At 37.0% G+C, this 60,948-nt stretch overlaps 3 protein-coding genes and 1 pseudogene across 6 annotated transcripts; 1 reads left to right on the top strand and 3 right to left on the bottom strand.

The window, feature by feature from the left end:
• Window positions 1-793: 793 nt before the first annotated feature.
• LOC103720168 (histone H3.v1-like) lies at window positions 794-10,570 on the top strand. The gene is made up of 9 exons (XM_039119228.1): window positions 794-1,065; window positions 1,853-2,097; window positions 7,377-7,488; window positions 7,575-7,646; window positions 7,726-7,849; window positions 7,957-8,402; window positions 8,619-8,746; window positions 9,479-9,568; window positions 9,866-10,570. The coding sequence occupies exons 1-9, from the start codon at window positions 943-945 to the stop codon at window positions 9,975-9,977; spliced, it is 1,452 nt and encodes a 483-aa protein (XP_038975156.1). The 5' UTR covers window positions 794-942; the 3' UTR covers window positions 9,978-10,570.
• Window positions 10,571-13,473: 2,903 nt separating this feature from the next.
• On the bottom strand, window positions 13,474-17,175 carry LOC103720169 (dehydrodolichyl diphosphate synthase CPT3-like). 4 transcript variants are annotated; one of them, XM_026809644.2, is made up of 4 exons: window positions 16,998-17,160; window positions 15,454-15,518; window positions 14,514-14,583; window positions 13,474-14,437 (listed from the first exon to the last, which is right to left on the bottom strand). In XM_026809644.2, exons 3-4 carry the CDS (start codon window positions 14,525-14,527, stop codon window positions 13,705-13,707), a joined length of 747 nt encoding a protein of 248 aa, XP_026665445.1. In that variant the 5' UTR covers window positions 14,528-14,583; window positions 15,454-15,518; window positions 16,998-17,160; the 3' UTR covers window positions 13,474-13,704. The 4 variants fall into 4 exon arrangements, 3 of the variants coding, with proteins under 3 accessions (XP_026665445.1, XP_026665444.1, XP_038975155.1); XR_005508457.1 differs by having other exon boundaries at window positions 14,302-14,437; window positions 14,532-14,583; window positions 16,998-17,175; XM_026809643.2 differs by having other exon boundaries at window positions 13,474-14,583.
• Window positions 17,176-21,717: 4,542 nt separating this feature from the next.
• On the bottom strand, window positions 21,718-23,248 carry LOC103720170 (trans-resveratrol di-O-methyltransferase-like). The gene is made up of 2 exons (XM_008809765.4): window positions 22,405-23,248; window positions 21,718-22,209 (listed from the first exon to the last, which is right to left on the bottom strand). The coding sequence occupies exons 1-2, from the start codon at window positions 23,233-23,235 to the stop codon at window positions 21,907-21,909; spliced, it is 1,134 nt and encodes a 377-aa protein (XP_008807987.3). The 5' UTR covers window positions 23,236-23,248; the 3' UTR covers window positions 21,718-21,906.
• A 15,011-nt stretch (window positions 23,249-38,259) lies between these two features.
• On the bottom strand, window positions 38,260-38,357 carry LOC120106264 (annotated as a pseudogene).
• Window positions 38,358-60,948: the final 22,591 nt, after the last annotated feature.

Below are 60,948 nucleotides of genomic sequence, written 5' to 3'. Positions count from 1 at the left end.
TAAAAATGATTAACTAGATTTCAATTTAAAAGACCGCTAATTTTTATACAAGAAATATACAAGTTAAAAAATTAATATGTAAATTTAAAATATTAAAAAAATAAATAAGCATATTTAAGAAAATGTTAGGGACTAACATGCAAAAAAAAATATCTTTTTTATTACAGGCAGTTTCGTTCCTCGTAGATGAAGGCTCTGCGAGATGGCTGTCGTATCAGGCTAAACCATCTGTCAAGCCTCTGAAAGAAAGGAAAGAAATAAAAAGCCGAGGACAGAGAGGGGAGAGGAGAGACGTTGGCGATGAGGGATGGTTACGGCGCTGCCGCCTAGCACTCTTCCCTACATTATCTTGGAACATCCGGTTGAAAGGAATATTAAGACTTAACTTTGAAGTCTATGAACAAGAAAAAGCATAGGCTCTAGTTATTTTACTTTCTTTTCTCAATATCCATAGTTTTAGCTTCATGTAAATTAAAAACAAACAAAGAGAGATTCTAGGTGTAATCTTCCTCCTCTATCTTGCTTTACTATTTTATTTTTAAGCTATCATTTTTATTTACTGGATGAATTAGTGAGCGACGTTTCATTTATATATATATATATATATATATATATATATATATATATATATATATATATATTTATAAAAATGATTAACTAGATTTCAATTTGAAGGACTGCTAATTTTTATACAAAAAATTATACAAGTTAAAAATTAGTATGTAAATTTAAAATATTAAAAAAAAAGTAAGCGTATTTAAGAAAATGTTAGGGACAAACATGCCAAAAAAGCCTATCTTTTATTACAAGCAATTTCGTTCCTCGCGGAGGAAGGCTCTGCGAGATGGCCGTCGTGTCGGACTAAGCTATCCGTCAAGCCTCTGAAAGGGAGGAAAGAGATAGAGAGCCGAGGAGAGAGGGGGGAGAGGAGAGACGTCGGCGATGAGGGATGGTTACGGCGGCACCTCCCAGGACGCGGCGGCGAGGATCCGGCTGCAGCGGGAGGCGGAGAGGCGTAGAATCCACGAACTGAAGAACAGGTTCCCCTACGCCGGCACCTCCGAGGTACTAATTCACCACCGCTGTGGGCTTTGGTTTTTTCTGAACCTTCGTAAAATTCCCTTATTTGTCCTGATAGATTTCCTTTCCCTTCCGCGAAATCAAAGAAAAATTCTAAATTTAGATTTAGTTGTGCTTTTGAAATTATTAGCTTGTTCCTTGAGAAGGGAAGGGTAAAAGGAAATCTTTTGCCCCCAAACCTTAATCCTTATCGAAAAGCCCCAAATTTACTGGCAACAAACGGAAGGATCAAATCAAACTGGCAAAAATTGAGGGCAAGAAAAAGAGAACCATAAAAATCGAATCTTGATCATAATTGAATACAAAAAAATCGAACTAAACTATGATTAAATCGGAGTTGTCACGCTGAGAATATGGATCTTCCCTCAGCAAACGTAAAATATCATATCATTGCTCGAGGAATTTGATCATCTGGCGATGAAATGTGATGCTTTCGAGTCAGAGTGATGCACTGATTGATTGATTTTTGTGGATGCCTATGATCCTTCCAACCATGAGGAAAACTAATCCGGTGATCATATCTGAAATGAGAAAAAATGATGGGAAGACCATCTTATATCTGTCTATTCATTCTAATTGTAATTGGCTACATGCAAGCTAATTATATTGGATTTTTTTTTTTTTTTTTTTTTGTTGGGGGGGTGGGGGGTAATTGATTTTGGTGACCTCCTTGCTTCCTTTGCATTGCTGCTTGTGTTATGACATTTACGGTAATGCTTTTCTTTTTGACAATTAATATGTGCATTAATTCACCTCTTTCACTATCGTGCAGGGTTTGCATCAGCAAGAGGAAGATTACGAAGAGGAAGAATATGGTGAATATGAGGAGGAACCTTCTGAGCCAGAGGAAGAAGAGGAACGAGAACCACCAAAACCCACCAGGGAGGAACAAGAATTTCTCAAATTGAGGGAGAAGCTAAAAGATAGGATCAGGCAAAAGTTGAAGAAACAAAGTGCTAGTGCTCTTGGTCATTCATCTCAATCCCAAGACAAGAAGAGGACAACATCAAATGACAAGTGAGCGATGTGCATACCCATGTTCATGAGTCCTTTGAGCTTAGCCTCACAAAGAGTTTATTGGCTTTTTCACCATTAAAAACAGAAATCCTTTTTCCTTTTTTTGTTTGGAAAGTGTCAAGAACAAATGCTTAGTTTGATGGCAAGGATCATGAAACATCAGCTACATATCCATAGGGATGTCTGTATTCTTACGCTCCCTCTTGGTTGAACCGTTAGTCATCATCCTAGCGAACACTCTAATTTTGAACACCACCTTCTCTTGAGAAACTCGTTAAGATAGAGTTTTAGATTTCTGTACTGGTTGCTTGATCTCTATTAGAAGTCTTCTTTAGCTCATCAAACAATTAATGGGTTCTGCTTTTGCTTGGATTTTTGGTTTAGTTAAACTTAGCTTATAAACCTTCCATATCCAGCTAAAAGAGCAACATAGTTCATATTTATTTGATGCTGGAATTTGTAAGACTGACCAGGCATATGCCTTTTGATTAACAGAGCTAGCTTTGACAGGCTTGTCGTGATTAGTAAGTGATTCGTTCATGTTAATCTTTAGCTGCATTACCTCCGCCTCCTTTGCAGGTCTTTCTTCAAAACCCATTATCCTATGACTTGACTAGTGTCGACTCTAATAACCTATTATACAAGTTCGATAGTTTCTATGTAGTGTCTGTCACATCTCTTCTGCTGGGTACTCTGCAGGACATTAGCAGCATGTTTTGCTTGATTGCTCCCCTGTATTATGCTTATGTCCTCCGTACTCAGTAAATGCTTTATATCCTTAGGTTTTTTAATAGACAATCTGTCTAATAAATCTTCTATTTAAAGGTGCTCAGACTTGGAGGGACTCTTTAGGTCCTCTACTCAGAGACACCATGTTCCATGATGCAACTATGAGGGATGCACTCAAAAGCTCACTTTACAAATCACAAAAAAGATTTTAATTTTATGTCGAGCTATGTAATCTTCTCCACCTATGAACTAATGGTTCTTAAGTCAGTGACTAGTTTTTTAGCTGACCTGATTGAAAAGTTATGTTTTTTCTTGTAGTTCTATTGTATTTAGTTTGTTGATTAATTTAGTTACTATAGGAAATATATACCTGAACGACAATGTTGTCATTGTGAATCTGAGTATTTCTTATTTATCATGGATATCGAAAATGCTTCTTGTAAGATCAACCATAGCATGGATGACTTATCATTATAGCAAATCTGGTTGTCGCGTCATTCTAGGTTATTTTGTCATTAGCGATTTTGTGAATTGTGCAAGGCTTGAATGATCACACCCCTCATTCATTTGGAGAAGGTTTTGGGTTTGAATCTTGGGTGTACTCATGATATAACATAATTTTACATGCTCATCTGAAGTTACAAAATATGATTTTGTTGTACTGGGTATTTCATTGTGTAACGAAATTGAATAAAAGCCCTAAAATGATGAAGCTGAAAATTTTTGATTTTGACTTGAATTTTTCAAATTCATGTTTCTCTCTCCATATTAACCATAAGAGGAGGAGACATAGAAAGGAGTAGGAGAATGACTGCCCAGCTCACTCAGAACCTGAAGATCTGCCTTGATTTACTTGTCGTAGGTTGATAAATATATAACGGCTTCCCAATGGTACTCGCTATCCGACTGATCACTTCGGCAGATAGAAAGGAGAAGTGACGGTCGGTGAAATAGCCCGTCGTCCAACTCGGAATGTAATCAGGCTGCTGACTGGACAGCAAATTCGTGTCTTCTTTTTCATTTTTCAACCTTCTTTTTAGAGGGGTTGTTCCATTATAACATGTAGGTCGCAAGTTCAAAAGATGGAAGCAACCTCTCAGCATGTAGGGGTAAAGCTGCGCACATTTGACCCTTCCAAACCCTGCAATGGCATGAACCTTATGCACTAGGCCATCCTTTTTTAGGAGAGGCCTTGATGCAATGGAAAGTTTGCTCCATGGTGACAAAGGTGTCACTGGTTTGAAACATAGAAACATCCTCTTGCATGTTGGGGGGTAAAGCTGCATAAATTTGACCCTTTCCAAATTCTACAATGGTGGGAGCCTCGTGCACTGTGACACCCTTAAACCTTCTCTTTAAAAAAATTCAAACAACTCCTAAAAGTCCCAATTTTCAAAATTCGAAAAGTTTAAACTTAGGAGAAGGATAAAATCATGATTTTTGAAATTAGAATTCTCCATTCATAAACCTCAGTAAAGCTATATGGGTAAGAGAAGGTTTTTCAAGATTAGCTTTGTGTAAGGAGTGAGTGATCTCTTGAGCTAGTATGATGGTACCTTGGATTTGTCTTACCTTAAAGATGCGGATTTTCTATCAATGGCTTTAGTTATGACTTATGACTGTCTTAAATTGAATAGAAAGAATTTTAGATATGTCACTTGGAGTTCCTTTTTGTATTTTTACTCTTCCCATTTTTGGAAAATGGAAGTTATGTAAGTATCTTTGTAAACCTTCCGCACTTTGTTGTTGATTAAATTTAAAGAAAAGAAAAGGAACTTCTAATGATTGCTCTTTCTTTTGACTAAGCAGTAGGTTCTCAAGAAAATGTTAAAACCTTATTTGGACAATGGAAGATGGTTTCCTTTTCTCATTTGGAATTTTATTAAAGATTTATTGCTATTTTGTAAGATAACTTATTTGATGTTTGGATATGACCATCAAAATTGAGATCATCCCCTATCCACATCTCTTTTTAAGGTGCAACAAACATGTGATGATACGATCTCTTTCAGTTTGATGGAAAACTTTGTTAAGATCTTTTGTTAGGTTTAAAGATGCATGCTTCTGAAATATTCCAATTTCCTCTAAGATAACTTCTTCTTTAACAGTATTTGATTGTTAAAAAAAAGTAAATATCTAATTTTTTTGTTCTTCACGAAAGAAAGTGCATGACAACCAATCATTTCTCCATGTCAATTCCCATACGTCGAACACCTCCTAGGTAACTTAGACAAGTTTTACCCTCTAAAAAATAATAAATAAAAGGACAGTTGAAGGATTACATGAAACATTTACAAAGGTATGCGACCAAGGTTTGCCGTATCAGTCAGTATCAGTGCGTGCTGACCGTGTCATACCATACCGATGCCGAACTGGTATGCGATATGGGAGGTGTTCCGATATTCGGTATGCCGAACCGGCCTACGTATCAGACAATACCAACACTGTAATAGGATTGTACAGGTACGAGGTTCTGTAGCAAGACGGCGAACCTTGTATGTAACCAAGGGTCTGTTTGGTGATGTTGCTATTTTTTTAAGTTTAGAAAATACCTCATGGAAGGTGCTACTTCATGTCAAATGGAGAGAGGGAGGAGAAGCGCATCACCATTGCTGCTACTTGTTTTTGTTTTCTCGTTTTCAGAAGTAAAAAAGTTTTAGTACCAAAACATTTTAGAGGTCTTGCAAACAGTGACAAAATGATAAGGGCTGGCATCAGGATTATTTTTCTGTTATGTTATTTTTCTTCTTTGGGTTTTCAAAGGTAGAATAAGAAATAAAACATTACCAAACAAGCCCTTAGTTGGTTTTTTTTTTTGAGGATACCTTAGTTGTCAGTTATAATTGTGTTTCTAATTTACAGTTGGGATGTGAAATTTTAGGTATGTGTCTGTAGGGTCTAACAACCTCTCATGGCCAGTGATAGTGTACCTATTTGTCCGAACAACTCAAACTTACTTCCTTCTATTACATGATCTTGAAATCCATGTGGAGGACAGTTGAGCCAAGCACATCTTGATTGCCTTGTTTATGTGAAGAGAAGATTGATTTATTGTATTTTCGTTTAAGCCTCAGATATCATAATAGGATATTGATTGAAGTTAGATATGACCCTTCTTAAATCTCATGACTCTTAATATGATATGGGACTGATTAGACCTGGTTATGTACAAACAGGTGGAGAAGGGTGACTAAGATAATTCAATAAAATCAAGGGAAAAACCCAGTTTTTTTTTTTTTTTGTGTGTGTGTTGGGGGGGGAGGGGGTCATCAACATATTCCCCACTAAAATACACTGCTCTTGATGGAAGAGTGGGTCGGCTGAGGGTTGGGGCATGGGAGTGTGAGAGTAGACAGATATATAGATGGTTTGTACAATGCAATGCTTTTTTTTTTTTTTTATGCCCCCTTAAATAGGATGGAAAATGCCATTAGGGAATCAAGCGTGTATGCCATGCCCTAAAACATTTTTGCACCTGGGAACTATTTGCTTGAAGTTCCATATGGCTCGAGGGACAAAAATAACTAGCTGTCTCCCTTAAATCTCATTATAAGAAATTTTTTTGGATTTAATTCTATTATATTAACAAAATAAAGGGCTTTAACCTGGCTTGTAGGTAAAGACTTACAAGGAGAAATAGTTGGGGAAATCATAAAAGCAATGCATCTAGTGGTTGCACTGTATTATGGGCTTGATGATCAAAAGCTAAGTTAATACGGATTAGAACATGTTGCATCTGTGCTAACTGTAAATACACTTGCTCATTTGCTCTGGAGTTTCCAGCATGTCAAGTCAAGAAAACATTCAAGTGCCTATGCGAGCGCCTGTGATGATAGTGTTCAAAAATTGAATTTCCATCATATAAATTTATCTTCATTATTCCAGGTGTTTAAATGCCTGGTAGTCTTATATGGATCAAGTATCGAGAAGAGGTTTTTGTTAAATTGATTTTGAATTTTTGGTCAAATGTAGCTGTTTTTCCAAGTCATATCTCTTTTTATCCAGCTGGATAGTATATGCCATAGGTTGTGGTTAGGTGGAAGCAATTGGGGTTAGCGTGCATGGCACCCCTTTTACCATCAGTTTGTGAGTGTGACAGCATAGAGAGACAGGTAGGAATCAGGAAATTTTTTTCCTTTAGATGAAGGTGGTGGTACACACTGGAATTATTCTTATCCTATGCTCAAGTCCCACAAAAGGGTGTATTGGCATTTATTTCCTTATGCCAAAGCGTGCAGTTGACATTAAACTGCTACTTGTGAGTATTTGGATTTTTATATACAAAATGGTCTATTCATCAGCCTTTCTTTTGGGCACTGAAAAATTGCATGATCAGTAAATTGATTCCAAAAGAGAGCAATTACTATGTGTATTGTAGCTGTTAATTAAACTTGCGGATTACATTGTTGGGGAAAACATTTTGTGAATGCTTGATGGTGTCAAATTTGCTTGATTTTCGTCTTTTCTGGATCTGGTGATATTTAAATATCTAAGGATGGTTTGATGATGCATTTTTTTCCTATTTTATCTGACACATAACTTTCTTGCAGATTTGGCTCCTTTTTTGGCCCTTCACAACCCATTATTGCTCCACGAGTCATTGAAGAAAGCCGTTTAATTCGGGAGAATAAGCATATTGTGGCTAAGGTTTCGAGTTCTGGTGTATGTTTTCTGGGCCGTAGGTTTCATATTTTTATTATCTTTCATTTCAACTGGGTAAGTAAACAACATTTTACTTGTTTATGCAGAACAAAAGAGATCCCACATCTTCCGAAGTAAGGACCCATGTCCACCATCAGAAAGCAAGAGTTGTTAATGAGGTAGGGAGGATTTTACCCCATTGCAGATTGTTTTCAATGTCATTGATTTGGGATGCATAAGATGTCTATAATTTTGCAGGTAAAAAAGAAGGCACAGGCACTTAAAGACATGCGAGATTATTCCTTTTTATTGTCAGATGATGCTGATCTTCCCTCTGAAAAAGAGCAGCCTTTAACCAGAAATGTTTCTGCTCCAAAGGCTGGTATGTTTTTCTTGTAATAAATAAAGATCTAGAAATTGAATGTAAACTATTGGGCATTTTGGTCTTTTCATAGAGGATACTTAAATACGTTTCTGCTTATGTGGAAGATGGTAGGTCAGCCCAAACACCATTGAAGAGCAGGATACCTACAAGCAAACCTGTAAAGCCAACTTTGAATGGTCATGAATTGAAGAAGCCGACTTCTGCCATTCGGCCTATGCAAACCAAAGTAAGTTCTGTGAAAGAAGCTCCTGTAAACAGATCCAAGTCAGCTTCAGTTGAACCTAGAAAAATGCTTGGTGGTGGTGCTGGAAATGGGCCTGTCCAGACTACAGGAAATAAAGCTTTACCCTCCAAGGTTCCTGCTCAGATTACCAGTATGAATAAGCCTGCTGGGAAGGCCATAAGTGATCCTGGTTTAAAGAAGAACCCTTCATCTGCAAAGCCACATTCTTCTGCCCAACATTATCACCCTGATCAGAAAAGAGTAACCCAAGTACCACATAGAGTAAAAACAACACCAAAACAGCCATTGCCTTCCTCAAAAGCTCAGGTTTCCTTCCATCTCTGTGCACGCATGTGTATACATATATCTAATTGCTAAAAGAAGAGTGCATAAGTAGAAATATAAAAATGTATATGCATTACTAATAAATGGTGATTGTTTGGCATTGCACTTTTGATTTTTCTGTATAGCATGGTCATACATTTATAATTCTTGTTTTCTGATATGCTGTTGTCACATTTCTTATATTGAGTTTTGATTTAGCCTTCTAAGCAAATCCCATCACGTGACATCCATGACGACCGTTCAAAGAAAAGGCCTGTGAGAAGACACTTGGATGAAGAGGAAGATGATGTTGATGATGTTCGTGGACTTATCAGAAAAATGTTTAGGTTTGTTTTTGTTCCTGTAATTCATCGAACTTCTTTTAGCTTCTTACCATTTAAAATTGTGAAATGTTTTTGAGGTAACCATTTACAGGATATCAATAATTTTAGCAGATTGGTGAGAGGGATGCCGAGTTTTGCACTAATTGACACAAAACTGGTTTTGAAAATTCAATATTGAGATGTACTGTTATAGATTACCCTGCCATGCTTGCTATGAAGCAAGGATTTGACATGGGATACAGATGCAACACAATATGTATGGCTGATCCGGAAATTTTGGGGACAATACATCTAGGATAGAAGGATAAAAACACCTTCTTTTATATATGTTTAGAAGGCATATATAGCACATAGTGGATTATCAAAATAACAGTCTATACCTTGTACCTTAGAAAGTATTGGGAGCCTTTTTAAAATTTTTGAAAATAGGATACTGAAATGTATCTGATACAGACATTTATTGGTATATGATGCAAACATGGCATGTTATTTCAAGTACCGAGGCTTCCCAGATTGCTTGTCAGAATTCTGGGAAGAGTAATATAAATAAGTCAAATCAAATTCCTCCATTATCAAAAACTGTATATGTTTGGAACCTCTTGTAACAATTTGGTTTGTCACTCTTCATGGGTGAATGGCAACTCATTTGTTGCAGGGTTAAATTTTGAGTTGAGATTCCATGTTAGAAGTTGAATATGGTTTTGGTATAATGCTGTGTTTGTGTTATGTATGCAGGTATGATCCTAGTAAATATGCAGGGCAAGATGAGGATGTCAGTGACATGGAGGTTGGTTTTGATGTTATCCAGAAGGAAGAGCTGAGAAGGTATGGAATATTTCTTACATTACGCTGGCTGCAGGCACTTTTCTTAAAATCTCTTAAACTTCTTGAACTGAATTAATTAGCAGAATGAATTCTATGTCAGCCATTTGAGATGTTTGTCCTGATGCTGTTTTTCCATTTGCATGTTGAAGCAATATGTGTTGTAAGATTGACCTAACAAGAAAAGCAGTTTGCATCCTGGCGATGCCTCCCCTTGGTTTGGGGCTGCTTTAGAGCATTTGAACAGAAACTTTCGCATTATACTCTTAACAATGATTTTAATGAATGCCTGTGCTACAGTTCCCAGATTGCGAGAAGGGAGGATGAAGAGCAACTTCGCCTCATTGAGCAGGAAGAGGAAGAAGAGAGGCGAAGAAAGCTAATGGGAAAAAAACAGAGGCTACGCCATTAGTGATGCTGACTGAAACCATACCTTTGAAGGGTATTCATTGCTAAACTCCATCTGGTTGTTGTAGAAGCAATGAGATACCAAAGATGGAATTGCTTTGCTGCTTTTCCAGGGTTATAATTTCGCTCAAAGGAAGATCGTTCAATTGCTATGTTGGTTTTACAGCCATATGAAGGTTCAGTTTCCTCCTTCGAGTGTTCAACTGATGTAATTTATTTAGCCGTGAACTCTCTCATGTGGCCTACAGCCCCCATATCCGTTCGCTGGATGTACTCGTGGGGATGGAAGTGAAAGAAAAATAAATGGTCTCATTCATCCGACAAGCAGATGGTACTAATCCTGAGTTCCTCCTGGATCCTTTCAGAAATGTCTATTGATCACCTCACAAATTTTAGCTTTTGATCTGTTGCCAAATCATTACCATCATGTCATTTTTCTCATTTTCTGAGTTAGATCAACTTTATTATTATTGTTATTTGCCATTTTCTATTGATGCCAAATCTTAGGCCTTTTGGCGTCCATGAGTCTGTTGTACTTCAACTCTCTTGTGTGTCTCCATTATTTTTTGAATAATGAATGAAGGGGAAGTTGGATAATCTGAGGGAAATTTGGCATGCCACTCTGTTCAGCTTGTCTTAACATTATCAAAGATTGGGGGGAAAAAGAAAAGCAATCATATCATCCTCTCCTGCCCATTCGCGGTTGGTGGAACGAAGGCTGCCTCAATTCTGAACCGTCCGGTTGGGAAAACACCCGCCATGAAGCTGTTATGTGGTATGAAAATTTTGTCCCTGAAGTGCAGTTTGGGTTCCCATTTAGCAGTGGTGAGAAAGGGTTTTATCCAAACTGATTCGAATTTAATGTAGAACAAAGCTTTCCTTGAAAAACTGAAAGATGTGTACGATTGGAGTCAAATAACTTCATTACCGCGCTGGGTCTCATTGGCACCCCCATGAATAGCTGAGTAACTTTACCTGGCTTTGCAAAGACTGGATAAGATTCTAACGTCGACAACTTGGGATGATCTCTTTCCCCGGAGAATTGCAGATCAATACCTACACCTACTTTGGATCACTGCCTTCTAATTCCCGGGTTGGATATGCCTCCAGAGCCTGTAATGATAATTTAGGTTAGGAAATTTTTGACTCTTTTTCCCTGAGTTAGATGGCCTCATCAAAAACAGGGTTGAAACGAAGTCAGCGCAGGTAATGAGGCTACCGACTTGGTTACAAAACTTGGGCCCTAATGTAAGAAAATATAAAATATATAAATAAATCTATTTTATCTTATCGGCTTAAGCTTTTGGGATAAGTAATGATTTTAATATGGTATCTGAGTAAAGATCTTAAGCTTTTGGGACAAGTGGTGATTTTAACACTTATCACTGGAAGTGGCTGGTAATTTGTTATAAGAGTGGTGCTATCATGTGAAGAAATCTTATGGAAAGGACTTTGATGGTTTCAGTCTGAGGATCCGGAATATGTCTTGCTTCCATAAGTTGGCAAACAACCGAAAGAGAAGGAACAAGATATCCTGGACACTCTTTCTGAAAGAAGTCCGATACAACAAGAAATCTATAGCTTCTTTTCGTTCCTCTTCCCTGAATCTTTTCAGCTCTGTGCGGAGAAATCTCCTAGCCCGGAAATTTATGCGGGAAAAGCAGAATTATCTCGACTCCACTACGCTTTCATTGCTTCAATCCCTAAAAAACAAAACGTTGAGATTGCAAAATACTTGCAGACCCATCTCTCTGATGAATGGTATTCTGAAAATAGCATCTGAAGTGCTGGCTATTTGACTCCAGTCGCTTATGAACCAGTTCATAGGGGAGACTCAATCAGCGTTCATTAAAGGAAGATCAATTCAAGTTGGTCTTATAACAGTGCAGGAGAAGGTGGATAAGGTTCTAATTAAACAGGGCTTTATGCAAACCGGATTTTGAGAAAGCAATGATAAGGCTCGATAGAGTTTCCTTCTTGAACTGTTGGAGGCTGGACATTTCGGCATGAGATGGAGATATAGAATTCTGAACAAGGCAAATGCAAAAATTGCTCCAGGGGGTTTAAAGCAAGGTCATCCTTTATCACCATACTGATTCATGGTGGTAGTGGACGTTCTGGTGTTGTTCTTGCAGAAAGCGAGACATGTACAATACGCGGACGACTCGATCATCTTCGGTGAAGACAAGGAGGAACAGATGGTGGCATTGAAGACTACTTTGTATGGATTCGAAGATGTGTTGAGGTTGAACATCAACATTGGATGAGTCCCAGGTTGTATACACTAGCAATGATACTTCCAGGGAGTCTCAATGTGCTGCATGGCTTCACTATCAGCTTGGTCATTTCCCCATTACTTATCTAGATCTACCTTTAAGCCCCTAAAAGCTGAAAAAGACTGATGGGCAACCTCTAATCCAGAAGATAGAGAGAAAACTGGATGAGTGGAAGGCCATTTACTTTCACTAGGGGGTAAACTAATTCTGCTTAATGCAGTGATATCAGCTATTCCTCAGTATTGGATGTTGGTCTTCATGCTACCAGAGTGGGCCAGGAAGAGAATAAATCAGCATATAAAACAAATTGATCAGGCAAAGATCCTCCAAGTGCTCAGCTTCATGAACGTAAAGTTTAATCTGTACCGTAAGTTTTCAACCATTCTGATAATACTGCATTTTGTTATAGTTCAGCTTTTGTGTTTAACCTAACCTAGACATATTAATTTGACAGACATTGAATTTGGTAAACCCTCTTAATAAACACCAGATGTGGATATGACTACACATAGATCTATAGCCACTCCATAAAATGGCTTGCCAGAACAGATCAAAGCTTACTTCTATATCAAGCTTTACATTTAGCATAGTTCAGCATCCAAAACTAACATAATTGATCGTGCTACAAAAAAAATTGCGTTTACTGAGAAATATGGACACTAATAAGAAAGCTGCTGACAAACAGTTTGTGTATTCTTGGAAAGCAAATGGCCAGAAACTAGTCATTATACTAATGATATTCTCAAAAAGAATCAGTACAATCATGTTCTTGAAAAGCAATATCACAAATTTCAGATGGAAACTTAAAGGAACATGTTCATTTTGAAAGGGAGGCGTTCCTCTTCTAGTTGGTCAGGCTTTTCAGCCATGCCATTGCCTCATTTGACCAGATGCCCGTGTAAGTCAAGGTACAGCAACTATTGCAGCATGTTGTCTGAGACCTTAAATGCAGAAGGAACTAACATATGCTGATTAACTAGTACAGGCACTAAATTATAGCAAAGAACAATGTTCACTTGTCAAACGTGCTCAATGGTGAAAACCAAGAGACTGTATTAAATGACTGTAACCTTAAATAACTTTAGCCTTGGAGAAAACAAGAGCAGCTGACAACAGCAGCAGCAGCAAAGCAGTTTGAATGGATGGGCATATTACCATGGAAAACAATGGAACCGCCATATGACACATGTAATCTGTCAGGTTCACCCAAATCCCACCGTAATATAGTACAAAAAAATATAATAATTTTCCTTTTCCAAATTTCAAACCTCTTTATCAAGGATGCCATCCTCAAACAATCATGCCAACACAAAATTGCAACAGCATGGCATTTTAAAACAGATAACCTTGGCCTCATTTCTTCTGACTGATATAGAGGCTCATTGTCATTACAACACACTTCGATGTAATGAAATACAGTACAATTCCTGTGAAGCTAAACATCAGAGTCAAGTCTCAGTGTTTCTTTTTACTTAAGCTTCTCCTATGTTCTAGATAAGGGTAGACCCTCTGGTATTCTAAAACAGCCCAAACCAGGTGCCTAAATGAGAACTCAGGCCATAAAGGGACTGGATTCTGCAAGTGGCTATAAGTAGTTTGCCATAGAAGGAAATTACTCAACCGAGTCTCTCCCGATGTCCTCATCACAATATCAGGATCTGGACAATCAGCTGTGTAGAAGTGCTGCTCCAAATCAGTGACTGAAATCGCACCATCCATGCTATCTGCCCAAATTGATTCATCAGCATAACTATTGCAGTACCTTTCTTGTATTCTGTCCCTCTTTTCCACAAATGATTCTTCAATGGCATGCACAATCTCATTTGTCGAGGTGTAGGCCACACATACTGAAAACACTGGTCCTGTGTTCCTGGCAGTGCTTGCCATTGCCTTCTCAGCTGCTAATCGTACCGGTTCGCTCAAAAGACTCAGGTTTCCCCAGAAATTAATTTTAACTCCATATTTGTTCACAATGCTTTCTTTCATTAGCAATTCATCAATCTTCTCCTTCATTAGATCCATCAATGAATGGACCTCATCAGGTTGTCGTTTAAAATTGTCAATACTGAAAGCATACACGGTGACATACTTTACACCCATCTCATAGCAGTATTGGAGAACAGAGGTGAGAGCTGTGAAACCAGCCCTGTGGCCAGTACCCTGTTTGACATTCCTGCTCTTGGCATATCTACGATTTCCATCCATGATAAATGCAATATGTTTAGGTATGGGACCAAAAGAGAGCACAGAAAAGAGGCACTTACGTAGAAAGCACCATACACCTTCAAGAAAATTGGATGCACTGCTTTCATGATGCTTCTTCATTACGAAATCCTATTAAATATGAAAATACATATTCAGGTCATCAGTCACCAATTACAAATTGGGAGGACAAACTATGAGAATCCATCCACAATAGATAGAGGAATAGCATCAAGAACTCCCGATTTATCTCAAGAAGAACAACATTCTTTTACTTTTTTCCTATTCTTTAGAGAACAAAAATATCATAAATTTGAGGATGAAATATCAACACATAATGCACTATCCTGATTTTATTTCTAAACATTATAATCTTATCAAAGAGTAGAGGCCATTAGTAATACTGTTACTGTCTGAAAGTAACATAGTTCACATACTTCTCAATATAGTTCACCCTCCCTTTGGCAACTATAACAAAAAAAAAAAAAAAAATTGCATGCCCATACACATTACTACCTGAAATATTTGAAAGTAAACTATTTCATGATAGATTCATTTTTCTCAAAGTTTATTGCATGTTCTTTGCGTTAATTTCTCCCATGGAATATACTAGACATAACTCCAAAGGAAAATTAAGAGCAAGGAGCATAGCACCATCCTCACATGATGAAATCAGAGATTAAAATTTACTCTGGTATTAAAATTAGAAGAGCTTGTCATACAAACCAGAAATTTCCACATCTTCAAAGATTCATTTAAGCAAAAATCCTATCTATCAGATTTCATTTTAGCAACAAATTATCTCTAAATTGATCTGTATGAGAAAACTCGTGACTATACTATCAGAAACATGGTCCTTGTGTCCAAAATGATTAATTTATATAAAACTGTAAGGATGTAACTGTCATGAGATCATACATTCTTGCCGCTATCCTAAGCTTAAACTTTATTTTGCAGCTAGATAATACTTGAACACACACACACACATTGAAGTTTTTTCACCTGCTAATTATTTTGGGCAGATCTGTTGGTTTCACCAGAATGGTAGAAAACATTCACGCATTCATCTGCCAGGAAAAATAACACTGAAATGAGATACTTCGCCAAGGCACATGAAGTAATACCCAGAAATGACATTACTTTGATTGAATTAATTGAAACAATAAGTTTTACAAGGGTGTTTAAGTTCAGTGCGTATGGACCAAAAACCATGATGCATATTGCATTGTATTGTTTTGTATTTAAATCAAGCTTCCCAAATACAACCACAGCCGAAACTCATGAAGCTTTGAGAATTAATAGGAGTTGGTTATTTGAATGCACCTTTGTCAGACAGTACTTGAATGACAAAACATCAACATAACAAAATCCTTTCGATTTTCTTCATATAAACAGATTATATATAGAGTAAGAGAATAAAAATAATTATAGATGCTTCAAGCATGGGGTATGGAAGATGGATCTTTTCCACAGTAGTGAAAAAAATATGAGGTTGGTACATATAATTAGTCATTTATGCCTTCTGTTTTAGCGGTGGTATATTGTTAAAAGCAAGGAAGCCTAGACGCAATATTATCTATAAATGGAAGGACGCCTGGACCCCTAAAAGTATTGAGTTAAGTTGTAGCTTAACAGAATGCCAAAATTGTAAATGAAAGTCCTTCTTCAGGCCTTCAAAATACTGTGGAGCAGGGGAACTATAGAAGGATGACAAGCAACCAACAATTATCTCGAGAAAAATTTGAATCCTCCAAGGTATAATTCATTGATACTAATTATTTGAACAATAGTAATTGGTAAATATTAACAGTATCAAATGGAAACTATATAACAAGTTATAATAATAATTCAGTAATGGACCTCATGGCAACCTAGGTGCTCACTTAATGCAGGTTGCGTATTTAGTGAAACAACATACAATTAGAGCCAGCATTAAGAAGGCCATGGGAGCTTCACTATGATGGTTCAATTAGGTTATGGGCGAAAACTACTAGGTAACAATGCTTGGCTAGGAACTTTTACCCGGCAACTCCAGGAAGTTCTCCTGTGTCAATTACAATAGATTGAATCTCTTCAAATCAATCAATACATTACTGAACTAACGAAGAAAACAGCAAGGGAATCTATGTCCAAAGCTTGTTATCCTTGTCTCTTAACATCCAAACCAACGATTTTGAGCCATTCAATGGACCTGTTTTGCTCCAACGCAGTAGAAAAAATACTGAAAAATGCAAGGAATTGATAAATAAAATCCATCCACCAAAGCACATTGAGCGATGCTTCTATTTATCCCTTTTTGAAAAAGGTGGAAGTTAAAGAGGCTACTGTTAATATTATATGATACAGAGAAATAATAAGAAGAAAGCTTCAATTTTGTGGGCCGGTTCGCTAACAAAAGTTACGGATTTAGTAACTAGTAAGAAAAAGAGATTAGATGAGTCAAAAACACGGGATGGAGAAACGGAGTGTAGATAAAAGGATCGCGGCCATGGCGAACGAGCAAAAGCGACGGAGGTACAGAGAGACAAGGGTGGGGGTGGGCGTACCTTGATCTCAAAGATAAGAGAGAGAAAAGCCTGGACGGAGGGCGGCGACGGCCGCCGGCCGGCCGGCGGCGAAGAGAGGAATAGAAGAAGCGAGGCAGGAGCAAGCGAGCGGGCGAGGACGAGCGGAGGACTTTCTTCGGCCTTTTTAGCCTCAGAAATATTAACTTCTGCTCCTCAGTAAATAATTTTAATTTGATGTATGTGCTTGTCCACGTCATGTTGTGACTCGAGTTCACCCACGTGGTGGTGCTCCTGGGGAAGTTGGGGTCATGTTCTATTGCTAGAGTCAAAGCCCGAGGCCCCACCATTTTGGGCGCTAGTGGATGCTCTCAGATCTAGCTGGTTGTGGTAGCTTTTAACGGATGAGTACTTTTCGCAAGCTGCTTTATCTAATTTTGGGTGGCCATGATAGTTTTGGAGGAGTGCGGTGGCATTTGGAATATGTGTCATCTCACATTTTTTTCGTTATAACACCCCGTTCACATTTGGTGGAAGCTCCCATAATTGAAGGAAAAAGAGAAAGAGAAAAAACAAAAAAAACTGTCGGCAGCTCTCACAAGTTGCTCGTGCACGACCCAAATACAAACACTACTCGACTCGACTATTACCGATTTCAAATCAACTCGAATAACTTGAATAATTTTTCAAGTCGAACTCAAGTAGCAAAATACTCGATTTGAAGGTTCGCAAGCCTAATCAAGTATATAAATATATATTTTATAATATTATATTTTATTTATAATATACTAATTTTATATTTAAAAATATATTTTTTATGTATATTAATCTGATCTAACTCTTATTTGGCTAATCCTAAGAGTCTCTGACAGGTTTTCAGCCGCACCTCCTAGCAGATCCTCCTTGCTCATTTGCTGGCTGTCTGAGGCCGATCATTGCCGATCGTTGCTTATTGTCGTTGAGACTCAAGAGCCCCTCCCCTCACCTTCAGCCCACACCGCAACATCGCCCCTCAGCTCTAGCCCCAACATAGACCATAACCAACCTATTTTTAAGATTCATCTACCGACCACACATCAGGGTTTCAAGGAGTAGAGGGTGTTGATTTATCATGATTCGGATCGTGCAATCTCCGAATGAGCTATTAAGTTCTTTCCTTGTCTCCGCTCTGGGTAGTTACGACTTTTCTTATTTGGTGCGTCGAGATCGCACTGAGCTATAACCGCTTATGCTAATACTTCGAAGATTTATTCAGTTGTTGACTCCAAATGATATGTGCCGCTCTCCTGTTGTTCAACAAAGCTAGTGGGCATGATTTCGATAAGCGGCTCATTTGAGCCATATCATTATATAATACTGAGAAATAATAACAAGAAAGTTCAATTTTGTGGGCCGATTCGCTAAAAAATTGTTACAAATTTAGTGAGAAAAAGAGATTAGAAGAGTCAAAAACATGAGATGAAGAAATAGAGTGTGGATAAAAAGATTGCAGTCATGGCGAGAGAGCAAAAGCGACAGAGATGCCGAGAGAGAAGGGTGTGGATGCGTGTACCTTGGTCTCGACGAAAAAAGGGAGAAAAGTGTGGATGGGGCGCGGCGTCGGTTGCCAGCCGACCAGAGGCGAAGAGGGGAGTAGAAGAAGCGAGAGAGGAGGCGGTTGGAGGCAGCGAGCAGGGGACTTTATTTATTTATTTATTTATGCAAGGATGAGCGGAGGACTTTCTTCGGCCTTTTTAATTTCAGAAAAAATAACTTCTTCTCTTAAGTGAATAGCATTAATTTGGTGATCAACGTCCTTGATTTTAAATCAATACTTGTATATTAATGATATGTATGCCTTCTTTGTTTTATTGTAGACAAAAATATTTGGCTTAAAGTTATCGCTAGGATACTAGGAGGGCAACAATGAGTGTATGGTCCATAAACAAAAGATGCCCACCTCAGTTGATGTCACTGATTGTGTCTTTTAGGTACGGATGTATCTCCTGTAGATTTTAGCTTTGTTGAGGCTTGTCCTCCTTGTTAGCAAATTAAATGAAAAATTGTTTTATTCTTTGATTTGGTATGGCTTTTGTCAAAGAATCAATCAATCAAACGGGCTCTCAAATAGAGTGAAAGCAAAATAATAACTTAGCTTGATTCAATCATGATATTAGCCTCAATTTAATTCTTTAAATCTTTTTTTGAATTGACCCATAATCTATAATAATTTAGAATCTCATCTAAAATAGCTAGCCATTACATTTGTCTAAATTTGTACTTCATTTTTTTTATAATTTAATCTATAATTTGCATCAATCCACAACCTTACCTAAAAAGGCTAGCTAGATGAAATATTTTTGATCCTTTAGTCTAGTATAAGTATGCGATCTTTCCAAATATAGCAGGTTAACCACATGAATCAAGATAATATTTTAACTTCAACTTATTTCCTATAAAAGATTGACTCAAAATTTTCAAGTAAAGTAAACCATCTCTATACCTATTAAATGGAAAAGAGAGAGAAAATTTGACTCCTCTCCAAAATTCAGAAAAATTAGAAAGAAAGGGATAGAAAAATTGACCGTTCTTAATTATTTTTGAAAATCATGCAAAAAAAGAGAAAATTTTGCTTGTATTTCATGCAATTGAAATAAAAAGAAAATGGGAGAAAAATTGACTCATCTTAATTATTTTTGGAAGTCATGTCAAAAAAAAAAGCTCATAATTTTGTCCACTCAAAAAAATTGGCTTCTTAATAAATTTAGGATGTTCTTTACATGCACAAAAAAGAAAAAAAATCCTAAGTTGTGTACAAAAAAGAAATTAATATATTTTTTTCAAAAATTACTATAAACACAAAAAATTCAAAATAAATTAGATTTTTACTGAGACTCTTCAAAAGGAATAAATTAGATTTTTAATGGGACTCTTCAAAAGTAAAAAATATTTTGATCGAAAAGGAATGTTGAAAAGGAAAAAAATATCATACACTCAAAAAACTTCATAATAATTATAGAGAATTACGTAAAAAAGGAAAATCCTTCGTGCACAAAAAAAGTTTGCTTCTTGTCTATTTTTAGAAATCCACAAGCTCAAAAAAAAATCAGAAAAAATTAAAATAAATTCAGAAAAAAAATATTTCATTCGTAATAAAACAAAAAAATGGCCTTCCGAAGTTATGTAAAAAAGGAAAAAATATTTTATTCCTAAATGGTATTTTCTTCGTGAGTGCAAAATATATTTCTTTCAAAAGAAAGAGAAAAGGTATTTCATTCCAAAAAATAAAAAATATTTTAAGAAGTCATGTAAAAAAGGAACTTGTGTAAGAGGAAATAAGTTCGGATTTTAGTTAGACTCTTCAATGTAATTTTAGGGAGTTGAGAGAAAACAAGAAAATTCTCCATGCACAAAAAAAATCACTTTTTTTTCTCCACACATTAAAAATTTTGAACTTGAGTTTAGTGTTCTAGCTATTAAAGGTAGCGGTTATGTGTACATGGTTTATCTCATGATGCATTGCAAAGATTTATGAGAACAACAATTCTGTACTTAAATTCTTCAACATAATTTGCGATATCTATATTACTTATTAATTATTTACTATTAGTACGTATATTTATTGAAATTGTACCATCAAATTTTAGTGGCCATCATTCTCGTTATGTAGATAGAGATTTATGGTACAACTCCTGCATAACTTACAATATTAGATGCTATTTTTGTTAAAAGGAAAATACACCAATATTGTTAAGATAAGAAATTTACAAGATAAAGATTAAAAGATAAGGGATCAGAATCTATTGCATCAAATCAAAAGAATCGACTGCTCCAAATAAGCATACATTTATTTGTCTTACTACAAACATGCAACAGTTATGTTAAACAATTTATCTTTTCTATTAATGCCGATCTTTTTATTAATGAGATGTTGAAAGCAAATTAGTAATAATTATTAAATATATTTCACTTATAATATATTTTTATTCTATTTTTAAATTTTTATTATTCTTTTGTAACATAAACTAATAGTTTCATTTTTATTATCACCCTGTCCATCGTGCAGGTATAATTGTGGAAAGAACTTTTTTTTATATGTTATTGATGCTCAAACTTGAGTTTAGCTGTACAACATCTGAAGGTAGAGGTTATGTATGGTTTATCTCATGGTTCGCTACAAAAATCTACAAGAACAATGATTTTGTACTTAAATTATTCAACACAATTTGCAACATCGATACTACTTATGGAGTAAATAGAATTAATATTTTATTAACTATTTATTATTAATATTTACTTATTTTTCAAAACATGTACTATAAAATTTTAGCAGCCATCGTTCTCATTATCTTGATAGAGATTTACGGTATAACTTCTATACAACTTGCAATTGAAAGGTATAAGATATTATAGGTGCTATTAGATGCAAATTTTGTTAAAAGAAAAATCCACCAATTTCATGAAGGTAAGAAATTTACAAGATAATTAATCAAAAGATAAGGAATCTGAATCTACTGCATCAAATCAAAAAGAATCAACTGTTTCAACATAAGCGTATGTTTATTTATTCTATTACAAACATTCAACTGTTATGTTAAATAATTTATTTTTTCCCATGCTGATCTTTTTATTAATGAGATGTTGAAAGCAAAATAGTAATAATGGTTAAATACATTTCACTTATAATATTTTTTCATTCTATTTTTAAATTTTTTATTATTCTTCTGTTAAATAAACTTATATTTCTGTTTTTATTACCATCCTGTGCATGACGCAAGTAAAATTCTCGTAAGAACTTTATTTTTATATGGTACTGATGCTTCAGAGGCATCAAAAAGTTCGGAAGAAAACAACATCTATGTATGTGTTACCTGAGAACGACTGTTTAGTTTACATATGATGCTCTTTATTTATTAATCATGCTCTTTTGATATAGGAATAGAGGATGCGTTCTTAAATGCAGCTGGAATCTTCAAGGGAAGACCTCGATCAAGGAGCGAGTACCCAACGAGCTGATCTTGTAATTTGTGAAACCTGCTTCGAAGAAAATTTTCCTCCATTCATGCTCCTGTCGCTCCTTTCCTGCTGCGATGCAAAGCATTTGAATATCCCAGAAAAGCTGCATCTCTGTCATCGTAGCACTATTTTCACTGCTAGCGTTCATAACTATATCCAAAATCAGCACTTTTCCTCCATCTTCTCTCTCAGGAATTGCTTCCTTGCACAGCTTCAGTATCTTCACGCACTGCTCGTCAGTCCAGTCATGCAAAATCAGCTGCATTTGATAGAAACAAGAAATACACCAATAAATAGTTCTAGTCTCGATTTGTAAGGAACTCGTAGAAATTTCACCAAATAAAAAAATAAAAAAAAGTCGTAGAAAGCGCTGTGCTATTCCATCGCATTAACTCTTTCTTAAAAATTAAAAGAAATCGTCGGAATATGTTAGGTGGTAAATCTTGTAAACTACCTTGAGAAACGCTGCTTGAGCTGGTGGAATGTGTTCGAACATGTTCCCAGCGATAGCTTCGACCCGGGGACTTTTGGGCACAGTGGCAATCACATGAGGGAGGTCATAGACGATGATGCGCTTTATGCTCGGGAAGGCCTCGGCGATCGCCCTCGCCGACGTCCCGTCGCCCCCGCCGACATCGACGAGAGACGAGACTCCCTGGAACGCGTCTTTGCAGCGGGCGACCACCGACTTCATGGCGAGGCACGAGTCGCTGGCCATCGCCTCGTTGAAGAGGCGGTTGAACGCGGGGTCGTCGCCGGTCATCTCGAAAACCGGCTTGCCGTAGCTCATCTCGAAGGGGATGTGGGGCTGATCCGCCTGCAACCAGGGGGCCAGGAAGTGGAACGGCGCCAAGACGGTGGAGTCCAGGCAGAAAAGGACACAGGAGGCGAGGCTGGTGGGGCTGTCCTTGAGGAGGATTTTGGAGTTGGGGGTGAGGGAGTAAGCGTGCTCGTCCGACCCGTTGGGATCCTTTTCGACGGAGAAAAAGCCCGTGTGGGCGAGCATGCGCATGAGACGGCGGAGGGCAGGGGATTTGGTGGGGGCGACGGGGAGGAAGGAGGCGAGCTCGGTGATGGTGAGGGGCCGGCCCTGGGCGTGGATGGCGTCGGGGATTCCCAATTGGATAGCGCACTTGAGGCCCATGGAGCCGACGTGGGCGAGAGCGTGGTGGAAGACGTGGGCCTGGGCATGCAAAAGCTCGTCGGCGGTGGCTTCGAGCGCCATTCTAGCCACTCTCTTCACTCTCCCTGTAGGGGACTCGTTGTTGGTTTGCTGGTGGTGCATGGGCCTTGCGATTTATTGACGATTCATACTATATTGACGATGTCTGTGCTTGCTTTGTTTTACCGCAGACAAAAATATGTGGCTTACACTCATCGCCTAGGATATGAGGATGGGTAACCCGTAACCCTGTGGTCCATAAATTAAAGATGTCCGCCTCAGTCTTTTCGTTGATGTCCCCGATTATATACGGATATATTTTCCATAAATTTTAAAACTATTGAGCTTGAGGCTTATCCCCTTTTTAGAACTATTGAGCTTGAGGCTTATCCCCTTTTTATAACTACTGAGCTTGATGCTTGTCCCTCTGCTGGCAAATGAAACAAAACTTTGCTTACTTTTGGAATGCTTTTGTGGAAGAATCAATCTATCAAATGGGCTCTGAAATAGAGTGAATGCAAAATAATAACTTAGCTTGATTCAGTTATGGCACTATCCTCAGTTTAATTCTCAAGGCTTTCTATAAATTGACCTATAATCTGTAATAACTCAGAGCCTCGTCAAAAATGTCTAGTCATTACACTTGTCTAAATTTGATCGTTAAGTTTTTCTATAAATTGATCCATAATTTGCATCAACTCAAGACCCCATCCAAGAAAGCTATCTATAATGCATGTTCTGGATTCTTTAGCTCCGTAAAAGTACCCAAGACCTATTGATGCATGGTTGTTATAGAATTAAACATATGCTAAATATAGTACGTAAATCAAAAGAATCCATATAAGATTTTGACTTAGCTTATTTCCTGTTGCCCAAGGTGACAAGCCAAGAGGGAGGGGGGGGGGGTGAATTGGTTTCGCTTAATTTTAACTATCTTACTTATGTTAATTGATGAGTTAGTGTAATTAAACAAATCACAATACAAACAATAAGAAGTATAGTGGTTCGGTGCTCTCCTAAGCACCTACGTCCACTCCCCAAGCGACCCCTTAGAAATTCACTATAATCCCGCGGATTACAGTTGGATTGTTTTTCGGGCTCACAATCCAAAAACCTTTACACTTTGGTTTTCCGGATTCACCAAAAACCTATGTTGGTTTTACGGGCTCACCAACGAACCTATGTTGGTTTTCCGGGCTCACCAACGAACCTTTACAATTGGTTTTACGGGTTCACCAATCAACCTATTCCGTTGGTTTTGCGGGCTAACCAACTAACCTTTACAAGGAGTTTAATAAACAAAGTAAGAAGATTTAAGCTCCTAGATGAGCAAATATAACAATATAATCTACAAAGAAGAGTTTAGAGAATAGTTATCGCTTGATGTGACTTCTCTCTTCTTTGTCAAGGATGCTTCACTCTTCAAGGGTGGATGGAGCTCTTAATGACTCTTGGAATCTGCTCAACCACTTTCTTTTGACTCTTGAATGAAGCACTTGGATGAAGAAGATTAGGGCACTTTATCTTTCTTGTGTACTCTTTGATATTCTTGCCAAAGGATAATCTCTCTGATGAATAATGCCACTTTAAATAGTTTTCTTCATCCATTGGACAAGCCCCAATGGTTAGAATTCAAAAACTAGCCGTTACTCACTGTTGGAAGGACAAAAAATACTTCTGCAGAACTAGCCGTTATGCTTCTGCCCGTGTTTGGGTCGGCTCAACCTGTCCTTGGGTCGACCCAACTTTCACTTGGGTCGACTCAACCTTTTCTTGGGTCGACCCTCTTAGAACCACAGAAACTTGCAATTCAGCCTTCCTTCACTTGGGTCGACTCAACATTTCTTTGGGTCGACTCAAGGTTCAGTTGGGTCGACTCAACTTCTTCTTGGGTCGACCCTCTCAGGGTTTCCAGAGAACCTTTTCTGTTATCTGTTCTGCCATTGCCTTTGGGTCGACCCTCTCAGGGTTTGGGTCGACTCAAGCTTGGGTCGACTCAACTTCATCTTGGGTCGACCCTCTCAGTATTTCCAGAGAACCATTTTTCTGAGTTGTTGAGAAGCTTGAAGTTTGGGTCGACTCATGCTTTCCTTGGGTCGACCCAACTTACTGCTCATCTGTGCCATTTTTGCAGAAGTGTGCCAAATGCTTTCTTGATGTGCCGGGATCGACCCAATCAACCTTGGGGTCGACTCAATCCACACTTTGCTGCAACTCAAGGTTAGATTCATCCAAATAAACAATGAAATGCATTTATACAAATATACTGAGAGTAACAGACTTATAAATGAAGTATCGAATTAACTTATAACATACTCTTGATTATTGCTTGTTAATCATCAAAATAACACTATCATCCTCAATCTCTTCCTTTTTGATGATTACAAAATATAGAGTATGAGCCTATTGATACTTATCTTAAAATCAGTTTTTTTAAAAGGGCTCAAATTGCTGAATTTCAGCTTTTCAAATATGAGAGTGAAGTCTCTCCCTATATCATTCAAATGTTTCCAATTTAACTTTTTGAATTGCTCCCCCTTTCATTTATATTTCATTAAAGATGAAACTCCAAAAATTTGAGATAAAGCATGAGTTTCAGGTTATGTATCGTGGTGTGAACGGTATGTGCCAAATTCTGAAATTCTATGTGCCAAATTCTGAAATTTTAGAAATTTTAGATTTGATCATTTTCATTGTTACAAATTGCTCCCCTTTAAATGTATATGCTTTCCTATTATAATTTTCAATTTGTTTTACAACTTATTTCTCTTTTCTTACACAACTTATTTCTCTTTCTTTACTTCTCCCCCTTTTTGTTATCATCAAATAGGTGCATGGGAATAGATACAATAAATAACAAATATTTAAACTTCATTGATCAAAATAGGAACATTTTAGTACAATAATGCGAAAAACAAAAGCAAATACAATGTTCCTCAATCAAGGTTCAAAATACATGATCAACACAAAATACATATGAGAACTAGATACATATCCTAGGCTCTAAACAAGATCGTGAGACTCTCCCGGATCGCTTGGCTACGGCTCTCTTGGGTCCCATTTCTCCAAGATCTTGAAGTAATCTACTGTTTGGAGATGATTGGAGAAGATTTGAGAGTGGGGAATAGGGTTTTCGAAAGAGGACAAAGGGTAAACAGTGCCCTAGATAGCTCACGGGTCCTCCTTTTAACAGTGGGGTCCCGACGTTGGGTCGACTCAAGAATTTTCTTGGGTCGACTCAACGTTGGGTCGACCCTATTCTGGGTTGGGTCGACCCAAGTTCAGAAATTTTTCCTTTCTCTTTCTTTTCGCTTCTAAAAATTTTTCTTGCTTCCAATCCTTACAAATTCTTTCTGGGACAATGATACATGAGTAAAGAATCTATAGATTACAAGTTTGACTCATGTTTCATGGGTTTTTAGAAATGGGAGGAATGTATCATGAGACTGCTTGCTCCCTTTTATATCTCTTCAATAAAAAGGATCACATATGCCTAATTCCCTCCTTAGCGTGCAGAATCTATCTTCACTCAAGGTTTTTGTGAATATGTCAGCTAATTATTTTTCAGTGCATATATGCTCAATACATATGTTTCTATTTTGCACATGATCCCTAATAAAATGATATCTTATTTCTATGTGTTTGGCTTTAGAATGCTGAACCGAATTTTTAGTGAGGTTGATGGCACTAGTATTATCACACTTAATAGGAATGTTATCTAGCTTAACTCCATAGTCCTCTAGTTGTTGCTTAAGCCATAGTACTTAAACACAACAACTGCCAGCAGCTATATATTCAGCTTCAGCTGTTGACAGTGCCACTGAATTCTGCTTTTTGCTAAACCATGATACTAAGTTGTTTCCTAAGAATTGACATGTTCCACTAGTGCTCTTCCTATCTAATTTGCATCCAGCAAAATCAGCATCTGAGTATGCAAACAAATCTAGACAGGAGTCTCTTGAGTACCATAATCCTATGTTCGTAGTTCCTCTTAAATATCTAAGGATTCTTTTAACAGCACTTAAATGTGACTCCTTAGGATCTGATTGGTATCTAGCACATATTCCTATACTAAACACGATGTCTGGTCTACTAGCAGTAAGGTAAAGTAAGGATCCAATTAGTTCTCTATAAAGCTTAATATCAATACTCTTTCCTTTCTCATCTTTGTCTAGCTTATTAGTAGGATTCATTGGAGTGCCTACTCCCTTATGATTTTCATTCCCAAACTTTTTTAGTATTTCCTTTGTATACTTAGTTTGATGAATGAAGATACCTTTTTTTTTTGTAAATCTATTTAACTTTCAAAGATAATCATGAATGATAAAACTGAATTTTTTTTTTTAATATTACTTAAAAAAAAATTATGTAGTATTTCAAACATTCAAGCATTGGAACACAAGTTAGTTTGAGGCAAGGGTGAAGCAAAGACTTGTGAGCAAAGTTAAAACATATTTCAATCAACTTATCCAAGCATGGAGCATTACAAAATATTGAGAACCCATAATTCAAAACATCATGCCACATGCAAAATATATTATGTGTTAAGTCATGCATTAAAATATTAAGAACAAGCACGTCAAGGATCAAAATCAATTCTTTTCAAATAAACTCTCCCTATTTAAATATAATCTTGCACTGATTTCATCCTTAAAGTGTGTTTTCAAGTGATTAAAAAATTTGACTTGATTCTTCTTATATACTTTCATTTACTTTGTCTTTCATTTTTACCTTCTTATGCTCTATACTCTATTTGCTCCCTATCCGGTGGAGTTGGAAGGGGCACGAGGTACTACCACTAGCATCCCTCTTGTGCCGTCCCTAATATATCCTACACCGAATAGTTGGGTCAAATAGTGCCGGGTACTACCATTAGCCTTCCCATTGGCACCATCCCTATGATGAGCAAGATAGAAATGTTAAAATGTTCACTTCAAACTCTCCCTATTTAAGTGTAATTAATTACGGATTTTATCCCTTTCACAAGTCTCACAAATGTGCCGAATGTATTATGCTTGTTTTGCTTTTCCTTAACATTGAAGTATTTGCCTTTACTTAGATTTTACTTCTCTTGAATAATATCCATTTTCTTTTCTTTATCTCTCTCTCTTTTTGTTATTCTCAAGTAATTTACATGAAAGAGCAGAATAAAGAAATAATCTTATGTATCATATAGATGTATATCATGCAAACAACATTTTCATTATGCTCAAGAATTCATAGCTTCTCACAAGTCAATTCAAATCAGCATTTTAAGCATATACTTGTGTATTTCATGGTTATGATATAGGCAAAGGAACATTTTAGTTTGAGCAAACCATGAATCAATTTCTAAAAGCATAAGTCAATTAATACATATATAGACATGATATCAAGAAATTAATAATTAAAGATTTTAACCATGCCACAATAAGATTTAAGTTATTGACATTGCTCAGCTAATTTATGAGAGAGGTATCTAAAATTACCGATTCATTCTATATTCTTCAAGTCAAACTAGATTTCTTATGTGTGAACGTTTGGCTGAAGAAGGTCCTCTCTCTTGTTTGCATGTGAATGTTTATTGTATCTTATGTGGAGGTGTCCTTCAAGTTGAAATCTCTCATTTTCTTGCTCAAGGATCCTGCATTATTAACAAACTTCTTTTCTTTCTTGAAAGAAAGTTATTAGTTTCTTCAAGATACAAAATATTCATCCAACATATTTTTAACTAGATGACTCAATATAAGATATGACAATAGTTGAATGTTGAGTCACTTTACTCAAGAGATTGCCTAAATATAAGCAAGCACATATCACTTGAACTAAAAAGATAGTTTCATTAACCAAGATGGTTCAAGGACAAGCATGTGAGGCAACAGAAAGATTCATCAAGATCAAATCAATTTCTTATTTTCAAAATCAATTTAGCTTAGATTCTATTTGCTTAAGATAATTGTCAATAAGGCATGCTAGCTAAGTTTTGATCAAATTGCCTTAAACAATTATTTCTATCAAAATTCAGATTATGATTCATTTGTTATCAATAAAATATAATTCATTAGAGTTAGATTGAAGTCTTGCATAAGGGCACATAATGAGCATACAATCTGGTCTACTAGCTGTATGATAAAATAATTATTCTATCATGCTTCAATACAGCTTTAAAACAATAGATCTACTTTGCTCATCCTTTTCAAATTCTACAAGATGGGGTCATAGACATACCTTCTTCATGCCAATCTTCTATAAGAGTTTTCTTGTGGACTAACTTTGGTCAATGAAAATCTCCTTCCTTGTTTATCTCCATTCCTTTGGCAAGTTTTGAGATTGTGGTGGCACGCAATCATCTCCCTTATCTTGGATTGGCACGTCATCAATATTCAACTTTTCAAGGTTAATAATTCCTGTATCATCATCAAGAATATTTTCTTTCCTAGCAGACTCACTGTCAGACTCATCAAATATGATATTAACTGACTCTTCGACTACAAGAGTTCTTTTATTGAATACTCTGTATGCCTTGCTTAAAGAGTAATATCCAAAGAAGCACTTGTTTTATCAGATTTGGCATATATTTCATTCTTGAGAACATAATATGTATAACTGAAAAACATGAAGGTATGCACCATTTGATTTTCTGTTTTTCATTAGTTCATATAGGGTTTTCTTCAAAAATAGATTTAATAGAAACCTTATAATATGACAAGTTGTGATGATAGCATTAATCAACTGCTATCACAAGGCATTGTTCTTACACAATCAAGGTTCTATTTTTATAACCCCTATATGCAATAGTGTTCTTGGTGCAAAAATAATTGTATTCAATATTATTTTCCATGCAAATCTTATTAACAAATTGCAAACCTTTTTCATTTGAAATCTTTTGTAAGTTTGTGCTAATGCAGAAAATATTTCAATTTAAGTGCCAAGAACAAAACCAATATTAGCTTTGAGAATTATCCACAATTACAAAATCAGAAAGCTTATCTCCTAGGTTCACAATCCTAGAGATCCAAATAAGTTCTTATGGAGAATTTTCAAAGGCTAAAGGTGAAAACAATATTTTCAGATTTAGAAATGATTCTAGTTTGTTTTTCTAGATGACATACATAGCAAACTTTGACCTTGCAAAAATTAATCTAAGTGAACCAATGACAAGGTCTTTTGAGATTAAGTCCATACTAGTATGAGTCGATTTTATATGCCAAAACTAGTCTATTTAATCTTGGTATTCTTAATGTATATATTAAAAAAAAAATACCAAGTAGACATTCTTGTGTTTATGATCAATAGAAGATAATGCCGAGGATAATAACTCTCAATCAAGTATATAGAGAATTCAAAGAGTTATTCTAAGAGTATTGATTAAGTAAATTATCCATCAATAACTGAAGCATAATATAGGAAGATGGAGTGATTTGGATATATTTTCTTTTCATACCAAAAGTATCACTTATATCACAGAAATGATTAATACTAGCTACAATTTCAATATGAGAGGATGCAAGGATTACTAATTTCATTATTTCTTCCATTTTGGTCACTCTTCTTAATTATATTTTAAGTTCCATTCTTTAACACGTGTCTAGAGAACCCATTGTCCAGATAGCATCTTTCATTGGAATCTTGGGTAGCTAGACACATTTGCTAAAAATGATCATGTTTTCAACTTAGAAACCCAAGCTCTTTTGGGTCCTTGCAGATTAGCTATAATTGTTTCTTTTGGAATCCATATTCTCTTAATTACCATTTTGTCTCTTAGTTTGCAGGTTTTAGGATTACAAGCAATATACTTCTGCATACTCTTGCTAAATTTAAACAACATAGATTTAGCAAAAACAGATAATGAATTTTCAGTTTTCTGTTTCTGTTTATTAGTTCCACCAGATTTGTGAAAAATTGTTTTAGGATGAATAGTGGAGGATTTAAGAAATATATTCTCGAAAGATTTTTGAGTGTACCAAGGTTGATATCCCAATCCAGCTTTGTCATATACAGCTCTTGAATTTTCTATCATTGAATTCAGTTTTTCGGAGCTGAGAGTGAATCTTTCAACGGTAGGTTTCAAATTATCAACTTCTTTAGTTAATTTTTCATTATTTCTGAAAGCAATTCATTATTTTTCTTAAGTTTATCATGGCTTTCAGTGAGAAGTTGATTTCTCTGATTTAGTTCTCTATTTTCTTTAATTAAGATTTCAATTTCATTAGTCAGTTTTAGTTTTTCATCTATTAGGATTTGATTTTCATTCTTCAAGTTCTTGTTCCTACAAATAAGTTTCTTATGTTCTAAATACAAATCAGAAAAGACATCATGAAGTTCATCAAATGTAAAATCATTTTTAGTTTTAGCATGTACCTCATATATCTCATCTTCATGTGCCATTAAGTATGAATTTGCAATATGATGCTGCTCTTTTTCTACACATGATGTTTCAGATTTGTTAGTGCATTCATATTTAACTTCAAGCATATTCCATATTTCCTTAGCAGTTGTGCAAAAAGATATGCAATTAAGTTCACTATCATCTAATGCACAAAATAGCACATTTATTGCTTTTGCATTTAATTGTGCTAATCTTCTATCACTTTCATTCCAATCCATTTTTGGTTTGGGTATGATAGTGCCCTCTATATTAAGTGTGGGTGTGTGAGGTCCTCTAGTAATAATGTACCATAATTCATAGTCTAAAGCTTGAATGAATATCCTCATCCTAGCTTTTCAGTATGTGTAATTTGTGCCATTAAATAGAGGAGGTCTATTTGTGGATTGCCCCTCACTCATAGAACATCCCACTTGGGTTGTCATGATCTTTAACTCTTGATTGTGAGATCAATAAGTACTATTGGAGCATCTTGCTCTGATACCACTTGTTGCCCAAGGTGACAAGCCAAGGAGGGGGGGGGGGGGGTGAATTGGTTTTTCTTAATTTTAACTATCTTACTTATGTTAATTGATGAGTTAGTGGAATTAAACAAATCACAATACAAACAACAAGAAGTATAGTGGTTCGGTGCTCTCCTAAGCACCTACGTCCACTCCCCAAGCGACTCCTTGGGAATTCACTATAATCCCGCGGATTACAGTTGGATTGTTTTCCGGGCTCACAATCCAAAAACCTTTATACTTTGGTTTTCCGGGTTCACCAAAAACCTATGTTGGTTTTACGGGCTCACCAACGAACCTATGTTGGTTTTCCGGGCTCACCAACGAACCTTTACAATTGGTTTTACGGGTTCACCAATCAACCTATTCCGTTGGTTTTGCGGGCTAACCAACTAACCTTTACAAGGAGTTTAATAAACAAAGTAAGAAGATTTAAGCTCCTAGATGAGCAAATATAACAATATAATCTACAAAGAAGAGTTTAGAGAATAGTTATCGCTTGATGTGACTTCTCTCTTCTTTGTCAAGGATGCTTCACTCTTCAAGGGTGGATGGAGCTCTTAATGACTCTTGGAATCTGCTCAACCACTTTCTTTTGACTCTTGAATGAAGCACTTGGATGAAGAAGATTAGGGCACTTTATCTTTCTTGTGTACTCTTTGATATTCTTGCCAAAGGATAATCTCTCTGATGAATAGTACCACTTTAAATAGTTTTCTTCATCCATTGGACAAGCCCCAATGGTTAGAATTCAAAAACTAGCTGTTATTCACTGTTGGAAGGACAAAAAGTACTTCTGCAGAACTAGCCGTCATGCTTCTGCCCGTGTTTGGGTCGGCTCAACCTGTCCTTGGGTCGACCCAACTTTCACTTGGGTCGACTCAACCTTTCCTTGGGTCGACCCTCTCAGAACCACAGAAACTTGCAATTCAGCCTTCCTTCACTTGGGTCGACTCAACATTTCTTTGGGTCGACTCAAGGTTCAGTTGGGTCGACTCAACTTCTTCTTGGGTCGACCCTCTCAGGGTTTCCAGAGAACCTTTTCTGTTATCTGTTCTGCCATTGCCTTTGGGTCGACCCTCTCAGGGTTTGGGTCGACTCAAGCTTGGGTCGACTCAACTTCATCTTGGGTCGACCCTCTCAGTATTTCCAGAGAACCATTTTTCTGAGTTGTTGAGAAGCTTGAAGTTTGGGTCGACTCATGCTTTCCTTGGGTCGACCCAACTTACTGTTCATCTGTGCCATTTTTACAGAAGTGTGCCAAATGCTTTCTTGATGTGCTGGGGTCGACCCAATCAACCTTGGGGTCGACTCAATCCACACTTTGCTGCAACTCAAGGTTAGATTCATCCAAATAAACAATGAAATGCATTTATATAAATATACTGAGTGTAACAGACTTATAAATGAAGTATCGAATTAACTTGTAACATACTCTTGGTGCTTCGGAGCCATCAAAAAGTTCAAAAGAAAATAGCCCCCCTGGAGGTGTAACTTGAGAACAACCATCCAATTTACTCTATATATGATCATCTTTATCCATTAATTTTTTCTCTTTTGATATAAGAGTAGAGGATGTTGTGTCATAAATAGTTCTTGTTTCAATTTGTAAAGGAGTCATAGAAATTTCACAAAAAAAATAAAAAAAAATAAAGTGACACCCTCAACATTGGGCATTTCCGAGGGGCACTCCTTAACTTTTAAAAATTTCAAACGGATCATTTTAAGTTTCCAAATCATTCCAAACTGTTTCAAAGTACTTTGTTTTAGTGTAGATAAATACTTGGCTTACACTTATCGCTAGGATACTAGGAGGGCTAACCGTGTGGTCTATAAACAAAGGATGTCCACTTCAAGGTCAACTTTGACGGATGCGTGTTGGATGGTGGTAGGAGGAGGGGTGATTGCTTCGTGATCAGAGGCGGGTGTCAGATCTTTGACATTTCTATTTCTGGGGTGAAGCTGAGGGCAGCATGGGCTAGTCTTTGTCATGCCTGATGTAAAAATAAAATTGTTCCCCCAAGTGCAGGAGAATCGTACAAGTAGTAAAATTTCGGAAGTCCAAGGTCGAATCCTCAGGGAACGAAATATATTTAAGATTATTTAATATAATTCTAGATTAATTAATTCAATCAATATGTGGATTAAGATGATGTTTTGAAGTTTAGAGAAACTAATTAATAGATTAAGTTCGATAATAAAGAGATGGTTAGGGATCCGGAATCCCTCTTGACAATAATACATTCAAGATATAAACTCTACGGTTTCTGATTTAAAAGTTCAAATGTAGGATAGATCTAATCATGGAATATATTGTTTGAATACACGAACTCAATTTCTAAGCATTCGTCGTGCCGGTTATGTCTACGACAAATCAAATAATAAAGTAATCCATGCATCAATAGATATAAACCATTAAAGAACTATCTACAACATAGGCAAGCAAGAAACCAAAACATATCAAAAGATCTAAATTGAATAGAACAATAGTTTAGAGTTTACTCCAAGAAAGTAACAAGTCAAGGGTTCTCCCATTACCCTAGACCAAAGGATTAGCCGGCCATCAATATGAAAGTCTCCCCTGTTCCTGTTCCCTTTTTTTTTCTTTTTTATTTTCGGAAACAGGGCCTCCCCTGTTTCTCTCCTCCTCTGTTTTTTTTCTTTGTTTTCAAATGAGAGCTACCTTCTTCCCCAACTGAGAGAGCCTCATATAGCTCGTGAGAACCCTCCAGCTTGCACGGGAATAGGCGCGGACGGCTGGGATTTGGAAGGGGACGCGAGAGATTCGCACGTGGTGGAGACACGTCGGCTGGATGAGGCTGTGGATGCGGGAGAATCGGACGCGGAAACCTAACTGGGACTCGGATGATTGCGAATCCGGGAGGCTGCTGGGATGTGCTGTGATCGTAGATGCTAGGGATCGGTTAGGATGCGTGGAAGCTGAACCGTGGATGGCTGGGAAGCTCTAGGATGCAGGCGCGGAAGCTTGAACGTGGACGGATGCGGATGAGATGCTTCATGGGATGCTGAACGGATGGCTTGATCGTTGGAACTGGGACGCGTGGACTGCGAGGAAGACGGAAGCCGCGGACGTGAACAGATGCTGAGATACGGGATGCTGGAAACTCGGCTGAACATGTGGACTCGGAATGGATTGGGAGAAGCTGGATCGTTGGAGATCTGAGAGGAGCTGGAGTGTGGAAACTTTGCGGGAGGAGCGGACTTGGATGGAAGTTGGGAGCAGGGCTTTGGAATCGTGTGACGGGCTCGGTTGAAGATGCTTGCAGACGGCTGCATTGGATGAGGTCGGGGCGCAGGGAGAAGGCTGGAAGACGCGGACGCTAGGAGAAGCTGGGACTTCGGTTGCTGTGAAGCTTGGGACGCGAACGGATGAACTCAGATTCGAAAGAAGCGGATGGAAGCTGGATCTTTGCTGGGATGAGGGGTCACACGCTGGGCTCGTAGAAGACTGAAGCTGCGATGAAGTGGACAGCTGAACTTGACCTCCTTCTAGTGTGTGATGAGAGCACAAAAGTGCGATCTAAATACCCATTAACTTAGCCTAATGCTAGCAAAATAATGATAAATAATAGGTGTTAACATTTGCATGATTAAATATTTTATCCTTAGCACTTATTATAATTTTTATCATTATTTTATATAAATTCATCTTAAAAGAATGCATCTTCCTAACTGCAGAACAGAGCCCAGATTCAGCCATCCACAATGCATCTCGAGCATTTCCACGTCCGCATCCGTGAGCCACATCAGCCCTCTCAAGACCCGTCCGCGTCTCAGGATCCGTGATCAAATCATGCCGCGATCAGCCTTTCTCCCAGCTCTTGGAACCTGCGATCAAGTGTTTCTCTCGTGCGTCCACGAAGCATTCAGCGTCCCGAGTCCAACATCCGGCCGTCCGTGGCGATTCCGCCGCGTCCCAGCGCGTGTGATCAGCTCCCAGCATCCACCACGATTTTCAGCCTTCACCAGATCCCGCAGGAGTCCCAGATCTCAGCTTCCTTCCGCTTCTCCCGCAAGTCAGAGCATACATCCCAGTTCTCCCACGCATCTCAGCATCTGCGATCCTCCGCATCCGAACCAGCTTCCGTTCCAGCTTCTTTGGAGTTCCAGCCACATCAGCTCCCAGCCTTCCGTCTTCCTCGCAGTCTCCGTGTCCCAGCTCCATCTCAAGCTCATCCGTTCGCTACCCAACCTCCCAACATCCTGCAGCCGTCCGTGTTCGAAGATCCCGCATCCCAGCAAAGTCCCGGCCGTCCGCGTGCAAAAATCCACCGCGATCCAGCCTCTCCCAGACATCCCGCGTCCGTGATCTCAGCGTATGCGTCCCAGGTTCTCCCAGTTCTCAGCAGTCCACGCATCCCAGCTCCTCTCGAATCTCCAACGATCCACCCGCGAAGCTCCCAGCGTCCGCGTGCATCCCGCGAAGATCGCGATCCATCCACGTCCGAGCTTCTCGCGTCCGGGATACTCGGCATCTCCACGTATTCCGGGAGATCAGGGACTCATCGCATTTTAAAAGGAGGGCTCTCTCGGCTGGGAGGAGGTATCCCTCATTCGGAAGAAAAGAAGAAACAGAGGAGGGCCCTCTGTCAAAAGAAAAAAAAAAGAGAAAGGGAAACAGGGCCTCCCCTGTTTCCGAAAAGAAAAAAAGAAAGAAAGGAAAAGGGGAAAATGAAAGGGGGACTAATTTTTAAAATGGGTGGCTGATTTCTTAGGAGGGAGATGGAGGAATCTTTGATGTATTGCTCTTTGAAGTAAACTCTAAACTTTTGCCTTCAATGAATCATATTTACTGATATGTTTTTGATCCATGCATAGTTATTTCGTAGATAGTTCTTAAATGGATTATGATTATTGATATATGGATTGCTTTATTATTTGATTCGTCGTAGACGTAGAAAGCACGACGAATGCTTAGAAATTGAGTTCATATGTTCATGAAACATATACCATGATTAGATCTATCCTACCATTCATTTTTAATCAAGAACCATAGAGTTTATTTCTTGGGTGCAATATCGTCAAGGGGGATTCCAGATCCCTACCATCTTTATTTTATTAAACTTTGTTTATTGCTATATTGTTCTCCGATTTTAATTTCTGAAAATCAAAACATAATTTTAATCCACAAATTTATTGAATTAATTAATCTAAAATTATATTAAATAATCTCATATACATTTCGTTCCCTGAGGATTCGACCTCGGACTCCCGAGAATTTACTACTTGTGCGATTCTCCTGCACTTGGGAGAACAATTTTATTTTTGCATCAAGTTTTTGGCGCCGTTGCCGGGGAACGGCTGATTTATTAGTATATTTTTAGAGTTAATTTTTAGTTGATTTGTTAGTATTTTTCTTTTGAAAAAAAAAAATTGAATCTTTATTACTGTTTTTTTATTCCCTGCACAGTCTGCATCAAACTCTGATATCTGAGTAATTCACCGTCTGATTGGATTCAAATTTGGTCGTCGGGTGCAGGACCTGTGTTCCTTTCATCGGAATGGTCTGATTGACATTCTGATACTTTTATGACCATTATATTAATCTGAAACCTTGCTGCTGTCTGTTTTGAATTTTCTGTGTTTAAATTTTTTTTTTTTAGAATCAGAATTTTATTATTATCATATCTCATTAACCCTTATTGCTAGTTTAAAATTGATAAAAACTTTAAGAAAAGATCAGGGGTGATCATTAAAAGAATAAATAAATAAATAAACTCTGAAACTTTGTATGCTAGGGTGGAATAGGGACGACACCGGTCGATTAAGTCGTACAACTTTAGATCATCCCTTAGGACACATCCTTGAAATTCCTTCGCAGTATCTCACACCTTTTGAGATGGCAAATTTTCCTGATGATGTAGGAAGTCACCATGGTGATGAAGGTAGACCCCCAGTTATGACACTTCGACAATATTTACACCCTACTAGGACTAGTCAACCTTCATGCATGATTATTCCTGAAAATGTAGGACACTTTGAAATCAAACCAGGAGTAATTCAATTGCTACCAAAGTATCATGGAATGGAATCTGAGAACCCTTATCTTCACCTTAAGGATTTTGAGGAAATTAGCATCACATTTAGAGTGCCAAATGTATCGGAAGATGTCCTTAAATTGACCTTGTTTTCTTTTTCCTTAAAGGATAAAGCCAAAACATGGCTGAACTCTTGAGACCTAGATCGCTAGGAACATGGGATATGCAAAGAGAATTCTTGAAAAAATTCTTTTCCGTACAAAGGACTAACTTTTTGAAAAGACACATTAGTAACTTCCAACAAAAAGACCATGAAACATTTTATGAATGCTGGGAGAGATTTAAAGATTTGCTTCTCTCTTGTCCTCATCACGGGTTTGAAACATGGAGAACAATTAGTTTCTTTTACGAAGGGTTGTCTCCACAATTAAAACAATTTATAGAGACTATGTGTAATGGTCTATTTTTGGAAAAGCAACCCGATGAGGCATGGGATTATTTAGATTCTCTCTCAGAGACTGCACAATTATGGGATACAGGGGATAGAGTGAATAAACCTTTGCCTAAGCCTACTAGCGTTGGACAGGGGGGCCTTTACAACCTTAGTACTCAGGATGATATTCAGGCTAAAATGGCAGCCCTTACTAGGAAGGTAGAGGAAATTGAACTTAGAAGGATTGAACCCGTCAAGACCTTAGAACATAACAGCGAGTGTTGTAGGATTTGTGAGATGCCTGGTCATCTCACCACTGATTGCCCCACAATACCCGCATTCAAGGAAGTCTTGCATGATCAGGCCAATGTTATGAGTACATATCAAAAATCTTTTAATAATCCTTTTTGGGTACTTATAACCCTGGATGGAAGAACCATCCAAATTTCAGGTGGAGGAATGACCAACCTCAACAAGTATATAACCCAACTCCTCCACCTCCGCAGCCTCATTATGCATACGCACCCCCTCAAAAATCCAGTCTCGAAGAAACTTTGCAATCTTTCATGCAAGGTCAAGCTAAAATCAATGATGAATTAAGAAATCAACTGACAACGCTGACCACTGCTTTAAGTGCTCAAGAGAAAGGTAAGCTACCAGCTCAACCACAACCTAATCCTCAAATCTATGGCGGTAGCAATGCATCATCTTCAACTTCGCATAAAGAACAAGCAAAGAGTATAATAACTTTGCGAAGTGGAAAGGTTATTGACCGACCAGTCCCAGAACAAACACAAGTCATACCTGATTCTGACCCTCCCAAGACAAAAGAAAAGGATAATGAAGAAACTGAAACACCAATATCTACTGAAAAAATTGAATGTCCTTTTCCTGCACCATTTCCATAAAGATTAAAGCCCTTGCAAAAGCTTGAACCAAACTCTGAAATTCTTGAGCTTTTTAAGCAAGTAAAAATCAATGTACCTCTTCTTGATGCAATCAAACAAGTGCCTTCCTATGCAAAATTTTTAAAAGATTTGTGCACTGTCAAGCGTCGTTTAAATGTCAAGAAGAAAGCATTTTTGGCTGAAAATGTAAGTGCAATTTTACAGCATAACATTCTCCCTAAATATAAGGATCCAGGTTGCCCAACTATCTCGTGCATCATTGGCAATTTTAGGATTGAGCGAGCATTGTTAGATTTAGGAGCGAGTGTGAATTTGTTGCCATATACGGTATATGAGCAACTCGGTTTGGGTGAGTTGAAGCCAACAACTGTGACCTTACAATTAGCTGACCGGTCAGTGAAGGTCCCTCGAGGGATTATCGAAGATGTGTTGGTCCAAGTAGACAAGTTCTATTTTTCTGTCGACTTTATCGTACTGGACACACATCCGGCTTCCAATTCACCATCTCAGATTCCAGTCATCTTAGGACGTCCATTCCTTGCAACTTCTAATGCATTGATCAATTGTAGGAATGGTATCATGAAGCTTTCTTTTGGCAATATGACTTTGGAACTGAACGTCTTTAGTATAGGCAAACAACCCAGTGATCATGAAGAAAGTAAAGAAGTTGAATGGGTTGAAACCATTGCGGAAGAATATTTGTTAAAAGAAACATTTACTGAATTGACCGACAATGGTTTGATAGATTGGTGTTCTGAAGGTACTGCTGATGATATGGTCCCACCTATTTTAGATAACTCGGATGTCATGATGGTCAATGGGTGGAGACCGAGAATAGAGGAATTTGAACAGTTGCCACCTCTAAAAGCAAAGATAGTACCATCCCATGAACAAACACCTAAGCTCGAGTTGAAACCTTTACCGAAGGAACTCAAGTATGCCTTTCTTGGACCCGAGGACACATTTTCTATAATCATCTCATCTGATCTGGATCATGCCCAAGAAAGAAAATTACTTGGTGTTCTAAAGAATCATAAAGGAGCTTTAGGGTGGTCTATTGCCGACTTGAAGGGGATTAGCCCTTTAATTTGCACGCACAGGATATATTTGGCCAAAACCATAAGGCAAATGCAACGCAGGTTGAATCCTACGATGAGAGATGTAGTTAAAGCAGAAGTCCTCAAGTTGCTTGACGTGGGTATTATTTACCCAATTTCCGACAGTAAATGGGTAAGTCCTACTCAAGTCGTTCCTAAGAAGTCAGGTCTGACGGTAGTCAAAAATGAGCAGGGTGAACTAGTTCCAACTCGTGTTCCGACGAGTTGGCGCATGTGTGTTGACTACCGAAAATTGAATTTGGTCACTAGGAAAGATCACTTTCCCCTACCCTTTCTAGACCAAGTTTTAGAAAGAGTTGCAGGACACAATTTCTATTGTTTTCTCGATGACTATTCTGGATACTACCAAATCGAGATTTCACCAGAAGATCAAGAGAAGACTACCTTCACTTGTCCTTTTGGCACATTCGCTTTCCGTCGGATGCCATTCGGGTTGTGTAATGCACCTGCAACATTCCAAAGATGCATGCTCAGTATTTTTGAAGACATGAATGAGAAATTTTTAGAAGTGTTTATGGATGATTTCTCTGTTTTTGGCGATTTTTTTGATGATTGTTTGTTACATTTACAAACTGTCTTAGCTCGGTGTATAGAAAAGAATCTGATACTGAATTGGGAGAAATGCCACTTCATGGTGCCAAAGGAAATTGTCCTAGGACATATTGTTTCATCGAAGGGCATGGAAGTTGATAGAGCTAAGATTGACTTAATCGCCAAGCTACCTGCACCCAAGACAGTTAGAGATGTTAGATCATTTTTGGGTCACGCGGGATTTTATAGGAGGTTCATCAAGGACTTTAGTGTCATAGCTCGACCATTATGTAACCTCTTATCCCTTGATACACCGTTCGATTGGACCGAAACATGTCAAGAGGCATTCGAAAAATTGAAGGCTATGCTTAGCACTGCACCCATCGTGCGACCACCTGATTGGTCATTACCTTTTGAGATCATGTGCGATGCTAGTGACTATGCGATAGGAGCTGTCCTAGGACAACGCAAGGATAATAAGCCATATGTCATCTACTATGCAAGCAAAACCTTAAATGATGCTCAAATGAATTACACCACCACCGAGAAGGAATTGCTTGCGGTAGTATTTGCATTAGACAAATTTCGCTCTTATATCCTTGGTGCTCCTATTGTTATCTTTACAGATCATGCAGCGCTAAAATATTTATTGGATAAGAAAGATGCTAAACCACGCTTAATACGATGGATACTTCTACTCCAGGAATTTGACATCACTATCAAAGATAAAAAGGGAGTAGAGAATGTGGTTGCTGACTATCTATCACGGCTAGTTGTTCATGATTTGGTGCTACAGTTGCCCATCAAGGACTCGTTCCCTGTGAAAGTGAATTCTAGGTTCTTCGGTGTTTAGCATGCTGAATTTTTTTTTTTTTGAAAACCATGGCTGAACCTGTTTGGGTTGCCTACGTACCCCTTCATAAGGGGGATCAAGCCATACGTAGTTCTTTTTAAGTTTTAAAACGCAGCGGAAAAACCGAATCAAACAATTTAATTCATGCATGCTTACAAGATCAAATCTAGAAATCAGCACCTTAAGAACACATAGGATTATGCCGGAATCGTTTAAACAATTATGCTAAAACTTTTATGCATGATTAACTATCAGATCTGAAACTTAAGAACTCTATTCCAATTAATCTCCGAATATCCATCGAATGGATTCTGGAGATATCTCCGTGAGGAGCCCCAAAAGAGGGTAAAACCTCGGAGAATTGGACCTAGACCTTGACACCATAATAAATGATTAATGCTAGATTAATACCTTTTATGATGGATGAAAGTTGTGAATCTGATTCTTGACTTCGCAGCCACGCACACGAATGGCCTCTACGAGAAGTACACGCGAAGTCCTGAAGGATCTTCTTCCGCAACAGTGCTAGCAGCTGCAGAACACTTGAAAGCTGAAATCTGCCCGCCGGGATTCAATCAACTCTTGATCAATCGTCTTGAAGCAGATAGAGATGAGGTTTGTAAGGGAAGTAGAGGACTCAGATCTGATCTTGAATCTTCTAGATATTCACCCTGAAAACCCTATCTAAAATGGAGAAGAAGAGGAGGAGGAGGCGGGTGAGGAAGAAGGCTGCAATGGATGTGTTTTTGGTGCCCATGTTTGACCCCTTTTAATGGCCTCCGAATTTTCATTCAAAATTCGAAATTTATTTTCAGAAAACCTCTTTTAGTTGGCACATGCAAAGGAATAGGAACAACCCAAATCAGATCTCAACCAAATCTGATTTAAATTCAAATTTTAAACACATGTGCAAGAGGGAAGGAATTTGAAATCCATGCGGCAAGGTAAAACACTTCATAATTTCGAAATCACCTCTTGAAATTCAAATTTAATCCATTCAAAAACTCAGACGCCACCTTGGCTGATGGTTTGAGTGATTAAAATCATTTAACACATTGCTTAATGTTTGAATTTAAATTCAAATAACAAACAATGTCGCCATGTGTCAAGCAATGGGTCCATGTGCCATGCAATAATTTTGGTTTATTTAAAATTCATGAAATCCAATTCCATGTCACCAATAATTGCCACATCATCTGAGCCTAATCCCCTTGGGTTGCACCTAATCAAATTTGGTCAAACCCGAATTAAAACAAAGCAATTTGGTTGAACCCAATCTAATCAGGTCAGACCCTGATTGAGCTCAAATTGAATCCAATTCAATTTTGGCTCATGCAAACTCAATCAAATTGAATTATTACTTTGTGTTGGACCTAATTTAATTAGGTCAATCCCCAATTAAGAATAAATTAATTTAAAATTAATTTGATCAGCTTAAGTCCTTTTTGGTTCTGACCTAATCCAATCAGGTCAAAACCCTGATTGAGCCCAAACTTGAATCCAATTCAGTTTGGCTCATCCTTAGCACAATTACTTAATCAAATTGAGTTTATTAGTAATTTAATTACTAATTAATCCTTCAATAATTACTTTAATTATTTTATAAGATAATTTGCCAATCAAATTGACCAAATTACCCCTGAATGATTCTTAATCATTCACCAGCTTTCTTGATCAATCAGGAATCTTCTATGCGTGTGACCTCATAGGTTCGAACCTAAGCCGGTAGTATAGGAACAATTTTCTACACTAATCAATGTGACCATCTAGCAATGGTACCCGACGTCCGGATAGGTCGAATATATGCGAAGCAAATATTCTGGAACCCTGAACTATGGTTACTGTATAATTCAATCCCTTTGACTCCTAATGCCAGGATGACTTAGAGCTCACTGTCAACCCTATAATTAGTACATCCATTATGTGATTAACTTTAGATATCCCGTGACTCCTCACTGGGATTACCCTGGCCAAGATTTTTCTAAATTAATCACAAGACATTATCTCCTGTTTTCAGGAGGGGTCAATTTCATCTTGACTCACAACTGACTACGCAAGTACTTGACTGCACCCAGTGACCTTCCGTCACTGAATTAGAAATTCAGGTAGTCCGGTACCAAAGTATAGTGAGTTGCTTGCTAGTCACAGGTTGCGGTCTCAGGTCAGAGGGCCAAACTTATACCCATATCCACTCGGAACATCTCTCGACAGTAGAGCGTTCCGGAATTGGTCACGTTTAGTGAAATGTACTTCTACACTTCACTTGTGTGGCATACCAGTGTCTCCACACTCCTTGGTTAAGAGGACAACCAACGTATATGTCACACAACGACCTAATCTCGATAATGTTGTCGTCCTAGTAACAACATATCATTTCGTCGTAAACAAGTTTAAGGACTCAAAGATAAATCCTCCTTTATCATAACATAAGTCCTAAGGACTTCATCATATAAGAGTTCATTTGAAGATGAAATGATGAATAATGCCAAATAACACTTTATTAATTTGTCAATTCATTTACAAAATTCAATCATCAATATGCTGACGATTGACATTTAGGATACAAATTCCAACAACTCCTACTTAGCCTAATGCCAATCGGCACAGTATCTAATACCCATCTTCGACTTGTGTTCGTCGAACTCTTTGATGCCGAGGACTTTGGTAAATGGGTCAGCCAGATTTTCTTTTGTGTCAATCTTCTGAAGATCAATATCACCTCGATCGATGATCTCTCGAACCAGGTGGTAGCGACGTAGAATATGCTTGGTCCGCTGATGTGCTTTGGGTTCTCTTGCTTGAGCTATGGCCCCAGTATTGTCACAAAATACAGGCACTGGACCATCAATGGAGGGTGTCACTCCAAGCTCGGTGATGAACTTCCGCAACCATACAGCTTCCTTGGCGGCATCAGATGCTGCGATATATTCTGCTTCACATGTAGAATCTGCCACTGTATGCTGCTTGGAACTCTTCCAGCAGATGGCCCCACCCTTAAGAGTGAAGATATATCCTGACACGCTCTTGCTATCATCTTGATCTGACTGAAAACTTGAATCAGTATATCCCTCAAGTTTTAAGTCAGAATCACCATAGACAAGCCACTGATCTTTAGTATTTCTCAAATACTTAAGGATGGTTTTTACAACCTTCCAGTGGTTGCTACCTGGATCAGACTGGTATCTGCTCACTACTCCTAGTGAGTATGCCACGTCTGGTCTAGTACATGTCATGGCATATATTATAGATCTCACTGCCGAAGCATATGGAATTCTATCCATACTCTCTCTTTCTTGAGGGGTTGTCGGACAATCCCTTTTAGAGAGGTTAATTCCATGGCCCATCGGAAGATAGCCTTTCTTGGAATTAATCATACTGAACCTCTTCAGTATAGTATCAATGTATGTGGATTGGGATAATCCAAGCAATCTTCTAGATCTATCTCTATAGATCTTCATCCCTAGGATGTAAGATGCTTCTCCCAAATCCTTCATGGCAAATTGAGATGATAGCCAAACCGTTATTCCTTGTAATGCAGGAATGTCATTCCCGATTAAAAGAATATCATCCACATACAAAATAAGGAATATAATAACTGAACCATTTGCCCATTTATAAATGCAAGATTCCTCTTCATTCTTAATGAAGCCATATGTTTTGATTACCTTATCAAAACGTATATTCCAACTCCGTGAAGCTTGCTTTAATCCATAAATGGATTTTTGAAGCTTGCACACTTTAGACTCATCTGCAGATGTAAAATCTTCAGGTTGTATCATATACACTTCCTCTTCTAAATCTCCATTTAGAAATGCGGTCTTTACATCCATTTGCCAGTTTTCATAGTCTAAATATGCTGCTATCGCAAGCACAATCCGAATGGACTTGAGCATTGCCACAGGAGAAAACGTCTCGTCATAGTCAATACCATAACGTTGACGATAACCCTTGGCAACCAAACGGGCTTTATAGGTCTCTACCTTTCCGTCTGCGCCCCGTTTCCTTTTGAATATCCACTTACACCCTATGGATTTAATTCCTTCGGGTGGGTCAACTAATGTCCAAACATCATTGACCTTCATGGATTCCATTTCGGATTGCATGGCTCCAAGCCATTTATCAGAGTCATACCTCTGCATTGCATCCATATATGTGATCGGATCCTCATCGTTTTCATCAAGTTCGATAGGATCCCCATCCTGGACCAAAAAACCGTAGTATCTGTCCGGCTGACGTGGTACTCTACCCGATCGCCTTAATGGTGCATCTAATATGGGTTCTGGATCTGATCTAATCAAATTCGACTCAACTGGTTCAGTAGATGGTGTCGGATCTTCTACATGTTGAACTTCTCTAAGCTCAATATTAGAGCTATTTGTTCCTTCACCAAGGAATTCCTTTTCTAAGAAAATTGCTCTATTGCTTACGAACAACTTTTGTTCTTCAGCAAAGTAGAAGTAATATCCTTTAGTTTCTTTAGGATAACCAACAAAGAAACATTTGTCAGACTTGGGTTCAAGTTTGTCTGTCTTCAAACGTTTGACGTACGCCGGACACCCCCAAATCCTAAGGTGAGAGAGCATCGGCTTACGTCCAGTCCACATCTCATGTGGTGTTTTATTTACAGACTTACTTGGAACCTTATTTAGAATATAGCAGGCTGACTCAAGAGCATATCCCCAAAAGGATATGGGCAGATTAGCAAACCCCATCATGGATCGAACCATGTCTAACAGAGTTCGATTTCTCCTTTCTGACACACCATTATATTGTGGTGTACCAGGAGGAGTCCATTGGGAGAGAATCCCATTTTCTCCTAAATATGTCAAAAATTCACTGGAGAGGTATTCACCTCCTCGATCTGATCGAAGAGTTTTAATACTCTTGTCAGTTTGTTTTTCTACTTCATTACGATATAATTTGAACATTTCAAATGATTCAGATTTATGTCTCATTAAATAGATATAACCATACCTAGAAAGGTCGTCTGTAAACGTAATGAAATATGAATACCCACCTCTAGCATCTGTGCTCATTGGCCCACATACATCAGAATGTACAAGGGTCAATAAATCACTGGCTCGTTCACCTTTTCCGGTAAAAGGTGATTTGGTCATTTTACCAAGAAGACATGATTCACAGGTTGTCAATGATTCACAATCATTAACATCAAGGATTCCCTCTTTACTTAACCTATTCATCCTATTCTTGTTAATATGACCTAGCCTATGATGCCAAAGGTAGATATCCGTGACATTATCTATTCTAGGGCGCTTATTGGATTTATACATTACATGAACAGGCTGTGACAAAATGTAAATGCCATTACTCAGAATTCCATTCATTACAACAACACCATTCCAAATGACATTGCAATAATCCTTTTTTATTGATATTTCATAACCATTTTTGGCCAAAAGGCCTACAGAAATGATATTCAATAGAAAACTTGGACAATAGTGACAATCACTAAGGACATTTACATGAGAGCTGAATTCAAGTTTAAGAATTCCTAAAGCTAGAACTGGAACTGGTCTTCCATCTCCAACATTCAGGAACCTTTCTCCTTCTTCAAACCTCTTACTGACTTGTAGCCCCTGCAACGAATTGCAAATATTAAAAGGACTACCGGTATCCAATACCCAGGTCGAATTATCACAAATAGAAAAATTGCAAGGTGTTATCATATAAGTACCTTGATTGGCAACTGATTGCCCACTTTCTTAGGCCGGTTCGGATCGAGGGATGCAATGTAAAGAGGATAGTTCCTCTTCCAATGTCCTTGCTTCTTGCAGAAGAAGCACTCCGCCTTGCTCTGATCAGCCTTTTTATTCTTTTTCTGACTAGGCTGAGCATGGTGCACCTGTTTCTTTTGGATTTTATTTTTCTTTTTCCCTTTCTTAAAGGAGCGACCCTTGGATGAACCTCCCACTAAATTCACCGTCTTCTTAAGAAGTTGGTGATCATTCTCAAACGTCTGTAGTAACCCCAACAATTGGTGATAATTCACTACAGGTTTCGTCATACGAAAATGAGTGAGAAAAGGACGGTATGATCCAGGCAATGAGTTTAGTATGGCATCCTTCCCCAATTGATCATGAAGGAAAAAGCCAAGAGAGCTTAGACGCTCGATCAACTCAATCATGTACAGTACATGATCAGTTACCGAGGTCCCATCTTTCATTCGGGCGCTGAAGATGGCACAACTAGTTTTGTGCCTCTCAACGTCGTCAGGAACTCCGAATGATTCATTCAACACTTGAATGATATCTTCCGGCTGCGTATTCTCAAAACGCCTACTAAACTCATCACTCATTGCTGCCAACATGATGCATCGAACAGTGATCCGGTCACTGAGCCACTTCTGATAAGTGTCTCTGGCCGATCTTGATGCATTAGCAGCGGGCTGCTCAGGTGCTTGATCCGTTATCACATAAAGGATCCTCTCATGCTCCAGCACTATTTTCAGTTTCCTATGCCAATTATTGAAATTTGGACCAGTCAACTTGTTATTGTCCAACAATGAGCGAAGTGATAAATTAGTGGCCATTTCTGCATAAAAAGAAAATTTGGCTATTAGTATATGAATTGACTAAACACAGTAGACTTGGACTTTAGTCTAAAGATATTCCCACTATTTTATACAAATTGGTAGCCTCTACCTCTAATTCGAAAAATTACTCCTAATTCTTTAGTGGGCACTAGAACCCAATAGATCCCATATAGGCCCGAGTGTGGCTCGGCCAACCCATATGCACCTATTGGTAGGTTCTTAACCAATTGCTTCACCAAGCAACTTCTAGTGATGATTTTGCCCCAGGTTTTCCGGCAGGCGTGTGGCGCCTCCACCGAATACCCTAGTCAGGTCCAACCATTAAATGATAGGGTTAAGTCTAATCAACTAATAGACAACCAAGGCTGAGTGTGGCTCGGCTCACCTGACCGCCTATTGAAGGTACACTTAACTCATCATATATTGAATGACAATTTCAATGCTTGATAAGTACCAGGCGTGTGGCGCCTCCAATAATTATCAAAACATTGGACCCATTATCACCCAACTTAATGGGAGACTATGACCTAGTTATCTCCATAACCATTTCATTTTAAGGACCTAATAATTTTAGAGGATTTCATAATTAGGATAGATGAGAAGATCCGGTTAGTCTAATTTCTCCCACTGACTTCACCAAATCAGATTAGACTCAAACCGGTTAAGGAGACACCTAAATCAGTCATACTGATTTTTCTTAAGGCATGGGCTAACTCGAATCATTAAGTAATCCAATCAAAATGTGATTGACCATGTCGGCCAGGTAAGTGAGATCGGTGGAAGGGATATGCCATTAACTCGACAAAGACGAATCAGTGCGAGTAGCTCCCAATTAAAAACCACCGGTCAAAACTGCCAAACTTACCTTAGACACCGACTGGTTAATCAATTTCGATTTGATTACTCAAATGACTCGGGCTACACCTCTGAGCCTAAATCAAGTTCCATCTTGGTCTAATCAAAGACATGGAATTGATCAATCTACAACTATTGTATTTAACCTAGAGTTTCCTTGACCTAATCTAGTTACTACTTAATTAGATTTGATCAATTAACTCTAATTAGACCATGTTTGATTCTAACCTTAGGTCTAACCCAATCCTAAGAACTTGATTCAAGCTAACCCATATGCCCAAAGAATTATGCAATGTCAATTAATTGAGTTACAATTCTATTTCATAACACTTAATTCTCAATTAAGTTTAGACTTATGAAAGTTTTGATCATTGCATATTTCTTTTTAATTACATATTAATTACAATCTTTCAGTTCTTAAAACACATTTTCAGATCTGAGTTTTTGTAATTAATCACATGTAATCAGATTTAATTCATGTTTAAGTCATTATGTTTTATGTTCATGCATCACATATACATAACAACATGAATTAATACAAACAACATACATCTTATGTATTTGTTTTTTCACTTTTATTTTCAGATCTGATTTGTTCATTAAAATCAAAGATCATATGAATCATAAACTTTATTTAGATCTAATCTAAACAATATTATGATTTCAGATTTATTCATGTTACTAATCCTAACACAAACATACATCATATGCATCCAAAATTTCAGATCTACTTAATCATGCATAATCAGCAATTAAATCAATCATAAAAGCACTTTAGATCTAATCTAAACATGTTAATGATTTCAGATTTAATTGCAAGAATTAAAACATAAAAGTTTAAACATAAAACTGGCTCTGATACCACTGAAAGTGAATTCTAGGTTCTTCGGTGTTTAGCATGCTGAATTTTTTTTTTTTTTTTGAAAACCATGGCTGAACCTGATCGGGTTGCCTACGTACCCCTTCATAAGGGGGATCAAGCCATACGTAGTTCTTTTTAAGTTTTAAAACGCAGCGGAAATACCGAATCAAACAATTTAATTCATGCATGCTTACAAGATCAAATCTAGAAATCAGCACCTTAAGAACACATAGGATTATGCCGGAATCGTTTAAACAATTATGCTAAAACTTTTATGCATGATTAACTATCAAATCTGAAACTTAAGAACTCTATTCCAATTAATCTCCGAATATCCATCGAATGGATTCTGGAGATATCTTCGTGAGGAGCCCCAAAAGAGGGTAAAACCTCGGAGAATTGGACCTAGACCTTGACACCATAATAAATGATTAATGCTAGATTAATACCTTTTATGATGGATGAAAGTTGTTGTTGCCCAAGGTGACAACCCAAGAGGGGGGGGTGAATTGGGTCTTTTAAAACTTTTAAACTACTTCTAAAACTTTTTGATTAACTATGCTAAGTTGTCTAGATGCACAGTGAAAGTTAAACTTAGCAAGGGTTTGATGTATAGACTTCGACTTGATTAAATATGCTTGCAACTAAAGGATGTGCGGATAAGAATTAAGCAAGCAATTTATCTAAGTAAGTAAGTGTGTTAGTTAGACAATAACTAGAGGCATTACAAACACAAAGGACATATAGTGGTTCGGTGCACCCCAGCACCTACATCCACTCCCCAAGACCTCTTGGGAATTTCACTATAATCCTACCGATTACAGCCGGTTGTTTTACAAGCTCACAACCCAACTTGTTGTTTTACGAGCGCACAACGAACTCGGTCGGTTTTCCCAGGCTCACCGACTAGAACCACTCCGATTGTTTTCCCGGGATCACAATCGAACCCTTACACGTTGGTTTTACCCTCGGCTCACCAACAAACCTAAACCCCGTTGGTTTTCCCTTTGGCTCACCAACAAACCTTAATCCCGTTGGTTTTCCCTTTGGCTCACCAACAAACCTTACACCGTTGGTTTTCCCTTTGGCTCACCAACAAACCTTTAACCCCTTGATTCAATCCCTTGATTGAATCAAGTTACAAGATATTAAAACAAAGAATAAAAACAAATCAAAGCTTCTTAAACAAGCAGATATGACAATATAAACAAATAGAGTAAAGAGAAGCCCTCAAACGAGTTTTGAAGATGGAGGAGCTCGGCTTCTTCTTTACTTGATCCTCCTCTGATTTGGCATGAAGTAGAGGATCCCCGAGGCAGCACACGGATGGAGAGGAAGCTTTCGGATTCACTTGGATGCTCTTCTTCTCTCTATTTCGTTTTGGATGGCCCTTTTGTGCTTATGGGAGATTTCCTTTGTAATCTCTTTGAGATCTCTTTCCTAGATGATCTCTCCCACTTCCATAAGTTCTCTCCTAGCTCTCTTCTTGTTTTTATAGCTTTTGATAACGTGGAAACAAGAATATAGCCGTTAGAGACAAAAATAGAGCCGTTGGAACCAGTCTGCACCTCCTGACAATATTACCGTTGGGATCGGAGTCGACTCGCGCGATCAGGAGTCGACTCGCCTGTTGCAGGAGTCGACTCGTGCTTTACTGGAGACGACTCGGCCACTGTTCCAAATTTGAATTATGGTGCATCCTCGACTGGGAGTCGACTCGTCTTAACCCGGAGTCGACTCGCCAACTTCTGGAGCTGACTTGGCAATTTCGGAGTCGGCTCATCCACTGAAGTCCGTGGATCCAATTTTGAATTTTGTCCTCTCGAGTCGACTCGACTGTCCTGGGAGTCGACTCGAATCTCAGACCCCGAACTCCCGATCCTCTGTCTTTTGGCTCGTCCAGTCTTGGAGTCGACTCGAACTTCCTTGGAGTCGACTCGGCTCTCAGTTTGTGAAACACAACCTTCTGCCATCTTGGTGTAGCGCTGCCTTGGAGTCGACTCGAGCTGTCTGGGAGTCGACTCGAATCTCAGAGGCAGTAACTTGGTTTTCTGTCTGTTGATGGTCGCGGAGTCTCGGAGTCGACTCGTGCAATGCGGGAGTCGACTCGAATCTCAGAGTCCCAAAAATGCTCTCTGACTTTTTCCTTGTGTTCCGCTGAGAGTCGACTCTTGCTTTCTTCGGAGTCGACCTACCAACCATCGGAGTCGACTCGCGTTCCACTGGAGTCGACTCGAATCTCAGACCCGAAAACTGCTCTCTGACTTTTCTGCCTGTGACTCCTAGGAGTCGACTCATACTTCTCCGGAGTCGACTCATACTTCTCTGGAGTCGACTCGAATTCCACTGGAGTCGACTCGAAGACTGTTCTTTTGAATTTTTCTTTTGATTTTACTCCTCCAATTTGAATCCTTTGAACTTTAAGCTTGGGCCAATGAATTGTAGCTTTCTTCCAACTTTTCTTGAGAACTTTGGAGGCCTTCTTGTATTCTTCCAACTTGCTATGTTCCTTGCAAAATAAATATCTTTCTCCTTGCAACACAAACATTAGTATTTATACTTCAAGGTTTTGTGATCATCAAAATCAATCTTTGAATCAATCTTTGGGTCATCAGTCTCCCCCTTTTTGATGATGACAAAACTTGGAGTATATGCAATATAAAAGATATTGTTTTCTAGAAGTAATACATAGCAAAGTTGCATGAAGTAGAAAACATATATATTTGAAACATACTTCATGATACTGCTTTAGATTCAATCAGCTTAACACAATCAATTTAAAAAGCATTATAAGCAAAAAGCATATACTTAAATATTTCTCCCCCTTAATATTTAAGCTGATTTGTACTCAATACAAAAAGCATTATAAGCATATACTTAAATATTTCTCCCCCTTTTTGACAACATCAAAAAAAAATAGGGAAACATTAAGCACAAATATTTCTTTTCCTTATTGTACTCTGATTTGAATGTTGAATTATTGCAAGAATATGAATCATATAACTCAAGGCAATAATATTGGAATCAGATTAGTGAGCACAGATCAGAGCCAATTAAGATAATTTCAGAGCAGAACACATTGAATGTGATTTCAAGAAGTTTTCTAATTTGATACCACAGATAGTTTTCTAATCAAGTGTGGGTGGAATCTCTCTTAGGTTAATTCAAGAAGTACCACAAATGATATTCAATGAAAAGCACGAATGGAAGTCTAACATCTCTTCAATAATAAGTATGAAAGCTTGTTCATTTAAGATCTTTTGCCCAATCTATTAAGTGTTTTATCAACAGGAGAGCAATTTAATTAATTTTCAGAGTAACAGGTCAAAACCTATATATGTAAAAGACACATCATCATGTTGGATCATTAAGTCTTAATAACTTCAAAGTTCTTTAATGATAATAAGATCATTGGGGCACAAACACCAAAATATGAAATCATGCAACATGATTTCTTTAGAGACTTTCTTTTATCTCTGTAGAAAGTAAGCACAATTTGATACATAACAATATGAATTGGCACACAATTTAAGTTCTAAAGTTCAAGTCAATTACACGTTATTCTCCCCCTTTTTCATTAAGTTAGAGGCTCTCAAGATTTGTAATTTGGTTCATGAGTGATGCATAAGATATACTAACCAAATAACACGCCTCAAGGTGTATCATAAAGATTTTCAGATTTAAATTTCAGATGATACATATTGGAGAGTATTAGGATCACTTTTCATTTAGTATTCTTTCCCTCTCCTATAGATTCATGTAATTAAGTTCCATAAGACCTCTCCTTCTGAAATTTTCTTTCTCCCCCTCAATTGATCATTCCATTTAAGAGTTTAGAATCCTAAGATAATGTTCAACAAAATTGTCAATCTCAAAAATATATTTTCTATAAGTTTCAGCTTATTTTCATAAGACTCAAGGTTTGAGATAAGACAACCTTTATAGAACTCATCTCAAGGTAATTAAAGCATGTCTTGCAATATAAGGAGGTTCATCAAAATCAATCCATAAAGTTCAAAGCATGCATCAAAATAAAGTGTCTTTGGGATAGGATACTGAATATCTAAAGCTCCCCCTCAAAAGATGCATTCTTCTTTAATCATTTTAAATTGTTGAATTTCAGATTATAGTGATAAACGTGAATAACACTGAAATTCTATGACATCGAGAATGTAGAGTAATCTAGTATTATTTCAAAATTTGTAGTAATTACTCTTTCTAATCCTTTACGAACAAGTTATGCTTTCTCATAATCTTAGAGAAAATGTGTAGAAATATTAATCAGAAAATGATTCATTTGAAGCTTAGTTTCTTTCAACCGCATTTACATTTTCTTTCTTTTAGAATCATTTGAGTGAGCTGAAATATTTCTAGCTTTAAGATCATTCACTCTATTGATAGAAGTGTTTAATAATGTAGGGGAGAAAAACATATAGATGATTATTGAAATATATATATTTTTAGAACTCAATTTCTTAATCATAGTTTTTCACCAATGTATTCATGAAACACAATAAATCTTTTTAATATCAAAATAAAATCATATATTTAGAAATTTTTGTTTGCAATCAAGATCATCGAAAAACACATCATTTGGACCAATATTAGTACACTTTGAAGATAAGAAATGATATGTTTCGGATGCGTATCGGAGCAATCAACCAAAGGCATCAGAATTAATTCTGTTTTTCTTACATTAAGATTTTATTTAGAAATCATATTGAGTTTAAGCTTGTATACAAAATCAGATTCTGAATTACATAGGATTTTCAATTGAGGCTTTCAAAATCATAATTTGAGATATGTATCTTCCACATTATAGCTCATCTTAAATCATTACGATTGAAAATACATATTTCAAACATATAAGAGCATATTCAGAATCTTTGTATTAAATGTTGAGTTTTGGTACGAATTTGAACATTATATACCAAATTTAGGCAAGTTGAAGGATAGATCAAGATTAATTCATTCTGCCTAAATAGAGATATCTTTCTCTTCTCCTTTTTACAAATTTATTTAACTTTCAGATTTTAAAGATGATTGTGAACGACAAATCTGAAATTTCTTTTCAATAGAACCAAACAAAAGATGTTATGTAGCAATTCAAACATTCAAACAAATTGTCCAAGGATGAAGCATTACAAAACATTGAGAACCAATAAATCAAGACATCATACCATATGCAAAATAAATCATGTGTTAAATCATGCATTAAAATATTAAGAACAAGCATGTCAAGGATCCAAATCAATATTTTTCAAATAAACTCCCCCTATTTAAATATAATCTTGCAATGATTTTATCCTTAAAGTGTGTTTTCAAGTGATTAAAAAAAATTGACTTAATTCTACTTTCATTAACTTTGTCTTTCATTTATAACTTTCTTATGCTCTATACTCTATTTGCTCCCTATCCGGTGGAGTTGGAAGGGGCACGAGGTACTACCACTAGCCTCCCTCTTGTGCCGTCCCTAATATGCCCTACACCGAATAGTTGGGTCAAATAGTGCCGGGTACTACCACTAGCCTCCCCATTGGCACCATCCCTATGATGAGCAATATAGAAAATTTATAAAGTTCACTTCAAACTATTCCTGTTTAAGTGTAATTAATTACGAATTTTATCCCTTCCAAATGTGCCGAATATATTATGCTTGTTTTGCTTTTCCTTAAGATTGGGGTATTTGCCTCTACTTGGATTTTACTTCTCTTGAATAATATCCATTTTCTTTTCTTTATCTCTCTCTCTTTTTGTTATTCTCAAGTAATTTACACGAAAGAGCAGAATAAAGAATTTATCTTGTGTATCATTTATATGTGTATCATGCAAACAACATTTTCATTATGCTCATGGATTCATAACTTCTCATAAGTTATTTTACATCAAAATTTTAAGCATATACTTGTGTATTTCATGGTTATGACATATGCAAAGATATATTCTAGTTTTGGCAAACCATGAAACACTCTCTAAAAGTACAATTCAATCAATTATAGACATGATATCAAAAATTAATAATTAAAGACTTTAATCATGTCGTAATAAGACTTAAGTTATTGACTTTGCTCAATTAATTTATGAGAGAAGTATCTAGAATTACCATTTCATTCTGCATTCTTCAGTCAAATACCTACTAGATTTCTTATGTATGAACTTTTGGCTGAAGAAGGTCCTCTCTCTTGTTTGCATGTGAATGTTTATTGTATCTTACATGGAGATATCCTTCAAGTTGAGATCTCTCATTTTCTTGCTCAAGGATCCTGCATTATTAACAAACTCCTTTTCTTTCTTGAAAGAAGGTCATTAGTTTCTTCAAGATACAAAACATTCAACCAACATATTTTTATTTAAACTAGATGACTCAATCATAAGATATGACAATAATCAAATGTTGAATCACTTTACTCAAGAGATTGCCTAAATATAAGCAAGCACATTTCACTTGAACTAAAGAGATAGTTTCATTAACCAAGATAGTTCAAGGACAAGCATGTGAGGCAATAGAAGATTTATCAAGGTCAATTCAATTTCTTATTTTCAAAAATAATTTAGTTTAGATTCTATTTGTTTAAGATAATTATCAATAAGATATTTTAGCTAAGTTTTAATCAATTTTATCTTAAACAGTTGTTTCTATCAGAAATTCAGATTATGATTTATTTGTTATCAATAAAATAAGATTCATTAAAGTTAGATTGAAGTCTTGCCCAAGTGCACATAATGAGCATACATTCTGGTCTATTAGCTGTATGATGAAATAATTATTCTATCAATCTTCAATACAACTTTAAACAATAGATCTACTTTGCTCATCCTATTCAAATTCTACAAGATGGGGTCTTAGATGTACCTTCTTCATGCCAATCTTCTATAAGAGTGTTCTTGTGGACTAACATTGGTCAATGAAGATCCCCTTTCTTGTTTGTCTTAATTTGGAGTTTGAGAGAAGATGTTAATTCATTCATCACACATATTTCAAACTCACCTTACATGAGCTAAGTAAAATCTTCATATAACTCTTCATTAGTAGAACCAAAACTGATGTCATCAATGCATTCTTTGAGCAAATAAAATATTACAAATTCTTCTTTTTGATCCATAGATTTATCACTATTGCTTTCTATCAAAAAGTTTACTTAAGCTCTTATATATTAAGTTTTTGATGCTTGTATCAAATCTCATATTGCTTTATCATATATGTAATGTGTATTTTTAAGTATGGTGGTTATTTTACATAGATCTCCTTTTTAATGAAATAACCACACAAGAGTGTGTTCTACACATTCATTTGATAGAAAATAACGCTCGTAAAGCAAATAAATGATAAAGGTGATTTTTACTTCTAATTATGCAAGAATCTTATCAAGATCTATTTTATCTTTTCTTAATTTAGTCTTTTAATAGTCAAAAATTTTTTTTATTAAGAGCATATCTGAAAAATCCAATTTGGTTCTAATTATTAACAAGTTTTTCAGATTGTTATATGTAAAAGATTAATCATATAATTTTAGTATCTTGATAATAAATCACTAGTCTCATAAAGAATCAAAATGAATTGATACTTCTACAACTAGAATCTTTTCATGAATGCTCTATATGCATTGCTTGATGAATGATATCCAAGAATAGAAATATCTTTATCAGATTTGGCATTATTTTCATAAGAGCATATCAAGCATAACATGTACGACTGAAAAGGATATGCAATGGTTCATTTTCCATTTTTCAGAAGATCAAAATTTTCATCAAAAATAGATTTAATAGAAGTCATATGTATGACAAGCAGTGATGATAGTCTTTTAAAAATTGTTTGAGTAGATGACTATCATACATAATTGTCTTTTTCATTTCTTCAAGAATTCTATTAATTCTATTTTACTTATGGTGTCCTTGGTGCTGAAATCATTGGATTTAATATTATTTTCTGTATAACTTTTATCAGGATTTTGGTTTTCAACACTGTGTCATGATTCTTCACAGTTTGGAAACCTTTTTCATTTGAAACACTTTTACAGGATTTAGCAAATACAGAAAATACTTCAGTTTTATTTGCCAAGAACAAATCCAATGTAAGCTTTTGAAAACTCAGTGATAGAAACAACATCTTTAGATTTAGAAATTGATTCTTGTTTGTTTCCTTAGTTAACATGCATAGCAAACTTTGACCTTTCAGAAGATACTCTAAGTAAGCCAATGCCAAAGTCTTTTGAAATTAAATCCATACTCGCATGAGTTGATATTATATGCCAAAGATGGTTTCTTTAATCTTGGTATTTATAGTGCAATATTCAAAGGCATACCAAGTACACATTTTCATATCTATGATCAATAAACAATAATGCCATGGATAAAAGCTCTCAATCAAGCATATAGAGAATTCATAGAGTTAATCTTAATAAATTGATTAATCATCTAGCAACTTATCCAACAATAAGTAAAGTATAATATAGAAAGATGGAGAAATTTGAAGTTATTTCTTCTATTTTAATTATTTTTCTTGATTACATTTAAGTTTTATTCTTTAATATATGTCTAGAGCACCCAATGTCCAATTTAACATCTTTTGTTGGAGCCTTGAGTGCTAGACACACCTGCAGAAAATATTTAGATTTTCAACTTAGGAACCCAAGCTCTTTTGGGTCCTTGTAGGTTAGCTATTATTGTTCCTTTTGGAACCCATATTTTCTTAATAGCTATTTTGTCCATAGGCTTGCAGATTTTTGGACTACAAGAAGTGTATTTCTGCATCTTCTTATTAAATTTAACAAACATGGATTTAACATGAGTGGTAGATAATCCTTCAGTTTTCTGTTTTTGCCTTTTAGGTTTATCAAATTTGTAATGTACAGATTTAGGAACAGAAGAGATTTTGCATAACCTTTGTTCCTGTTTATCAGCATTATAAGAATCTATTTTAAAATGATTAGAAACTGTTTTAACAAACATATTCTTGAAAGATTTTTGGGTGTACCAAGGTTGACATCCCAATCCAATATTATCAAATTCAGCTCTTTGATTATTTATCATTAGATTCAACTTTTCAGAGCTCAAAGTAAATCTTTCAACAACAGGTTTTAATTTGTCAACTTCTTTAGTTAATCTTTTGTTATCTTCTGAAAGCAATTCATTATTTTTCTTAAGTTTATCATGGCTTTCAGTGAGAAGTTGGTTTTTCTGATTTAGTTCTTGATTTTCTTTAATTAAGATTTCAGTTTTACTAGTTAGTTTCAGTTTTTCATCTATTAGAATTTGATTTTCATTCTTCAAGTTCTTGTTCTTACAAACAAGTTTCTTATATTCTAAATACAAATCAGAAAAGGCATCGTGGAGTTCATCAAATGTAAAATTGCTTTCAGTTCCAGCATGTACCTCATGTGCCACCAAGCATGGATTTTCAATATGATACTGCTCTCCTTCTACACATGATGTTTCAGATTTGTTAGTGCATTCATATTTGTCTTCAAGCATATTCCATATTCCTTTAGCAGTCATGCAAGAAGATATGCAATTAAACTCATTCCTATCTAATGCACAATATAAAAGGTTCATGGCATCAGCATTCAATTGTGCTAAATCCTTTTCATTAAAAGTTTGAGAGAATGTGTGAAGATCATTTATTATGATTTTCCATAAATAATAGTTTTGTGATTGAATAAAGATGCGCATGCGTATTTTCCAATGTGTATAGTTTATGCCATTAAATAGTGGTGGTGTATCAATTGATTGTCCTTCTCCTAGAAAACTATCTATTTGAGTTGTCATGATCTTTGGCTCTAGTCGGTTAAGACTACAAATAATATTTGAGCACCTGCTCTGATACCACTTGTTGCCCAAGGTGACAACCCAAGAGGGGGGGGTGAATTGGGTCTTTTAAAACTTTTAAACTACTTCTAAAACTTTTTGATTAACTATGCTAAGTTGTCTAGATGCACAGTGAAAGTTAAACTTAGCAAGGGTTTGATGTATAGACTTCGACTTGATTAAATATGCTTGCAACTAAAGGATGTGCGGATAAGAATTAAGCAAGCAATTTATCTAAGTAAGTAAGTGTGTTAGTTAGACAATAACTAGAGGCATTACAAACACAAAGGACATATAGTGGTTCGGTGCACCCCAGCACCTACATCCACTCCCCAAGACCTCTTGGGAATTTCACTATAATCCTACCGATTACAGCCGGTTGTTTTACAAGCTCACAACCCAACTTGTTGTTTTACGAGCGCACAACGAACTCGGTCGGTTTTCCCAGGCTCACCGACTAGAACCACTCCGATTGTTTTCCCGGGATCACAATCGAACCCTTACACGTTGGTTTTACCCTCGGCTCACCAACAAACCTAAACCCCGTTGGTTTTCCCTTTGGCTCACCAACAAACCTTAATCCCGTTGGTTTTCCCTTTGGCTCACCAACAAACCTTACACCGTTGGTTTTCCCTTTGGCTCACCAACAAACCTTTAACCCCTTGATTCAATCCCTTGATTGAATCAAGTTACAAGATATTAAAACAAAGAATAAAAACAAATCAAAGCTTCTTAAACAAGCAGATATGACAATATAAACAAATAGAGTAAAGAGAAGCCCTCAAACGAGTTTTGAAGATGGAGGAGCTCGGCTTCTTCTTTACTTGATCCTCCTCTGATTTGGCATGAAGTAGAGGATCCCCGAGGCAGCACACGGATGGAGAGGAAGCTTTCGGATTCACTTGGATGCTCTTCTTCTCTCTATTTCGTTTTGGATGGCCCTTTTGTGCTTATGGGAGATTTCCTTTGTAATCTCTTTGAGATCTCTTTCCTAGATGATCTCTCCCACTTCCATAAGTTCTCTCCTAGCTCTCTTCTTGTTTTTATAGCTT

This window comes from Phoenix dactylifera, unplaced genomic scaffold (assembly GCF_009389715.1).
Source record: "Phoenix dactylifera cultivar Barhee BC4 unplaced genomic scaffold, palm_55x_up_171113_PBpolish2nd_filt_p 000510F, whole genome shotgun sequence".
NCBI lineage: Eukaryota > Viridiplantae > Streptophyta > Magnoliopsida > Arecales > Arecaceae > Phoenix > Phoenix dactylifera.
The sequence above is the reverse complement of the archived record's forward strand: the minus strand, read 5'-3'. Positions and strand labels throughout refer to the sequence as shown.

Bases quoted from the DNA above. Each gene is read 5' to 3' on its own strand.
- LOC103720169 (XM_026809643.2), bottom strand. From the start codon at position 14,574: ATGAAGAAGCATCATGAAAGCAGTGCATCCAATTTTCTTGAAGGTGTA.
- LOC103720168 (XM_039119228.1), top strand. From the start codon at position 943: ATGAGGGATGGTTACGGCGGCACCTCCCAGGACGCGGCGGCGAGGATC. The intron at 8,747-9,478 runs GTTTGTTTTTGT...TTATGTATGCAG, and splicing joins CTTATCAGAAAAATGTTTAG to GTATGATCCTAGTAAATATG. The intron at 9,569-9,865 runs GTATGGAATATT...CCTGTGCTACAG, and splicing joins CAGAAGGAAGAGCTGAGAAG to TTCCCAGATTGCGAGAAGGG.
- LOC103720170 (XM_008809765.4), bottom strand. From the start codon at position 23,235: ATGCACCACCAGCAAACCAACAACGAGTCCCCTACAGGGAGAGTGAAG. The intron at 22,210-22,404 runs GTAGTTTACAAG...TATCAAATGCAG, and splicing joins CTCAAGCAGCGTTTCTCAAG to CTGATTTTGCATGACTGGAC.